The 72089-nt window shown below is 37.5% G+C and overlaps 4 protein-coding genes and 1 long non-coding RNA gene across 5 annotated transcripts in view; all 5 read right to left on the reverse strand.

Annotated features, from left to right (window-relative positions):
- Window positions 1-12535: 12535 nt before the first annotated feature.
- On the reverse strand, window positions 12536-17983 carry LOC130744107 (ervatamin-B-like). The gene is made up of 4 exons (XM_057596299.1): window positions 17975-17983; window positions 16587-17034; window positions 15873-16465; window positions 12536-12640 (listed from the first exon to the last, which is right to left on the reverse strand). Exons 1-4 carry the CDS (start codon window positions 17981-17983, stop codon window positions 12536-12538), a joined length of 1155 nt encoding a protein of 384 aa, XP_057452282.1.
- An 894-nt stretch (window positions 17984-18877) lies between these two features.
- On the reverse strand, window positions 18878-24673 carry LOC130742491 (shaggy-related protein kinase eta-like). The gene is made up of 12 exons (XM_057594593.1): window positions 24403-24673; window positions 22865-22957; window positions 22390-22449; window positions 21994-22266; window positions 21822-21896; window positions 21688-21744; window positions 21035-21175; window positions 20868-20918; window positions 20688-20783; window positions 20522-20605; window positions 19390-19491; window positions 18878-19212 (listed from the first exon to the last, which is right to left on the reverse strand). The coding sequence occupies exons 1-12, from the start codon at window positions 24559-24561 to the stop codon at window positions 19117-19119; spliced, it is 1287 nt and encodes a 428-aa protein (XP_057450576.1). The 5' UTR covers window positions 24562-24673; the 3' UTR covers window positions 18878-19116.
- Window positions 24674-36440: 11767 nt separating this feature from the next.
- LOC130748868 (uncharacterized) lies at window positions 36441-39448 on the reverse strand. The gene is made up of 4 exons (XR_009022795.1): window positions 39384-39448; window positions 38883-38952; window positions 37508-38727; window positions 36441-36935 (listed from the first exon to the last, which is right to left on the reverse strand). It is a non-coding gene; the product is annotated as an uncharacterized LOC130748868 (long non-coding RNA).
- Window positions 39449-41379: 1931 nt separating this feature from the next.
- LOC130742492 (peroxidase P7-like) lies at window positions 41380-45800 on the reverse strand. The gene is made up of 3 exons (XM_057594594.1): window positions 45470-45800; window positions 43522-43716; window positions 41380-42209 (listed from the first exon to the last, which is right to left on the reverse strand). The coding sequence occupies exons 1-3, from the start codon at window positions 45680-45682 to the stop codon at window positions 41655-41657; spliced, it is 963 nt and encodes a 320-aa protein (XP_057450577.1). The 5' UTR covers window positions 45683-45800; the 3' UTR covers window positions 41380-41654.
- A 26171-nt stretch (window positions 45801-71971) lies between these two features.
- The window catches only part of LOC130742493 (probable serine/threonine-protein kinase PBL23), a 3527-nt gene continuing 3409 nt past the window's right edge, over window positions 71972-72089 (reverse strand). The window contains exon 6 of the mRNA XM_057594595.1: window positions 71972-72089. This exon is cut by the window's right edge and continues 431 nt beyond it. The gene's annotated coding sequence lies outside the window, so the exon portion shown is untranslated.

A 72089-nucleotide genomic window follows, 5' to 3' on the forward strand; every position in this document is an offset into this window, starting at 1 on the left:
GATAATTCCAGATGAAACATGTTTAGGTTTTTTATCAAGAAGCATCTGTTCTACATAATAAGGTTCGTGCCTTTACAAGAAGCAAGAAGTTTTTTTTGTACGCAAAGATGGTCAGAACAAAACTTTGGCAGCTGAACAAGAAGCAATCCGGATCATAAATGCTACAAAAAATGGCATTGTTGCTCTGCTTAGTTTTTACTTATGCCTGTTTGTTTTCCATGTCAGCATTCAATTAAGGTAACTCAAGTCACTTGATGGGTTCTTCTTCATTAGTAGAAGCAAATGTAAGCTCTCTCCCCCTTCACTTTTAGATTTTTAATTAGCTCTCAATTGAGGGTATTCAATGCGTTCCAGGTCTGACTTGGGAACATCCATTGTCTATTTCATTTAATAGATCTTACAAATTAAGTGATTCATTTAAATTGAGCCTAATGGAACTTATGAGAGAATAGCAAATCAGAGCATGTTTCCTTTTTTTCAATTTAATTCTGTTCATGTGCTAAATGGTCTACCTTTCTATTTCATTTTAGTTCGTTTGATTATTATAGGTTATACTCCTCATAGCCATTGAAGAAGGGCATGTGTTATGTTAGACTGTTAGTATGATATGGACAAAAGTTAGTTCAAGCACATGTGCTTCCTTGGAATTTTTACATGCACTTAGAAGAGGATACTGTGAATGAGAATGCTTCATTCCATGCTTCTTTTTCTTTTTAATGACACATGAATGATGAATCTTGAGTATCATAGAAAGTTGGTTTTAAAGTCTTACTGTTTTGTGGATTGAAATATCATAGAAATTTCTCTAACTGTTCCTCGTTTCCCTTTTTTCTATCCTAATAGTCTAACTGTCGAATCTCACTTTGCAATGCCAAAAGAAAAAGGAGATGATGCAAGATGTGAATTCTGATATATGATTTAGTCATCCACAATATCATTCAACATGACATTTTCATTTTGTTGGTTCCTGTTTCTGATCTGAGTGTCCAGGTAGCTGAACTCTGTTGTGATTTTTTTTTACCTCTATTCAATAAAATTATATGAAGTAAAACTTTTCTCTAAATTCCAATTCCAACTTTTTGTGCGTGTTTCAGACAACTCTACTGTAGATGAGAATGTGCTTAGATCTCGATTGGGAATATTGGTGTACACCCTTTTATGACAACTTGACAAGAACACTATGAAAATTGCATAAAATGAATTCTCTCCACATTTCTCTTCTCTTTCTCTTCTTCTGTGACTCCATCCCCGTGCCTCTGATCCTGGCCTCAAACATGTTTTCATTTTTTTTTCCTTTCATTTTGATTGCTGATTTCTATACATCATTTTTTCAGTCTTCCAGGAGAATGGTGAAGATGAAGAAAGTTAAAGGATCATCTTTTTAGTCTGAAGGATTTTTTTTTCACTTTCTCTGGTGGGGAAGTTGCTCAGGCCTCAGTGGGGTAGCTGCAGAACCATGGGCGGATCTACATTGAGGCTATACCATGGAGTGTAGTGTTGCAAAATAACAAACTCAAATTCTATGCCCCTGGAATTTGACCAAAAAGGCTATTAAAGCTCAGATCCAATCGTTCTAATGTCTCCAATTTACCAATACTTGCAGGAATTGCTCCACTTAAGTGATTATTTTTCAGCGCGAGAAAGCTAAGCTTCCTTAACTTTCCCAGTTCAATAGGTATACTCCCAGTAAACTCATTATAACTAAGCTGCAAAACTGTATCACTTAACTGATTAGAACAATTTTGAGCTATCTAATCTATGAAAGAAAGAAAGAAAGAAGTTCAAGACTGTACTTTTACAACTTGCAAAAAGATGAGACAATCGAATATTCACATGACAAGAACAAATAGTAATGTATCAAACTAGAGCTTAAAACGATGGTAAATGACAATAATTATTAATACACGCTGAAAAGGGGAAGAACATGAGAATTTGGGTTTGTTATTTTGTTATTAATTATTTTTCACTTCCCTTCTTTTGTTATATTTCATTGTAAGTCTAGTCCTTCTTGGAACCTAGTTCTTTTTGGACTGTAAACTCTTCTATTTCCATGAGAAACTTTCTCTCATGGTTTTATTTATAATATTTTTCTCTTTTTTGAAAAAAAAATATTTTCAATACATTTTAGTCTATAATTTCTTTTATGTTTAGCCACACTGATATACAAGGGCGTTGGCAGGAATTTAATATGAGGGTGACCAAGATATAAAGGAATGCAATTTATTAGAAAATTTCATATTTTTCTCATATAAGGAATGTGTAAAAAATTAGTGAAAAAGTATGAACATCCTTAATTCATTCTTTACCAAGCATGAAAAATTTAAAACCAGTTGAAAATATGATGCCAGACCACACATGAAGATCTCAACAATCCTACTCAACTAAAAATTCAGACACAACTCCACAAAGCCTTTCCATTCTTGAAAAGCCGCAGATTAAGAACCACAAACCAACAACAACAAGGGGAGAGACTGCCAGCAAAGAAAATAGAGATCAAAACAAAAACTACCTGGCATACCTTAAGCATAACAGGGGATTTGTTGTTTTCCATTCAAACTGGGAGAAATCAAACAACAATTGCCTTTTCAAACAAAGTTAAGTGAAAGAGGGGAGTAAGGGTGTTTACCAGTGCCACAAAAATAGGGTATTTAAGCTGAAATGTTCATAATAAGCTTCAAAGATTAAGTGAAAAATGGGGTTTTCCAGCTCTCAATATCAAGCTTTGTTGGTGAAATTGTGATAGATATATGTGAAGTAAAATTATGACATTTGTCTATTCTTCTTATCGAGTGGTTTCTTTCATAAAAAAAGGATAATTTATTTGAGTGTGATGTGTGTAAACTAGGTAAAAGATAAATAAATAAAGACTAAGAGTGAAATGAGGCCACGAAGAAAGAAAAGAAAGAAGGGGAAATATAAGTTTGTGGTGTGGGACTTAAGCTGACACGAAAATATAGGCTTCTACTCTCTATTATACATACTGGACTAATAGGGTGGTGCTAGAAACTATTTTTTTTAAGAGTACTGGTGAGAAAATTTGTAAATTTGGGGGTGACCACAGCATGAGTGAGTCACCCCACTACCTCCGCCCCTGCTGATATATAAGGTCTGGATCCGCCCCTGTGCAGAACCATCACAAAATCTTCCATGTGGCTACTGGGGAGGGGCCAAGAGTAATGTTTCTTTTATTCTCTTTAGGTAGTTACAATTGACTATTTTATATTTTGCTTTTATTTCTTTATTGTCAAAAGAACATTTTAAATTTGAAGCAAGCTGCAATATTGTTAGTATGTGTTACAAGGCCAAAGTTTTCTATTAATATTTTCAAATTAGTTTTGATGTTAATGCAGCAACATGCACAAAACTCTAATGGCTTTGGAAACAGTTTCTATTGCTATAATGAACTATCGTTTATACACATGCTATCTTGCTTTATATCATGCTTCATTTTATACACTTGCTACCTTGAATTCATGCAATTGGCCCGAACAATTTTAAGCAATTATTTTTCAAATTATATAGTCCACATTGTTTTATAATCACTTTCATGCTTTGCTGCTTCCAATGTTTCTAGGATGAACAAAGAATTGCCCTGTTTGCAATTTAGGAGAAACATAAGGTAAAAATATCTTGCTGTTTAGATAGCCAGTTCTTTTTCAAATCAGTTGTGAAAGAATCTCTCCCTTGAAATTTGAGCATGTCCCTGTAAACATCTCACATTTTACTTTGGTTGTATGCCTCTATACCATGAAATTTTGTGAAATCTTACACCATATTCTTTCACAGGTAATACCCATTGGGGAGAAGAAATTAGCTAACATATATGCCATGAAAAAGTTCAAAAAGTCTGAAATGCTTAATAGGGGATATGTGTGAATTTTCAGGTTTCCCTTAATAGCAGTTTATGTCCATTCTTCCATTCTTCATTTAATATTAGAAAAAAAAAGGACATTTCTATGTTATTTTGTATTTTAAGTTTCATTATTTGATTTGAATATTTTCAGTTCATTGCTTTTGTTGACACCACAGGTCGAGCATGTTAGAGTTGAAAGGAATTTGTTTGCAGAAGTTGTCAGTGATTGAATTGTGAAACCGTATTACTCCATGTGACCAAATTAAATAGTCGGTTCCATGATATTTTTCCTTGTTTCCCTGACTTCTTAATCCTTTATTTCAATGATGATCCTAAATGGTTAAATCATAGTATGTTTCTTATAAATAATGGTTAAAGCATCTCAACCTTTATTTTTTCACTTATCGGTGTTCACTATTTTCCTTCTTTGAGATACTAACATGCAAGTATTACCTCCTTATTAATTCGTACGTATTTTGTTTTTCGGTAGCAAAACACTATTGTTCTCCAAACATATGTAGTTCACTCAACGACCTTTGACTCATCTGTTTCAGTTAAAGACCCTCATTCCTCCAATGGTGTTGACTTAAGAGGAGTTCGTACCAGGGCTTCTAAAGTTTATTTCTTTTTTCCCCTATTGCACTGATAAAAAATTGACTCCAATTGTAGAGCAAAGGCCAACTGACAACCTGAAAAGGTCCTGTAAGTCTTGCTGAAAATATATGGAAAAAAGGGCATTCGCAGCACCTATTGGACCCCGGGCATCATTGTGATGAGGGATGTGTCTTCTCAAAGTTCATACTTTTGGACATCCAAATATACTTGAGAGAGCTTCTCCATCCAAGTTGTAGAAAAAGCGGTTGAGAAAGTATAACGCTCCGATCTCTCGAGTGTCACAAAGTAACCAAATGTCATAAGTTTCGTAAAGAATTTTCGTCGGTTAATTAATTAATCTTGAATTAATGTCAAACATTCATTATTACAAAAACTCTTGAAAAGTTAACCTTTACAAATCTCGCGGAAATAGAATTAATCAACATCGCAAAAATTTTGAATTAAATAAACCATCTGAAATAAGTGTGAAACATACGTCTGAAGCTAGAGTAAATTACATCAAAATTTAATTATCCAAACTAAAGCAATTAAATTGTTCAACACTCCCCAATCCCGATCCTCTCAACCCAAACAGAAAATAAATGACTCACAACCCAAACCCTATTCCTTGACCTCTTCCACTACCTCTTCTTCCTCTTCCTGTAAGACCAGGTTTTAGGGCATATTATTTTAATAATAATATTGAATAATATTATGTGAATTATTTGTGTTATATGTGATACTATGCCTTTAGAAAGGGAAATTATTTTATAAGGGACATTATTAGACCTTAATAATATCTAGATGACGATGTACTCCTCATTACGATCGTTTTGACTGTAATATAGCTAGGGTTATTTTCCGACGACTTTTAGGTTAAAATCGGCCCGACAACGACGATGAGTTGGCGAATCGAGTCGGTGAAGACAGTTTCGTGGGCCACACCTTATGGTGAGGTGTTGGGCATGGTTTTAAGAATATTCCATGAGGGAATATTGCTTTTTTTTTTTTAATTTTTGAAGGTTTTATTTAAATAAAATGGGTTTTATTTAAATAAAATGTATTTAATTATTTTTAAACCTATGGTTTATTAAATAATTAATTCTGAAAAAGATGTTTGAGTTATTATGAGAGTGGTGCACAAAAATTCGGAGCCAAAACTATTGATAAAGTTTTTGAATTTAAATTTGAAGTTTTGATGCATTTAGGAGGGAAATTGTGCATTTAATGCATTAATTATTTTGGGTTTTTATTTAAATTATTATTTTAAATATTTTTTTGAGAAAATCTGAGCATGAGGAAGAGGAAATATGAGTCTTTTGCAAGTATTTTCCTTTTCTAGCTAGGTTTTATGAGTGAGAGATTTTAGGGATTTTGATTCCTTGACTTTCAATTAATGAGGGATCAATATTTGAGTTTTTAAATCCTTCAAGGATCCTCTCATAGCTGATTGAAAACCTTTTGGATTCAGATTTATATATTCTAAAAGGTTAAGGATTTAAATGATAGTTTTAAAAGGGTTTTAAATAGGAAACGTTTTGCAAAAACCCTAGTTGTGTGTGTGTGTGGCCGCCGGCCATATATAGGAGAAAAGGGGGGAGATTTTCGTTTTCTTCCTCAAGTCTAGAGAGCTGAAATAGAAAGGCACCCAAACATACTTCTTTCACGTTAAAACTTCTTCAGAAAAAGGTTGGGTTTTGTGAGAGACAAGAGAGAAAAGGAGAGAGAGGTGTGAGGCTAGTCAAGGAAGGAGAAGAGGCGTGAAGCTAAGCAAGGCAAGGGAGCAGACCGTGATCATCTTCTTTAATCATCTATTCTTCTTCTCAATCTCTAGTCAAGGTGAGGGCTTTCCCGGTCTTGGGTAGAGTCTAGGCTATGTGCTACATGAATCTTGTCCTATGAGTGCAAAACCTTGTATGATTGGTGATAGGTTGTCTCTCTAACATGTTAAACCTTTGTATGATGATTAGAGCCTTTTCTTGAACATGTTTTAGGGCCAAAGTTTCTGTTTTTACTTTCTCTAAAGGTTTTATGCCATGATCTATGAAAATTCCTAGGCGAAATCATGCCAAACTTGATGAATATCCTTGAATCTATATTGATAGTCTATAACATGCGTTTGCAATGAATTATGTGTTGATGAACATGATGAAAAGCTTGCTGGATTTTTGTATGACTTGTATGTTGAGGCATGATAGCAAGTTTTTGATACTCTAATTATGGCATGGTCGAACCCTATTTTGCTTAGGGTTAGGCGTGTTGATTTCTCTTGTCTATGATTATGAGTTGTTGATAGTTACTGGATTTTTATACATGATATATACAAAAGTATGATGGCATGATGATGTGGTAAATTGATGATGCTTGGCCGAACCCAATGCTCCCTAGGGTTAGGCGTTTGATCTTGTTTATGTGATGGGAGATGTTTGGTAAATTTTCTGTTTTGGCAAGGATGGGGGAAACCCTATTAATATACTATGCATGATGGTTTATTGGTTTACTTATAGATTATGATTAGTAGTCAACCATAGAGATGCGAACTTCGCTTGCAAGTAGTGAATGATATGGTTATAGTGCTAGGGTATAGGCTATGGGCCATGAGAACGATAATGTCATTAGAGACAAACGATGACTTGCATGTGAGGGAGTTTTGTGGATTGACTGTGTGGTCTCCTTGAGAACTTGTGGATTGACTGTGTGGTCTCCACGTGACTTGGGTCGACTGTGTGGTCCCCTTGTGTTGTTCATCTGCGAATGATCGAGATTGGATCCAAGGTGTTGAGGTGGTTGTGTGAATGATGAGGACGTTAGTCTAACTGAACTTTAGGGTTGCTAACTCTAGATATGAATACGAGACTGATGTTTCATTGTATGATTATAATGAACTGTGTTTATCTGTTACTTATGCATGGGAACTGACCCTCTACTATCTTTTATTTGTTTGTTCTAAGGGGGGCAGATGACATTGACAAAGAATGCGGTGCATTCTTGGGAATTGACACTCTGTGACGAGCACAAGGATGAGGCTTGGGTGACCGACGCGCACTAGGTCCGCTGGATCTACGTTGGCAATGCTACTCTTCGGTGCACCAACAAAAAGGGAGAATGGATTGAATGTCAACTGCATATTGGAAGGCTGGAACTACCGTTCGCACCCTATCGCTTCCGAACACCTTCGGACTTGGAATCAGAACAATCTTCAAACTTAGTATCTGAGCCGGAGTCGGATCCGTCTAAAGACATGGCAGTATAGAAGAAGGAACCTTCAGAGGAACCTGAAAAGATGTCGGAGACTGTGCCGGAAGAAGAAGACCTTCCACCTGTGCTAGGAGAACCCTGGCACTGGGAGGATCCATCCGATGACGAGCTGAGAGCCATAACCTTTGCCATTGAGGCAAGACTTCAGTATTGCGCGAAAACGGGTGGGATCTACCGAGGGCTGAGGAACCACATGCTGGAGAAGTTCACAGATGAGCCGATACGGGATGATGACTTTACTTCTGAGGAAGAGAACGAAGAATAGGGTTTTGGTGTGAGGGATATCTATTTTCTGTTTGGGTTGAGAGTTTTCGAGTTTGGGGGTATTGGACATTTTATTTCCTTTAGATTGAAATATTCGAAAGTTCTGATGTAATTTTCTTTAGTTCATACGTATGTTTCACACTTATTTCAGATGGTTTATTTAATTCAAAAAATTTGCGATGATGTTTACTTCCGCGAGATTTCTAAAGGTTAATTTTCAAAAGTTTTCGGAAAACGAACGTTTGTCATTAACTCAAGATTACTAATTTAACCGACGAAAATTCTTTATGAAATTTATGACGTTTGGTTACTGTGTGACACTCAAGAAATCGGGGCGTTACACTTCCTCTTCCTTAGTAGTGTAGTCGTCATCTGGTAATGGCTCGTAGTGAACTTCCTCAGCAAACGGTTCCTCAGACCTCGATAAATTTTGCCCTTCTGCTTGAAGTACTGATTGACTACCAATCTAAAGAAACTCTGGGCCTTCAGCTCGACTTCACTTGGGTTCTCCAAGATCCAAGGCTCTCCTTGCAGTGGTGGAAGCTCCTCCTCTTTCATCTCAGTCTTCGGCAGGTCCTCGGGTTCCGCTGATGGTTCACCCTTCTCTACCGACATCTCCTTACACAGATCCGACTCCGACTCAGCCTCTAGGTTGGAAGATTGTTCTTATTCCAAGTCCGTAGGTGTTTGGAAACGATAGGGTGTGAATGGTAGTTCCACCCTTCCAGTCAACAGTAGAGATTCAATCCATTCTCCCTTTTTGTCGGTGCACCAAAGGGTAGCATTGTCGACGTAGATCCGGCGGACCTGGTGCGCGTCTGTCACCGAAGCCTCATCCTTGTGCTCGTCACGGAGTGTCAGTTCCCAAGAATGCACCGCATTCCTTGTCAAAGTCATCTGCCCCCCCCCCTCCCCTAGAACAAACAAATAACAGATAATGGAGGGTCAGTTCCCATGCATAAGTCACCAATAAATACAGTTCATGATAATCATACGATGAAATATCGGTCTCATATTCTCACATCTAGAGTTAGCATCCCTAAAGTTCAGTTAGACTAACGTCATCACCATCACACAACCATCTCAACACCTTGGATCCAATCTCGATCATTGATAGCAATTCTACAAGTGTACGGATTGATCAAAGTAATAAAAAGATTGTCGAACCACAGGGATAGTTGTTCATCAATTGCTTCTTAGAGTTTAGTGTTTAGAATGTAAAAAGAAAAATAATATAAGTTTGAGTTTTGTTTTATGAAAAACACTTGTAATCAAAAGCTAGAATCAATTCAGACAAAGAAGTACCTTGGGCAAAGTTTCACTTTGTCCAATTATGTTTCTTACAACCAAATCCTTATATGAACTTTAGAACTCCTTCTATGATGCTATAGCCTTTACCTTTACTTGTTAATACCTTAATCAAGTAAATCATTCAATTTCAGTTGCTAAGCCTAATGCCTTAGTACCTAGTCAATTCAATTGAAGAATGAAGCTTCTATGTTTAGGCCAACACAATAAGTTCCCACCCTTATACTTAAGTGGTAGTAAACAAATCAATCTAATCCCATGGTCCCTTAAGTCTTACCAACTACCGTTGTGCAAGAAGAAAGACAGACACTTGCATGCATTCAAGAGAATATTGAAACAGAGAAAAGATACATAGAAAGGAAACTTTATTCATATAAGAAACTCAGAAGTTCATAACATAATCAAAGCTAAGGTTCACTTCACCCAAAGTACAAAGGTAAACTAGCCAAACATGGCTAGAGAACTCATAATGCAAATCAAAAGAACAAAAACCTGAAACAAGAGTGCCAAGAAGCCTCCCACAAGCTCCAAGAACCTAAACCTCTAAGTTTTGTTCAAAAAGTTCCAAGATACCAAATGAAATGACAAAAAACCTAATTTATAGACTTCTCAGCGGTCCGCCACGTATGTGCGTGGCATCCTCCACGCACATGCGTGGACAATCTGTCCAAAACGCCAATTTCATGTCAGCCCACCACGCATGTGCGTGGCCTAGGCAGTGCACATGCGTGGCCTTCAGTCCCTTCCTCATTTCCTTGCACAGAACCTGTCACACATGTGCGTGGCATAGCCGGCGGACATGCGTGGTTCATCAGATTCTTCTCCGAATTTTGTAACTCCTTCTTCAACTATCATCATGGCTCATTACTTGGTCTTCAATCATCATCATTAGCCATCAAAAACACCTGAAACCTTCAAAGAATCTCAACAAACCATCATTCCACCAATGTCACTCATGGAAACACTCATTTAATCACAATAATTCAGAAATCATTCATTCAATTCATCAAATAAAACTCCCAATATGCAATCAACTCTCATGTATTCAAAGGACTTCAGCTCAAAACTGACCTTAGGAATTATCCTCTAACTAAAACTAATAAAAAGACCAAATAAATAGACTAAAAACAACTAAATTAATGCAGATGCAATTATGAATTATAAAGTGACTCAACTTGACTTAAAACTCAATAAAAGACTCAAAAAGGAAAATAACGAAACAAGAAGGACTCGATAAACATAGAATAAACATCAGGTCATCAATCATCCGCAGATGAACAACACAAGAGGACCACACAGTCGACCCAAGTCACATGGAGACCACACAGTCAATCCACAAGTTCTCAAGGAGACCACACAGTCAATCCTTACCCCATGACTAAATCATGGTTATCACGTGGAGAACACACAGTCAATCCACAAAACGCCCTCGCGTGCAAGTCACCGTTTGCCTCTAACGGCACCATCATTCTCATGGTCCATAGCCTATACCCTATCACTTTAACCATATCATTCACTACTTGCAAGCGAAGTTCGCATCTCTAGGTTTAGCTACTAATATCATAACCAAGAGGTAAATTAATAAGTCATCATGCATAACATAATCAACAAGAGGTTTAGGGTTTTGTCCCATTCCTCACAAAAGCAGAAAATTATCAAGCAAACTCTCATCATGTAGACAAAGTCAAACGCCTAACCCTAGAGAGCATTAGGGTTCGGCCAAAACATCATCAATTCATCAAGTAATCATGGCAACATGCTTCTTCACACATCAAGTACAAAATCCAGCAACTACCATCAACACTTATATCCATAGACAAGAAGATTGAACACACCTAAACCCTAGACAAGTTAGGGTTTCGGCAATACCCTAATTTAGGGCATCAAAAAGACTTGTTATCATGCTTCATCATACTTCTCATACAAACTCCAGCAAGCTTCACATCATGTTCATCATCACATAATACATTCAAAATGCATGATATAGACTATCAACACAAATTCAAGGATATTCATCAAGTTGGGCATGATTTCGCCTAAAGACTTTCATAGATCATGACATCAAACCTTAAAATAATGTAAAAACAGAAACTTTGGCCCTAAAACATGTTCAAGAAGGACTCCACTTGATCATACAAAGTTTTACATGTTAGAGAGACAACAAAGCATCATCACAAGCAAGCTTTTCATGCGTACAAACCAAAACATGCATCACAAAGCCTAGACTCTACCCAAGACCGGAAAAGCCCTCACCTTTGTCTAGATATTGAAGAAGAAAGATGAATAGTTGAAGAAGATGATCACGGTCTCCTCCCTTGCCTTGCTTCTCACGAATCTCCTTCTTCTCCCTTGCTTCTTCTCACACTCGCGACTTATCTCTCTCTTTCTCTCTCAAAACCCTTTTTTTCTTTTCTCTGTTGAAACTTACGTGAATGAAAAGTGTTGTGCCTTTCTATTTCAGCTCTATTGATTTGAATAGAAGAGAGAAGAAAAACTCTCCCCCTTTTGCCCTTGTATGGTCGGCGGCCAACCAAGCCCAAGACTAGGGTTTCACAATTTTTTTTACTCTATCTCACTAATATTTGAAAAATAAATTAATGCATCATCTTTTAAAAATAAAAACTGAATATAAATTAAATATAAAAGATATAAACTCCTTTTTATAAAAACAAAACCCAATCTTTACATTTAAACCAGATTTTTCCTCAAAATTAGGCAAAACAAATCTCCACCATATCTTTTTCTTTGAATTTTCAGTCACCACTCTCCCTTGGCACCAAAATTCGTCCAACATCCCCTTGAGGCCCAAGCCTCACAAAATTAAATTATCTTCCACACACAAATATTATTATTTCAGAAAATAATAATATTTTCACACATTTCATGCGAAATTCGCACGCATGTCATTCAAGAAATTCATTAATCACTAAAAATCCGCACTCTATTATAAATAAATAATAATTAACATAAAAATAGGGTCTTACAGAACGTCTGAATACAAAGGGCATTATTGATTGCTTCAAAATGAGCATTAGCGCAATAATATGTCAAAAAAAAAAAGCATTAGCGCAATAAGATACTTTGTGTAATGGCAGGGTTTAGCGATGCATCATGTTTTCAATATAGAAACACATAATGAAATTAAAAACATGGAGATAGGTCATTTACCAAAGAAATAGATTTTGATATAAAAGTTGAGCTTTTTTAATTACCAATTTTTATTGTTTCTCTGTCCAGTTAAGTCAATTCTTCACCTCTTTAAATTGATTTAGGAGAGTTAAAGAAACTCTCAGTTACAATCTCCATAAACCAATTTGTTGTGGAGGCTATAAATGGTAAACCTCCCTTATTTGGGATGTATTCCTAGAATGGTATACAATAATCGTAAATGAAACAAAAATAATAAAAAGGTTTTAAATTTAAATTATACATAAATAATAAATATTAAAATTAAAAAAAATTAAGTTTAAATAATTTTAACTTAATAGAATCTCACTCTCATAAGTAGTAGGTGAAATTCACTCTCTAATGAGAAAAAAGCGAAAACTTTAAGATAACCTTTTGAAAAAAAGTTGAATCAAATTTTAATTAACCAGTGAAGAAATTATGTTCAAATATAAAATAAAGATTTGAATTTAATCTGATAACTTTTTTCTTGGGTTACTTATTCAATCTTATAACGTTTGATTACAAATGATTCCTGTTTAAGATAAATGAATTTGATTTCAAAAAAGATAAATGAATTCATTCTAAAAAACATGTACGTTTCCAATTCAATTTAAAATTATTATAAATTTAAAACAAATTTCTAAATTGCTTGAGCTTCCATAAAAGTTTATCAGATCATTTAACAGATATAATCGTTTAAGTGAGTTCTTATTACACCTTTTAAACTCACGAGCAAAATGTTACCGTTTTAATTGGATGAAATTTATTTATGATACTTCCACCATTTAACTAATCATTTTTATGTGATTTGATTTAATCCATTATTACAATTAGTGAGGGTAATTAGGTTTAATGGATAATAAACTCAGTACACAATTAGTGCATAATTGAATTGTGGAAACTATGAGTTAAAATTTTATAAAATTCAAAACTTCATAAATAAAAATTAAGTAAAATAGATATGTAGAGTGGATAATGAACTTATACACAACAAAGTGCAGGGAAATGTAGGGACAACAAATTCCACCAACATTCGAGGCCCTGATTTGAAGAATTTTTTCCTAGTGGGAATGTGGACAGAGACGAAAATCCCCTCAAGGCTAATTTAGGGGACGGGTGGGGATATGTCTCCGTGCCCGATGGTTTTGTGGAAACTACATCAGTTAAAAAATTATAAATTCAAAATTTTATAATATAAGTTAATTAAAATAGGTATGTAATTAGGGTGCTTATTATAATGAGTAATGGACTTGATACACGACCGTAGGAAAGTGTAGGGATAGCAAATTCCACCTGCATATGAAGATCCCGCGAGGATTACTTTATTTGAAGCCCTGATCTTGAAGATTTTTTTATGTGGGGATGAGAACAGGGAATTGACATCCCTGCCAGGTGGGTCCCCGCCCCGTATATATAAAAGAAAATTGTACAAGATATTTGGATCTGTATATATAAATAAAAAACATATGAAATCATTTAATCAAATTATGCTCATAAATATTCTTTTATGATTTTCTTTTCAAGAAATGTATTACAAGAATAACAATTGGAAGGTTTTACAATGTAGATATTGTATTAAAATTTTCAATTGATATAATGAATTCTTCAATGCCTTTTATAATTCTACAAAAATATTGTAAAATAAAAAATAACTCATTAATATAACTTTATTTTTCCTTTTTATGTCAGGAAATTCATCAGGACAATCATGCACATATAAATATAATTATTACGCTTCTACATAACAAAATCAGACACACTCAACACATAAAAAAATATTTAAATTAATGTTCTCTTATATCCAAAATTAATTTAATTCATAATTTTTTTTAATAAACATAATCAAAATTATAACATAAAAAAATGAATATCTCATTGCATCGCACGGGTAAAAAGTACTAGTTTATATATAAATATTGAGTTGTTTACTAATGAAAAGTACAGAATACAATTCCTTCACTCCCAATTAATCAAGCTTAAGAACTGGAAATTACTGCGGGAATATCATGAACCCGCAAGTGAGAAGTAGAATAAAAAAGAAAACAATTCTGCATGGTTGATTGAACCTCAAAACAAAAACAAAAGTCACACACAACTCCTTGGCATCATCAAATAATTGTTCCGATCAATTTGTCTTTCATTGAACCAAAACCTAAAAATTCTTCTATGAAAGTCAAGAAAGTGAGAAACACGAGATAAGTAAATGAAAATAAATTTCAGGTAGCAATTTAATTACAAATCTTCGTAGAAATGTCAATAGTGTAATCAATTGGGGTGAAGCAGAGACCATAAAGGGGAAAAAAAAAAAGGGGGTGGGTGAAGCTCTTTTGGGTTGGATTTTTTTTTTTTGTCGCACGGGTAAAAATACATGTGAAGGATGCTAAAAATATAAAATTTTGATGAGGTGCCAAACGAGCCACGGCATGTTTTTGGTAGCGGGATTAAACATTAAGGTAAATTATTTCTTTTTAGATAGGATCAAAATCGTACTTTTTGAAATAGAGAAACTAAAACCGAAGCAAAACTATTTTGTAGAGACCGAAAACATATTTAAGCCTACACACCTCCGAGGCCTCGGCGCCGTGGGCGCCCAAAGAAGAGTCATGCGGGGAAGCATGCCTCTACGAGTTCTCTTTGTAGGCCTAGAGGTCGCCCGAAAAAATCCAGTTCCGAAGAAAATTCGAAGGTTCCCACGCCGGTTAGCTCCCCATCTCCTTCTGGCCCCTACTTCACTCGTGCTACAAATGCTTGGCTTTTGGGTAAGGCGGCAGGCTTGGTTTTCTCTGGCAGTGATGAAGAGGCCATTCGTAGACTGGCCAAGGACCTGAAGGAAAATTGGCCAGTTAACTTATAGGTTCCTTGTGCCGTTTCTTTTGGTGTTTCTGGATTTGGGGTTTTAGTTGGCTCTTGGGGCTTTAAGTTGTTGGTGTCTCTTTATTTTCGTTTTTATTCTTCAGCTGGGTTTTGTGTATTTTCTTGCGGGTGTTTTTTTGTTTTTCTGTGTGGTTTCTTCCTTTCGGGGGGTTGTACTTTATTTCTATCTTATTAATAAAGCTCTTTTGTTCTCGAAAAAAAATGATTAAAACTTGCATATGTGTGCAGTGCTGATGGTTTTCTGCTTCATTCAAGAATGGATGTAGCTACTGCAATTGAAGTGGAGGAAATTAATGATGCGGGAGTACAGTGCAACACATTAATAATGTTCCTAGATCTTCATTGAGAATATAAAGATGTTTAAAACATGTAGATAATTAATTTTAAAAACATATTAACATTTTTTTCGTCTAAAATACGTACGTCTACATAACACCCCCACAAGTTCTAGAGGAAAAAAAAATAGTATAGCAAACGTGAAACATAAGTTACACATAAGATGGATTAAAGAAATGGAAATTATGGTCTGTCCACTAATTTTGAATTCTTGCACCTGGTAGATATTTGGGAAAGAAGCATCTGTTGCAATACCACACAAGCCTTCCTCTGCATCTATGTCTCTCTGCATCCTTATATATCCTTTTTCTCCCCATCTCTTGCCCCATGAGTTTTTTGCAAGCCAATACTTAGTACCATCTTTATTTATACCAAAACCAACTATTGTAACTTCATGGTTGTTCCTAGTTCCACATTCTCCTGAAAAAATACCACTTGAGTAAAATTGGAAGTTCCTTCCAACAGCAATAGAAACTGACACGGGTTGATTAGCCACGGCTTTGAGGAGTGCTTTCTCACTATTACTAGGGACCCTTCCATAGCTATGAACCGGAATCTCAACTATGTGAGAGGCCTTCTTATCACAAGTTCCATCAACTCCCTTGTATGGATAATTTTCTTGTGAGGCGATTCCACCCTTTGCTATAATGAATTCAAATCCATCTTCCATATTGCCACCACTACATCCGTTGCTCACACCATTTGTGTTACAATCCACGAGTTGTTGCTCCGAGAGGGACACTAATTTTCCACCAGCTATTTTGAACATACTTTCTATTGCTGCCACGGTTGAAAATGCCCAGCAACTACCTAATATATCATAAAACAAAATTAAGAAAGCATTGGTTTTAATTTAATGGAATTAATGAAATTAGTAATGAAATTAAGAAAGCACAAAAATATGCTTTGATGATGGTGTGCTTTATCTTACCACAATGCCTTTGATTTTTAACTCGAGTTACAGCCCCTCGTTTCCTCCAATCCATGGTAGCAGGAATATCAGTGACATTTTCATACTTAAATGTTATTCCTGTATTTTTCATCTGTCCATATAATCTGTTTAAACCTGTACTGGAAGCCTTGAATTCTTCATTGGTTTGGTCAGCAAGATGATTAATTTTGAGTTTGTATGATTTGTTCCCAGCCATATTGAAGGATTCAATGTAGGCCAAATTGTCTTTGAATATTTGGTAACGTTTTTCCTTCTCTGCAGCATCCTTATAGACCTTGCCATGTTTTGACATCCATTGCTCGTGTCTTTCTGATAATGAAACTTCGTCTTGAAGAAGGGTTCTAGACATTGCCTGAGAACTCCAAAGTGCAATTATGATGAAAAGAGCAACAAGATATTGGTTTTGGTCCATGGAAGTTAGAAAAAGCTAAAGAAAATAAAGCGAAGGATTGAATGGAAGTTCTTTTTCGTTGAATTGTATATGTTAGAGGTAAGGTAAAATCAACTTGGTGGGTGAAAAATAAAATAACTGGATAGATAGAGTTTATATAGAAGTGATATGCTGATATTTAATTGTATTTGTATAGAAGCGAAATTCAATAGAGATCTCTTATCTTTTTTTTCTTTTGAAAGGATTTCTTATCTTAATCAGTTTTAAATTGGTATATGAAGAAATTTTGTTGACCCAGCAAATTATCTTTGAGTTTGGTTGAAAGTTTATCTTTCAATGGAAGTTTATCTTTCAATGAATATCTTTTTTAACAACTTTTGCTATGAATTTTCAGTGAAGACACTAAATTTTATATCAGAAAATAAAATAAGGCTTCCAATGTTTTGCATGTTTAATTACCGGTTTATAGGTTCCAAAAAAGAAATACCGATTTATTCAAATATAGTTATAAAAATATCACAAAATATTCATATATATCTTTATCTCCTATATTTTAATGAGAAACCACGAACTTTATGTTTGAAAAGTTTTACAAAGATATTTAGTTTTTTTCCTTTTTTTACTAGCAAAAGATATTAGTTTATTCATATTTTTAGAATTATCTTTTATGGAAAAAAAAATTAATTTGAATAATTCAATTTTTTTTTCAAAATAAATTTCATGAAAAAATAGTTATCCAAAATTTAAAGATTTAACTTACGCATTTCGGAAAAAAAAAGATTTAACTTACGAATGAATTTATTTATTTAAACACAAGTTATTAACACAATAGATAATTTCAACTGCACACAATACTTTTGCAATGAAGTTAATTTGTATTTCGTTCAAAAAAAAAAGTTAATTTGTATTTGAATTTCAAGTAAAAAAATTCATAAAAACTTGATTTTTTTTGTTACATGGGAGGAAAAAAAATTGCCCGAGTCATGGTAGAACACTAAATTTTAAAATTTGAATTTTCTACTTATAATGATTAGGCAGAAAACGATACTTTCCTAACAGGACTTTTCATAGCTCGAGATCTTAGAGCCACGACAGCAACATTATGCAGTGAACACCAATTGGTTATCTCCCAAATCTGTGGTTATTATCGAGCTAATGTCATTGATGTTACAGTACTCAAAACATAATGATTTATTGGAGTAAATGTTCAATTTCATCCCTGAAAATGTAGGCGTCGGGCAATTTAGTCCTAAAAGAATGAAATACTCTCTGCAATGAAATACTCTCTACAGTTCCTGATTGCATCAAATGTCGATCAAGTCAGTCTCTATGGTAAGATAAAACATAGGTTAAGTTAGTCCATGTAGAGACTAACTGTCCCACTAACTAGACCGACATTTGAAACAATCAGGACCCCAAATAGATGTTTCTCTCTCCTATGGACTACCTTGGCCGGCACTGCACTTTCATGACAAAATTGACTATTCACTCTATTTTTTTTGTACTATCTTGGCTATGTTCAGGTAAGAAAGCTTCCCTAGCATAATTCTACTAACTGTAGGTTTGAAACTTTTTTTACAATAAATTCTAAAATCAAAACTAATTTGTAGGATAGGCTTCTATGAAAAGCCTTTAAATATCATAATTGATTCTAAGGAAGAATAGAAATTGACGCAAACATGCTATGAGATTGTTACAAACTGACTTGCACAAGTTTTCATCTATGTAAGCGTGATTAGAAGCAAAAACATTAATATGATCTATGTAAAATGCAAGCTGAACTACTACCTAGGCCCTTCCATGTATAACGTGTAAGCTAAAATACTACCAACAATGCTATCATTTGGGTACAGCTTACAGAAATCTAGCGAAAACAATATACAAAAGCAGGGAATAAGCATTGCATTTAACTAGAACTAGAACGGAATATTAGACAGAACCAACAATTTCCAGGTTACATTGACAAGTCGGTACATGTATACATACATCTTTGAGGGTTGGGGATTGGAGGAAAACTGCATATAAGACCTGAATTCTAATCTATCAGCCACAAAAGGCCCTGTGTTTTAACATTAATCACTAGAACAGTTGACTCCTTGTTTCATTATCTCTTTACATTTATGTGCTAGCCGGATATGGGAAGCTAAGACCAGTTTGCCGCCTCACATGCTCAGGTATGAGTTTAATGATCAGTTCAGGGGATGCTCCACCTAACTGCAGACATAATTTTAATTAGAACCATTGATTCCTTTACCAACATTTCAACCCAGACTCTATCGGAATTGCGCTTCAACAAAAATTGCCATGTAAGCCTGGTGCGCACATAGGTTACAGTAAAAAGAAGCTATGACTAGTTAATAGAAGAAACCAATTTGGCAACTAGATACATACTTCCTGTCTGAAGTTGAAAAGTGGCGGCAATGGACGGCCATTAGGTAACCGGGCATTGGGCTCACGAAGCTCATCAAAGAAAGGATGTGCACATGCTTCCAGCTGAAATATAAAATCCACTAGTGAAAACTATGCTATGTATACTAATATTTTCAAATAAAATATAAACAGTGATTATAATGGAATCTCATTGGTAAAAATACTTTATCGCAGAAATCAACCACCATACTAAAACATGACATACCAAGGCATGTGGATCAAATCTCAGAGCAACAATATAAGAAACAAGGGAACTTCTTATGTTTATGTAATTATGTAAACATAGTTATCGATCGCGGCAAATAGCGGCGCGATAGCGCCGTCGCGTCGCGGCCCTTCCCCGCGATTTTGAATCGATCGCGTCGCGGAACGCCGTCGCGGCTGTCGCGCCGCGAATTGCGGCCAAATCGCGTCCAAATCGCGTCCAAATCGCGTTCGATCGCGTTCAATCGCGGTGCTCCAGGTTGAAGATGGGTTGGGTTCAAGGAAAATCCCCAAATTGCCCTCAAAATTGTAAATTAGGTTAAAATTTGAGGGTACTTTTGGAATTTCGCTCTTAATAAGTGAAACGCACCGTTTCACTCGTCTTCTTCACGCGTTTCTTCTTTCTTTACGCGTTTCCTCTGCAACTTGCAACCTTCTTCAACGCGTTTCTCCGGCGCGACTTGCTTCCCCTCAGCCACCTTCGACCAGAAGTCCAGAACCCATGGCCGCGGCGCAATCTGACAAGCACCGTCCAGGCTCCGGCGACCACCACCCCTGTTTACCCTTGGGCCTTTATTCTGTTCTGAGTTGCTCTGTTTTTTTCTTCTTTTCCTCTATTTTTTTTTCCTTTCTTTTAGTAATTATATGTATATATTAGTTATATAATATTATATGTGAAAAATCAAAATAGCGGTCATCCCGCTATCCGCTATCCCGCTATCCCACTTTTGGGGTCGGCCGCTACGCGCCGCGATCCGGGATTGACTACTATGTATGTAAATATATTTTATATCAAGGTTTGTTTAACATATTACTGCTATGCTATTTCTCTATTTGTGCCTTCACCAAGGAGGGAGGTGGAGAAGGTATAAGGGTTTGCCCAACTTACTGCACTGCAACGAAGACTTGGTGAATATTGGAGCAGCCTTGATGCGAGGTCAATTGCTTCAGGAGGCATTCGCTTGTGAAAAACCTGAACCAGGAATCATGGCATCAATCAACCAGAAAAACCATTGTTACAAAGCAAAAGGAGGAATGGCAGGGAATGCAATTACCTTATGCCAAGGATGAGCTTTAATCTGGGGGAATCTAAAATCTGTATAATTAGGGTTCATGCAACGAATTTCTTCTCGAGTTGGAGTACCAAGAACCTATAAAAAGACACCCAAATTATTATCTCTTTGTACTTATATTCAAGCAATCTAGGGTGACATCTGAGAATAAATGAGGATCACCTTAATAATTTCCACAAGTTGGTCCACCTGATTTTCACCGGGGAACAATGGCTAAAGAAACATTTCAAACTATGAGAAATCAAGATAACATATCTCAAAAACAAAGGGAAAACATTTATTTTGTACGTGCAACATTAGTGCATAAGTTACCCAAAAAAAAAATTAACCTGGCCTAGAAGTAGTTCTGCTAGGACACAACCAGCAGACCAAATATCAATAGAAGTTGTGTATTCTGTCGCACCAAATATTAGTTCCGGCGCTCGATAGTACCGTGAACATATGTACGAAATGTTTGATTCACCTTTGACCTGAGATAAAATCATAACAATTACACTTTAATACTTTATCTTTTTAAACCAAATAATTGTAACCAAAATTAGCATTGATTCCAACCAATATCTTTTTTCTCCCTAAAAATGCGACATGTTTTGAAATTAGTCCTCTATATTTTAAGTTTCCATTTTAAGTCCTTTAAAATACAAAAACCATGTGCTTTTAGCACTAAAACTTTAAAGCATAGATGTGAAGGACTAAAAACACACTATTTTGATAAATGTGAGGCCTACCAAAAATATTTTTAAGCCGAAAAAGAAATCAGGGGGGGTACATATTAATCGCAACATATATATTTTAACGACTATTAACTGAAATGTCATTCATCACATACACAATTAAAATTGCAATTTTGGACAAATCAAACATGCTTAAGTCATATGCTACCTACCTATAGGTAGCACAAGACTTCACTATTCCACTAACAGCATCGTATCATGCATTTACGAAGTAATGATAAGCACAAGAAGAATGCAGACCAACATACCAGAACTTTTGCACTCCCAAAATCACAAAGCTTAACTTGGTGAGTGAGAGGATCAACCTACAGAACAAACATGTGATAGGTTTAGAATAAAAGAGTGCAAATCATAGAGGAAAAGTAACAAATGAATAACATACCAAAAGATTTTGAGGCTTCACATCCCTATGGCAAACTCCTGGTACAGTATGGATATATGCTAGTCCTCTAAAGATCTAAACATCACATCCCAACACAATCATTAGAAGATTACAAACAAAAAAGAGAGGAACAACATAAGAAACCAAATTGCAAATAGAGAAGACTCCATACTTGATATGTATACAATTTCACATAGATTAGGGGCATTCTCTGATTGATATTATTGTAGTGCTTTAGAACTCGGTACAATGTCTCAGGGACATATTCCATTACCAAGTTCAGAAAAAGTTCATCTCTGCTTGTCGTAGAGAAGAAACAGTGCTTCAGGGAAATCACATTTGGATGATCCATCACCCGCATTAACTGCAATTCACGATTTTTGTACCTCTTGTCCTGCAAAACCTTCTTTATGGCCACTGCTTCCCCAGTCTCCAAGCACTTTGCCTTTGTTCCAGGTCAAAAAGGTACAAAACCCGTGGGCATGAAGCAATATGAGATACTTGACAGCAGAGAATGCTTAGTAGGAATAGATATCACCTTCGAGTTTATTACTTCATTTATCCTTACCTGGAAAACAATTCCAAATGATCCAGTGCCAACAACACGTTCAGCCATGTAACTGATGGTCTGCAATTGATATTAGAGCATAAATTTATGAAACAATTAAAGAAATTGAAACCTGAGGATGCTATCATCAATAGTCTATTAATACATCACTCAAAACATTGAAATTTTTTAAGACTACCTTTTAGGGTCCAAAAGGGGAAACAAAAAATTATCAATTGGCACAAGGGGGGAAGAATTAAAATAAAATAAAAAAAGGAACTATTAGATTAGATAGGCTCCAAGAAAGTAACCCAACTTCTAGGTGATTAATAGTAATAAACTTTTGGATGAATCATTAATAAAAGGGTAGATTTTAACTTAATTACCCAGCCCAAAATGTAGTTCCACTCTATCCCACAAAGGAAGTAAAATTTTAAGTACAAAATTAATTTTTAAAAACTGGAATTTGAGAATGAAGGTTAGAACACATCCAGACCCGTTTAGGTTCACCATTTTTGCCTCCGATTGTGGTTGAGATTATGTGACCGGTAACTGCGTCATTACCCTCACCGACAGAAGCTGACATTTCCTGCAATTCATAGCAATAAATATATATTTAATATGGTAAACCAATTCTCCTAATGCAGAAATAGAATATAAAACTCTTTATAATACAATACCAGTGATAGCTTATCGAGTTGACTCAATTAACTAACAGCCAAAATTAGCTTAATAGCAATTATCATCAATAATTTTGTTTAAAAGCATTTACTTAACATGGCAATGTCATGTGCCTATCATGTATCACATGCATGAGTCAGCAAATTCACTAATGGACATGCATATATACAAAGCCAATTTAGTAGTCATAGTCAATACTTTGAATTCCTACTTCTATGCTGCATATTAGGATGAGACTTTGCAAGTTTATGAAAAATAACAGTCGCCACTCATCTCAAAATTATGCATTGATTATTATATGTCAAGAGGAACGCACAGCTACGAAACGTATCCAGAAGAAATCGGATGCTAGCCACTAATCAGAATGCGAAATTGAAGATAGGTTAAGAGTAACGAACTCAAAAGTATAAGCAATTATGCACATAAAGTTAAATCAGGTTACCATCATTCACAAGGAAGCATCGCGTGCCAAGCAAAAGCTTTAGCATCAATTAAGAGACAATGCAGAGAGAGAATCTAAGGACACGAACTACCAAAAGCAAATTAAAACCGTTTGAACAACAATCCACCAACAAGTCAAGCAAATTAAAACCCCTTTTTAAGCAAGGAACCGTCCTATTTAAGCAAGGAACCGAAGATATAAATAGAAACTTTAAGCAAGCAACCTGGCTGATAAGAAAAATTAAACTTAAAAAACAATCCGGGGCATAAAATTGAGCTATATACCAACTCCCATAGAGTGGCAGTGGAAAAACTTTCGCAAGTGAAACACTCTAAGGGATGAAAAATTCAGCTGCACACAAACTAATGGCTAAGACAACTTGATGATGTTCATTCAGCTATGTACCTAGTCAGATTCTGTCACTCTCCCAAAGGGTTTCAAAAAATAAGGCCTAAATTAAAGAACAGGATTCCAGTTTTCACTTCAATTGATTCTCTTTCTCTTTTCTGAACCACCAAACAGAAAGCTCCACAAGCTTCAATTTTTCAACTCTGAGATCTCAACCATAAAAGCAAAAACAACCCCCACAAAAAAAGCTAAAACAGAAAACAACTTGCCCAATGCCTAAGCTTCCAAATTAACACTACCCTAAGAAAAAAAAAACTACCACTTCTTCACTCCCACCAAAGAACCAGCTCGATCTTCACCGGAGAAAAGCTCCGGCGAGCTAAGACGAGCCACCGAAATGGAAGAAAAAATGACGGGAAATTAGCAGATCGCTGAAAGCTAGGCTCAAACCGAGGGTCACTCGGTGGATCAACGATGATCCAAGCACCACAACAGGAAAACGGTGGATGAAAACGGTGCGTTGCGAACAATGAGAGAGTTGTTTGTGGAGAGTGAGAAATTACCTTATCGGTGTCCATGGCGGAGGCGGCGGCACCAGCAGCTGAAGCTTTGAGAGGGTCAGTTTCGGCTTGCGGCTGCAGCAACTGCGGCGGAAGTGGCAGCGGTAGAGGTGCCGGTTGCGGTGGTTGAAGGTGGTGCGGCCCCAATGGAATGGAGGCCATGTCAGAAGTTACACACACTCTCTATGTTTCTCTCTCTAAAACACAAACACTTTCTCTCTCTAAAACACAAACACTTTCTCTCTCTAATTCTATTTCGAGGGAATAGTGCGGGGTCCAGTGTAGAGGCTTTGGAAAGATAAAGGAGTGAGCGAGGTAGAGAAAGTGAGTGTATTTGAGATTTCTCACGCGCGTGTGTAGGAGCGTGGTGTGTACGTTTTGATCAGGACGGTTGATTCTGTGATCTGGTGTGGTGGGTGTATGGAAAGAACTTACTACATGGGCTTACGTGGAGAAAAGGATGGGGACAAGGATCACATGGAAACTCCAAGGTCTGCAATTACGGGAAATACGTATTCCGAATTAGTAAGACTGACGTTATGAGACATCTTAAATTACTCAAGTTTAATGCTCTACTCATTTAATAAGGCTAGGTTTAGAAAAACAGCTTGATTAAGTGCTTATGGTTAAGCGTTTATGATCATAAGCACTTATAATATAAACACTTATTTATAAATTATTTCTAAAAATTTATTGAAATAAATTAAAAATAAGTTGTATATAAGCAGAAGCTGTTTTTCATAAGCTAACCTGAGTAGCTTATGAACGTATGAGATCGAGACACAGCCCCGGGGCTATGAGGAAAGATGTAGATCGATCGTCTCAGATAGACAACCGCCAAGTCTCTTGCTCCTATTAAGCTCAGCCTTAGTAGAAGTGGGTTTTCCAGTTCCAGCAAATCAGATATTTATCTCGTATGCAGTCTGTGCTTTATAGTATATTAATTTTCCCCCTTCGCTCGTGACCAGGGAAGTGAAGGAAGGACCTTTTTTTGGCTGAAAATAGCTTATGGTAGGTCATAAGCTGTTATTCCTTTGTTATGATTGTCTGCATTTTAGCCAATGTTTTGGTCTGTGACAAGATGTCGGACACGATGTCTTAACATCTTGACTGTGACATGTGTCCCTGCGAACTGCTGTGTGCTTGGATGATTAATTGTGAAGCTTTGGATTGATTTCGTGGTAATCAAGTTAGGGTTGTTGAAAAAGCGTATGTGTGCTGCTCAAGGAATATATCAAGTGTGACAAAATCTGTTTCTGTTTCAGAAGATTTGATCTGGTTTTAAGTTGTGAAAGTTCCAATCTATTTTCAAATCTTATTTGATAAGATTTGGTTCTGTTTTAAAAAGATTGACTTTCTGTTTTGTTGTGGACTCCTTTGTTCGTTCAAGCTCATCAAAGACAAGGCCTGAAGAACTGCTATTTATGAAGACCTAAACCTAGTTGCTAAGGGTTCCTTTGTGTGGAGAAATTAGGGTTTCATATTCGTGAGTTCACACTGTGTTTATGTTGTTCTCTCAGCAGCTTTATGTTCTTGTATTAGCTGAGAGTTGTTGTGTTTGTTGTTTGATCATGAGATCTATCTTTCAATCTCTTGTGTAAAGGATCGGTCACTGTGGCAGTGATCATTAGGAGTTAGGGGAAGTTTCCTCGTAGCTTAGAGGGAAGGGCTAAGCTAGATTCACTGTTTGTAATAGTGGTAGACATTGAAGAGGCTCTATACTAAGGGGGAGTAACTTAGGTATAGGAGGGACTTTCATGTATGACCTGAGAGCTATTACGTGAATTGACTCCTGGATTGGTATCCTCCAGACGTAGGTGTTTTGACACTGAACTGGGTTAACAAACCTTCGTGTTGTTTAGTTTTGTTAACTGTCTTCTGCGTAATTGTTCTTTCTGTCATGCAAGATGTTGTAAACATTTGGTAAAACAATTTTCCTCGTGTTAATAGAATTTCATAAGCTGTTTGCATAAGCTCTCCCAAACACTGACATAAGAGCTTATGTTGTCAGATAAGCTCAAATAAGCTCTTCCAAACTGGTCCAAAGTCAGTTCAAGATTATACAGTACTCCCTCTATTTCAAAATCGTTGTTGTTTATGAAGATAATTTAAAAGCTCATAATTAATATTAAACTTAGTTAAAACACCCCTTAATTTTTTGATGTACCAAAATAAAATATTCATATTTAAAGTTGAGTTTTATTAAAAATTGAGAATGATATTGGGCTGGGCGAACCCCCGAAATCACACGCGGGAGTTTTTTCTCTAAGCTTGAAGACATTAAAGCTCTTAAGGCATTCGAGCTAAAATATCTTGTGGGTTTGTGGGTTGGGCGAGGCTTTGTAAGTCTAAGACCCGCCATAAGCTATGGAAAGATAAGGCCCGACATTAACTGGGCGACCAAGGGTAGAGATGAAGACAGGCGTCTCAACAGGGACGGCTTAGTCAGTGCAAAAGAGTTCCCCGTCCGATGAACTGGACATGGACCTATTTTATTTGTTGGTATAGGAAATTGGGCCTTGGATCCAGAATCTTCTAGATAAGGGATCCACTCATCCACCCACTATAAAAGGGGGTCCTCCATTGTACTAAGGGGCTTTTTGACTAATTAATGAATGGTGCACTTTATTAATATCACATTTGTTGTTACTTTTGGTTGTCTGCATTTTGTAAAAAACAACCTGATGTCGAAGCAGATGTTGTAGCATTGTGCCTGTGACATTTTTCCCTACGGGGTTGCTGTGTGTTGCATGTTTGTTTTGGAAGTTTTGAATTGTTTTACATGTTCAACAAGTTAGGGTTGTTGAAGAAGCTTATGTGTGCTATCTGGAATATATTATAGCAGAATCAAATCTACTGAAGAGGATTTGATTTGGTTTAAATTAAGAAAGTTGTTATCTTTTGTTCAAATCTTATTTGATAAGATTTGTTACTGGTTTAAAAAGATTTGTTCCATATCTGTTTTGTGGACTCTATTTTCGTGCAAGCAAACTAGCAGTTCACCCCGTCAATCCTCCAGGACCCCTATTGAAGATCAAGACCTGAAGAATGACTATTTAAGGAGGCTTAACCCTAGTTGTAAAGTGTGCGTTGGGCACCCAAGGAATGGGTTTTTAGGGTTATGTTTTGTGAGTCATTGTTCTGTTATTTTGTACACCACTCTACTGCCTCCATTGATCATGTGGCATAGAGCTGGTTTGTTTTAGTTGAGTTGTAATCTCTTCAAACATGTGTTGATAGTTGTTACCAATCACTGTGGCAGTGATTGAGAGAAAGTGAGAGGGGCTCTCATACTTAGGTCGATACACTAATTTGAAAACACTAAGTAGATTAGAAAAGGAACTATGAGCTGAGGTGTTCATTAGTGTTTGTAGTTCCTAAATCTTGAGAAAGTGGATTTCCTTTCTTTGGGCGAAGTTCTCCAGATGTAGGTGAAGTTTCACCGAACTGGGTTACCAATCATCTGTGTTCTTCTTTATTATTTTGTTGGTTTTGTTAATGTTAGTCAGTTGTCGAACCCGGTTGTCCCAGCATCGCGTAGAACATCTGTCCTGTGCGAGAACCAGAATTTCAATTGGTATCAGAGCAAGCACCCTATTCTGATTGGGTGAGCTCCAGGGAATATATTCTGGTTTCATGGACAACGCAAAGGAAGGAGGATCAATCAATAGATCTAATCTTGTGATCTCATGTATCCGCTGTTGTTTATGTTGTGTCTCTGATGTGAAACCCAATGATGTGCAACTAATAGTTGTTGATGAAGACTTTCTCCACCGCTGTGCTCACAAGTTATTTTTAGTGAAAATTCTTCTAATAAGGGGGAGTAATGTGATTGTGGTTTCTGATTTTCAGCTGCATTGTGTTTATTGCTGTGACATGTGCATCTGGAAGCTGTCAGGTTGTTGTTGTAAGTGGGCTACACAGTTTGAGGGGGAGTTCCACTGTCGAGGGGAAGTTATGTTTATCTTCTCTGAATCTCTAGTTTTTTAAACAAAATTTGACAAAATGGGAGATTGTTGTTACTTTTGGTTGTCTGCATTTTGTCAAAAAACAACCTGATGTTGAAGCAGATGTTGTAACATCGTGCCTGTGACATTTGTCCCTGTGGGGTTGCTGTGTGTTGCATATTTGTTCTGGAAGTTTTAAATTGTTTTACGTGTTCAACAAGTTAGGGTTGTTGAAGAAGCTTTTGTGTGTTATCTGGAATATATTATAACAGAACCAAATCTACTGAAGAGGATTTGATTTGGTTTAAATTGTGAAAGTTGTTATCTTTTGTTCAAATCTTATTTGATAAGATTTGTTACTGGTTTAAAAAGATTTGTTCCATATCTGTTTTGTGGACTCTATTTTCGTGCAAGCCCATTGAAGATCAAGACCTGAAAAATGACTATTTAAGGAGGTTTAACCCTAGTTGCAAAGTGTGCGTTGGGCACCCAAGGAATGGGTTTTTAGGGTTATGTTTTGTGAGTCCTTGTTCTGTTATTTTGTACACCACTCTACTACCTCCATCGATCATGTGGCATAGATCTGGTTTGTTTAAGTTGGGTTGTAATCTCTTCAAACATGTGTTGATTGTTATTACCAATCACTGTGGCAGTGATTGAGAGAAAGTGAGAGGGGCTCTCATACTTAGGTCGATATACTAAGTAGAAAAACACTGGGTAGATTAGAAAAAGAACTATGAGCTGAGGTGTTCATGAGTGTCTGTAGTTCCTAAATCTTGAGATAGTGGATTTTCTTTCTTTGGGCGAAGCCCTCCAAATGTAGGTGAAGTTTCACCGAACTGGGTTACCAATCCTCTGTGTTCTTCTTTATTATTTTGCTGGTTTTGTTATTGTTAGTCAGTTGTCGAACCCGGTTGTCCCCAGCATCGCGTAGAACATATGTCCTGTGCGAGAACCAGAATTCCAACATTTCCTTATTTGTGCTCTGCTAGGGTTTGCTAGAATATTCTTGTATTCCTTAGTAAGCCTCTAGTACGAAACAGATACTTATTGATTAAGTGATTGGTAAGAATTGTGATTGGTGAGAAGTGAAAGTGGTAGGTGAGAGATACAATATGAAATGAGGGTATATATTGAAGAAGATGTGATAAATAGTTGTGAATTCCTAAAATAACAATGAATTTGAAAAATATATGAAAAGTTAAAATAACAACTATTTTTTAAAAGAGGGACTATTTGATATTAAACATATGTGTCTCGAGTGTTAAGTTCAAACGCTAGATATATCATTTATCATATTTTGAATGATAACAATTTTCAAAAAAGTATAAGTGAAAGGCTTAAAGTCTCACATGAATAATATTTTAGGAAAACAACACTCATGACTCACATCCCTACACAGTCTTATATCCAAAGCATAAGACTATGCAAGAAGACGCTCAACTTAAGAGAAGAAATGTCAAAGCAACACGGGTAAACGATACAAGCAAAGAAAGTCAAAATCTGCTAAGTCGTTTGAGCAAGAGAAGAAAAGAATGATCAAGATACAAGGCAGTCTCTACAAGTAGAGTCAAAGCATCAAGATCGTCTTTGGCAGAAGAGTCAAACTTCAAGTCAACTCATGCAAGACCAACCAAAGCAATCAGATCGTCTGAGAAGACTACACTCAACGGCTACACTCATCGTTTATGTCAAAGACTGGACAAGTGGAAGCATTGTCTAGAGAATGAGCGCCAACTAAATTTGAAATATATCCCTGACAAGCTAGAGGAGAAAGTCGAGAGCAAGAAATCAAGTGATACACTATGAAGCACATTGATCAAGGAAAAAAGCACCACGACGACTATCAAAGTTTCATCTTTCTCTCTCACACAAGAAATGTAGAAACGAAATAAAGCTTATTGTCTTTGCCTACTAGCAATTATCTCATTCAGGCAACACACTGTTAAGAAAATTCATCTCCCGAAAAGAAGCTACAAGTGTTTGGTCAAAGCTTATATCTCTAAAACTCCTAGTCACCAACAGGAAGAATGAATGAAGCAGAATGATCGTCTGAAGAAAGGAAAGACGACATAAGCAGAAAAGCAATGAAAGAAGATCGTCTCATTGAAACAAAGTCTATCATATGATGAAAGTAGCAAAGTCTGAAGAATGGCCGTTGAAATGAAATTAGAAAAAGCTCAGAATAACTTCTTGAGGAAGATTAGCAAAGTCAAGATCACATGTTCTGACAAAGGACAACGCAAAATGAAAAGTACAATGGTGTCACTATCAAATTTTCATATCTATACACCAACGGATAGAGAAGCTCAGACTTATGCTACCTACAAGCTGACAGAATACATCTTTTCAGCAAACGGTCTCAACCAAACAGTACTATGCAATCCATGCATTTGAATCAAGTACATAATGTACCGTTTGATCCAACGGCTGAAAGCTCTGTGAAGAACACGCTCTGACAGCTATCTTTCTCTCACATGAGATTCTTGAGAATAAAGTGAAGATCTGAAGACTTGCAGAATTAGCTTTCAAGGCTCAAAAAAGAAGAAGCCTTTGCGCTAAAAAAGAATAGAAGCCTTAATGCTCACAATTCAGAAACGATCGTCAACATCGTTTGCTTCAACATGAAGAGAAGTTATTCTTCAGAGTCAAATCTCTTACTTACCATCTCATGTAATAGAACATAAAGTATAAGTATTAAAGTCAAACCTACTCCCAAAAATACTTTATGATTTATAAACTGAATTGTATCTACCATCACTATTTCTATAAGAGATATACGTAGAGGAAATGATGTTGAGAAAGATTGTTCAAGGAGAAGTCCTACATACTTTGTAAATGAGGAGTCATGATAATACTTAGTAAGGAGAAATCATAAGAATACTTGTAACTCCCTGAAGAGGCAGGGGACAAAGAATACTTGATAATGCCTGAAGAGGCAGTGGCAAAAGAATACTTGGTTTTCCTAGAGAGGCAGTGGTCAAAGAATACTCGGTAATGTCTGAAGAGGCATGAACACAAATACTTTTATGGAGAAATCATTTATACCTGTGCTTAGTGAAATCTTGGTATAGTCAAGAACTTGATGTAGCTCTATCGTTCAGGGGTTGAACCAATATAAAAATGATGGTGTTAATTGACTCCTTCCATGCTCTTACATTTCTGCTGCACCAAACGATCCCAACGAAGATGATAAATCTTTCAATCGTTTGGAAATCCATGTATTTGGATGGCACAATTCAAACTCCCTCCCCTTTCTTGTGCTACTCTTGATCAACTTCAATTCTCGAGATTATAAGCATAAATACTGCTCTCGCTCAACTAAAGGGGTTCCAAGCTCGGAGGGTAAAGTCAAAGTTTAGGTTCTAGATCAGCGTTAGCGAGAAGATGATTATCCTATGGCCCTTGATACCCTCTTATAGGCATTCTTCATGTGTCTTGGGTTACCATGAATTGGGGGTCCTTTATGTATATTTGTTTGTGTGTTGATTATGGTTAAACAACCAATTATCGTAAAAAAGATAAATTATTGGATAAGGGTCACGTGAATAGTTTATATTATTATATCTAACGACACTCTTTTACTTAAGAGCTTGTCTGTTTGAGCTTGAAACGTGGAGAACACACAAGTTTACCTAACTGTAAAGTTCAAACGTTAAACTCATAAATCTCTAATCTCATGTTTTGAGTAATAACAACGTCCTTAAGTGTTTTATCATGAAATGCACAAATTTGTCTAAGAAGATCTTATGTCTTGATTTTTCAGGAAACTCAACATCTATATTTCCTATCATCTAAGAATGAGAGAAAAGGAAAAAGAGGACTCAACGTCTATATATCCTATCGTCCTAGAAGCATAAGTCTGGATTGAAGAACACATCGTCCAGAGATTATTTGACCAGTCAATGAAAGGCCTGTTACACACACTTGAAGAAGCAAGCATGGTCCAATGAAGAAGCAGAGAAAAGGCCTAAGTGATATGTGTGATAAGTGGCTCGAAGATTGAAAATCTAGATCTTTTGACGTGAGCTACAAAAGGCCAGTTGAGCAAAGAATAAAAGTGAAAGTACAATATTGTCATATCAAGCCACATCATACATGTAACACCCCGACTTTCGGGTAGTCACAATAGTAACCGATTATAAACTAAGTGCGGAAAATGCAAGTATTTTTTTCTTTTTAAAGCAAGACTTGTCCAACGAGGACTTAATTCAAAACTTAAAACATACTCTGATAAACTATATATATAAACATGTCCAACCCTAACTATAAACGTCACCAGTATTGCAAGTGACAAAAGTGTGCCCGAAGGCAAAGTTTATGCAAATAGTGGTCTAGTGTAAGTTTTATAATTACAATCCTCCAAATGTGGGAGAGTCAGCCCAAAACAGCCTCCTCAAGACCTCCTATTGTCCGACTACTCCTTGTGATTCCCATACAGAGAATCACACAAAAAGAAAAATGTCTGGAACCTGCCATGTCCGAAAATGTATAACTCACAAATCAGAGCTACGACTATATACACCTAAAACCCAGTCACCCGAAGAAGCGGGTCTCTCAACCCTCCTCTTCCTCCTCGCTAGAGTAGTCATTTTCAGAGTCGGAATCCATAGTGATCACATCGATGTCCACATCCAGAACCTCCCTCCTCACAGTCTTATGCGCCACCCTAGTCAAGCCGGTCTCCAAGTCTACCACGTCGATGGCGATGTCCTCCTCAATCACGTGAACCAACGGTTGCACGCGATATCCATGAGAGGAAATGGACGAACCCAAAGGAGTAGAAGGTATGGCGATTGGCTCCTCCTTTGGCTCAACGAACCTCGAAGAAGACGCAATGTACGTAGGGTCCATAGCAGCAGGAAGGTTCGGTCTAGAGGGTGTCTCTGCAGCAGCATCAATCTCGGACGGATCTTCATCCTCAGACGACGACGGTGGTGAAGGTGGTCGTAATCCATAGCCAAGTCCAAAGTGAACCATCAGTGGCAGGTCAAAGGCCATTGTATACTTTTGTAGTACTTCCTTTGTCAGGTCTCAATGTCCGCCAATCTCATCCTCCATCAGTCTCCCCTTGTAAGTCGCGCGGTGATTGGCGGGTTGCAACTCCCATGAGGCAGGGTCGATTCGGTCAATCATCCCGGATCGGATTCCCCCCGAAGGGTGAACCAACGTGAACCACTCCCCCAGGCACATATGGCAGTTTGCCGACCACCTTAACACAAACAATACAAACAAGGCAAGGCGCGAGGGTCAACTCACAGAATAGAGTAGATAATACAGACAACAAATAAAGCATAAGGGATAGATATATAGGTTCGATTAGTCATATCATGGAATATAATATCATATCCTCAGGTTGCATAACAACATACACTAATCATTAACTCATCAAATAACAACACGATGTTCATCAACATAAAATCATCAAATCACCAAGTGAATGGTATGAAATGCAATGTCATGCTAAAAGAATGCTCCGGACAGGCTGGGCACCATCGAGTTGGACATTACACAGACCCTTGTGTTAACCATAACGCTCGGGTGTCACTTACAACCTAAATGTAGTCAGATCGACCTTAACCCATAAGTTATCTACTAAGTCTGCTACTTGAGCATCTCTCACTTCCCTGATGTACACCCTCACCGCACCCTAAACGAGTTCATCTCCAGCGACCCACCATTCTCTTCAAATGCCACACGCAACCGACCCATGACTCCTTCGAGCCCATCCCATGATTTCTGATCTCCCCGAACCGATCAAGTAATGGAGGAACTCCATAACTATCTCGTTGTGGTAGCGAGATATGGTTATGGAGGAAGAGCGATGGGACGAACTTGCGGCATTCGTGGTGGTGCGACGGTGGCGGTTCGAGCGGAGGAGAAAGCAGTGACTGTGGCTTGGGACGTGGCAACTGCAGCAACGGTTGGCATGGTAAACTTATGAACTCAGGTTTCCTTATCTTGGAGATTCTATATTGAAATTGGGGATTGAAATAGTGCGAATGTGTATAATTTAGGTGTGGTTTTATATTTGGTGAAATTTGGGAATTGAGGGTTTTGACTTTTGAATACAATGAAAGGAAATTTACACTATGGCTGCTGCCGTGATGGAGGCATAGTAGAAGACATGTGGTAGTCGGAGACATAATAGCAAGGGAAGAGGGTTGAGAGTTCCTTCAACCTTGTTCTATCTTTCACTTTGTTCCTTTTGCATACCATCTTGTATTTTTTGATTTGAACTGGACTGTAATATTAATCTTGGGTGCTAAATCTATGGATTTGATTTTCAGAACATGATGTTGATGATGAATTAAACACCCACATAGATAGCACTAGCATCACAATTACAAAATAAAATAAATTGAGGTTTGATTTTTTAAGATTTGAAGAACTTTGATTTTTCTGGTAATTAATTTTTAAGAAGATAAAGATGATGGAAAGGTGTATGAAGAAGATGAAGAAGTGGATGAATTTTTCTGAAAAATCCAGAAAATGTTAATTTTTGGACGGAAATTAGGGGAGGGACCAAAAGTGTTAACGGAGCAAAACGTTGGGGATGCGTTATGCTATTTTTGAAGTTTAGGGACCCTGATGGCACATATAGCATTCGTGGGGGACCTAAAGTGCAATTAATCCTTTTTGTATGATACATAATTAATGATGTTTGTTGTCGTCCCGGCGATAAGTCTTTAGAGTTGATAAGTTTACACTAAAATAAAAATAAAAAAACTAACTTTTATAGTTCAAATTTGAAGTTCAAATTTTTTTTTAAAGAAATAAACTTTAGCAAACTTTAATGAAATTATTAAATGTGAAGAATGAATTTTTCGGCTTATAATAATTTGGATAAAATGAGGATAAAACATTCTAACTAGGCCAACATCCACTCAAAGTAGGGTTGAGCTCCCTACAGAAACCTCACGTGGAAAGAAACTTAAGTCTCGATTGAATCATGGAACCGCTGAATAAAATGTAATTAATTATGATAGTAGAGCATACTAACATTCCATAATAATATCAATATACCCAATTAACAATACTATTGTGTGCCAAAACCCGACGTCAATAAGTGATAAAAGCTTTTTTCCTCGTTGTTTGTACGGCTTTGGAACCAAACCCTTATGATTCAATTGTAGTAAAGCAGATACGAGGCTGAATAAAATGTAATTAATTATGATAGTAGAGCATACTAACATTCCATAATAATATCAATATACCCAATTAACAATACTATTGTGTGCCAAAACCCGACGTCAATAAGTGATAAAAGTTTTTTTCATCGTTGTTTGTACGGCTTTGGAACCAAAACCTTATGATTCAATTGTAGTAAAACAGATACGAGTTTATCGTCCTCAGGGATTGTGTGAACATTAGTTCCACCAGTTAAACATTGATCTGAGCGGATATAAAGATGTTTGGTAAATTGTTTTTGTAGTTTTTGAATATAAAAGAAAACACTAAAAGAAGGTCTACTGAGGTAACAAAGAAGAAAAACGTATTTAGATATGTCGTCACCTAATCCTCTAATTGCTTTCAACTCAAACACTTTTGTAATGGTTCATTTCATTTATGATGCCGAGAGTTTATCGTCCAAAGACATTCCCAATAATCTATCTATCCTAAAACAAGGTACCCTGAGCTTGCGAATCCCCGTTGTCACCCGGAAACTCCTGTTAGAACTCAGAACACCACCTGTCACGTGGAAATCCACTATTGCTCTTACCTAAGATATCCTCACCTTAAGACAATTGGTTCAGTGAGTGGTTTCTCTCTTGAACCGGACCCTCAATTATCTCCCGATCTAATGCTAGTCCTCGGAAATCTAACGCAAATCACTAATACTTGAAGCACATAAAGCAAAACTTTAACACATAAATTGTGACCTAAGACATATGTGTTCTACCTTCATTGAACTAAGCATACACTAATTCATATCAACCTTCCGATCTATTTATAAACTAGTGAACTCTTTTGATTATCAATTTATAGGTTAGAAGCATGAAGCATAGAAAGAAACACCATACATGAAATATTTCGATTTACATTAATGAATGAGTTTACAACAAATCAAAGAATCAAGTTTCAATAATCTAAATACAAAAATAGAAACAACATGTACAAGGGATAAGGAAGAAGAGATGAAACCCAGAATAACGGCGAAGGATCCACGGCGATAGAAGCTTTCCCAAGCTTTCCATCGCCTCCTAGAGGTTGTCACAGTCCTTCGGCGGTCACCGCCACGCTCCGGAGCTTCAATCCGTCAATCCTAGACCCAGAGAACCTTCCGCCATGAAGCCCAGCCTCCTATGAATGTTTTAGGGAGGAAAAATGGAAAAGATCCTGAAAATTTCGTGGTCTGGCCATTTATAGAGTTTCTGGCCGACCTTAGTTGGCTCAAAAGCTAAGTTGGCTCATGCGAACCTTTCTTCATGCTGAAGTAGTTAAGACCGCCTTCAGTTGGCTCAAGCTAACTCAAGTTGGCTCAAGCGAACTATGCTGAAAATCTACTGTAAAGTGGTGGCTTGAGCCAACTTTTGAGAAAACTTTCCTCACTTGGTTTTCTTGCTCAAATCTTCATGAAACTCCAACCTACATCAAAAACCAAAGATTAAACAAAAAAAAACTCACAACATTTACACGATTTCTACATTAAAATTAAGTATTTACTAAATCCACTACTTTGGGGACTAAAATGATAAATAAATGAAGCACCCACGTGAGATAAGTGCCTAACAAGATAACCAAATATGCGTAAAAATGACACTTATCAATAAGGTAAAAGTCGATTCCAAGCCTAATTTAGTGTTGACCTTGGGATGCATCATAACTTGCTCGAAGCTAGTCTTAGCATCGATCTCGAGGTCGACGTTAAGCTTAGCAATGGTAAAGTCAATGCTAATCCAACGTTATTCACTTAACAAGAGGGCTTACACTAATCTTTCTAGGAAGACACTAAGTTTAGCATCGATAAAGCCGACCCTAATCCGATGTTATTCACTTAGCACGAAGATTGACACTAATCTTTCTCAATCAGCTAATTTATCAACTTTAGCGTCAGTCTGGCTAACGTTATTTACCAACGATTAATAATCACTACAAATTACTTGTATGCTGATAAAAATGGCAGCTGATGCTGGTGATTAAAAAGCACCAAAAATTACTTGTATGCTTGAGGTGCTCGAACCCGGTGGAAGATGACATTCACGGGAGATTGGATGAGGATGGGTGCGATAGCGTGAAACAAGGCAATGGCTTGGGAGCACGGCTTTTGGAATCTGATTTGTGAAAGTGATTGTGTCGGGCTGCTCGAAGACATGGATACTCTTGAGTCTTGACAGTGATCTTGTTCTCCCAATCATTGCTAATATTAGAGAGATGCTGGCCAAGGATTGGTGGGTGTCTATAAGGAGGATCCCCTGCATGTAAGATCCCAGCTGATTGTATTGCTAAGCTTGGAGCCAACTCTGATAGCCAGGGTGTGCAGGTTCTCGATGCGCCGTTTTTTGAGTTGGAGACTCTTATGTTGCGAGACTCCTTAGCTGTTCTTTAGTAGTTTTCCAATGTATCAAAAAAAAGTTGACTCCTTGGTCATCACCAGATATAGTTATGCCTCCCCTTGAGACTCAAAGCAGTAGGAATTCATAACTTGCAATTTTTCATCTAAATAAGCATGGTGCACATGGTTGCTATCGCTCACATCTAGATAGAGATCAGTAAGAGAGCAAGCGACTCTGCATCTATCTATTCTAACAAATTCAACGAAGAAATCAGCAAGAGATCCTCACTTGGTGACTGCTCAACTTAAGAGAACTTGATCCTGAAATTTTCAGAGAAAACATTTATTAGGACTAAGGAACTACATCAAGGAAATATCCAGGGTCCCAGTATCAGAAGAAGAAAAAATAAACAACCAAACTAACTGAATTGGGTGTCTAAGTATCATACACAACTGTTATGAGACTCGTGCTTCTGTATCAAACCTGTCATGTTGGACAAAGTAATCCATGTTGATGAGAACTCACTCCTATGGCTATAAGCCAGGCTGATAAGATGGCATGGCAGAGTCTTCTTCAAAGATTACCCATAGAGCTTGACTATATTAGCCACAGAGTTTCCACCAACCTCTTCCTCCATCAATGTATCTCTAGCAAAAGATTACAGAAAATATTCAACAATACCTCTAATGTGGGCATGGATTACAGTAATTATATTGTGATAGACAAACATGAACACTGTTATGTAAGAATTTCAAACCAAATTCTTGGATACCAAAGTATACCCTATTCCACAGGATAACACTGTTAAAAGGCACATGCTTCAATCTCCAGAGTCAGCTGATCATCAATGGAAGCAAGGTGGCTTACAGATTCCCATATTGAAGCTACAAGAGTAACATCAGAAATAAAATGTAAGCATTCAAAAAGGGAAACAATTAATTTGGTCAAAGAAATTAAAAAAGACAAGCTTTCCCAGAAATTTCTTTGCATTCAACAAAAAGAAATTAAAATTGTAAGAAACATTGGCACACAGTAATACTTATGCTAATTTGGTAATGAGGAAGTCAAAGAACACTGGCACTGTGTCAAAAATTTAAGTTTTCCCATGCCTGCAATGGAAGGGACCAAGAGAACCTCAGGGTTAGATCATCAGAAGGTTCCAATTTTTACTCATGCATGCAGTTTCAAAATGCATATTGGAAAAAATAGGGAAGATAGACCAGCAATATTCTAAACATTCACAAAAGGTCTCTACTCAATTAGAAACAAATCACCATGGGAAAAAGCTTTGTAAAAGTAGCAAAGCAAGGCATCAATCAGGAGTTGAAGTTTTGTGAGATAACACTTATGGAACTTGCTTGTGACAACCCGTCAGGTTTGTATCTTTCCTCAAGTTCAATTTTCCGTGAGATGACCAAACATATAGAGGCTTATTTTCATTTCATATATAAGACAGAATATCCTCTTATGCATCATTAAGACTACTTATGTGCATTCTAAGGATGAGCTTGCAAATGTGTGCACGGGAATATGAGTGTACTGGTATATGATCATGTTGTGTGTCCTTTGATGCTGCATTGCTGCTGTGATGGAGTTGGGTTTCCGAAGTTGCTGCTTCCTCTCACTCTGCATTCTGGATGCTAACATTTAACTTAATTGTGCTGGAGTTCAATTACTATTATTATTATTAGGCTTAATACATCAGAAGACCCCTGTAATTGTAAAGGGAATCAAATCCAGGGCCTAGAAAATTTTTGCATCAAATTGGGTTCCTAGAAATTTTTTTTTAATTCAATTAAAGCCAAAGTGTGCCAGCCTTCAATTTTATCCCAGTCATCAATTCCACGTGGCTTTTATTATTATTTTTTAATTAGAAAAAGAATAAAAAATTATTTTTAATTCCAACTCAATTAAATAATCAGAAAAAAAAATTAAAAACTTAATAAATAACCTAATATAATAATCCTTAACTAAACAAACTAATAATCTAACTAATAAACTAATCTAATAATCTAACCTAATCTAATCTAATAATCCCTATAACCAATCTCAATCTTCCCCCAAATTGAAACCTAACTGAGGAGAGATCAAGAACACAGAGAAGTCTCCCCCTCTCTCCTAGCCGGCGGCCACCATCATCACCATAACCACCATCTCTATTTTCCCCTCTGAATCACACCATCACTGGTCCTTTTCTTCCCAATCACCTTTGTCGTTCCTCTGTTTCTCATCTCCTCAAAGCAACCCATCTATGTTGAAATCAATGAAGGAATTCTGAGCTAGACTAAACCCAGAACCCACCCACCTCCACGCCATCCAGAACCTACCACCACCATCAACTAGAAACCCAGAAACCACCACCACCATCACCAACCTCTTCACACCACCCCAAACCCAGAACCCATCACCCAGAACCCACCACTATATATCCCTCAGATCCATCGAATCACAAGAAGAGGAACGATGTTGCTGCCAAGCGGCGCTCCCTGAGGGCTTCGAGATCATCAGAACAGTACGAATCAAAGAGAGGAAATGCGTGATGGGGGCGAGAGAAAAGGACGACAAACCCAGCAAACCCATTCACCACCGCAAGCCACCACAAGTTTAGGACGACCACAAATGATTTAGAGAGAGAGATGAGGGGCGGTGGCGACAAGGAAGCAGCGCTGGAGCGCGACCCACACAGAGGGTTTACAGGGTTGGGGGTGGGGGTTGGGGTTTTGTTTGGGTTGGGTTGGGTTGGGTTGGGTTGGGGGTGGGGTGAGGTTGAGGGTGGGTATGGTGGGAGAGAAGGGAGGAAGATGAGAACTGAGAAGTTCAATTAGATCTAGGTTAGTAAGTTTAATCAGAATGATGAATAATTAATTAAATATTTTTTGAATAATTAAAAAATGAGTTGGAATTAAAAAATTAACTTTTAGAATTTTTCAATTAAAAAATAATTCCAAATGCCACGTGGAAAAGCTGAGTAGGCTAAAATTGAAGCCACTTCAGCATCAGACACACTTTGGCTTTAATTGAATTAAAAAAAAATTTCTAGGGACCCAATTTGATGCAAAAATTTTCTAGGCCCTGGATTTGATTCCCTTTACAATTACAGGGGCCTTCTGATGTATTAAGCCTTATTATTATTGTGCATTTGGAGTTTTGGCTACTCTCATTCAAGCAAGTTATTGCACTTGGATTTCACTCTTGTCTTGATCATGGAATGTAGTATGTTGTCCATATCTTGATTTTGGTGGTATTTTCTGATACAATGGTACTGCATGCCTTTTGTTTTCTTAACGAAACCAAGATATCCCCACAGACAATAGCGGTGAGACTCATTCCTCATTTCACAGTCAGTGCACTTAACAACAGGGGCTGACAAAGTTGTGAATCAAACCTCCAGCCATTTGCTAAAGGACAAAGCAGTTGGTTGATTGGATTCACCTTAATATAATGCAATATATTGATATGAATGAGACGTTTTGAATTTGATATATTAACAACCAGTACTCATGATTTATTTAACTTGAAGGAATATGAGACAGAAATTTTGAATTGCTTTGATTCATTCATTGGAAGACAGGCTCCACAACACATGTAGGTTGTAGCAGCTTGCTCAGATACATTTTTCAAATTGTCAAAGGAAAATGTGCCAAAAGTGTAACCAAAGGAAATAAATTAAAGGCATAAAACAAAACTACACTACTGCCAATGTGTCCAAGATCTAGTCAAGGTTCATGAATTAGACCCTATACTCAAATCTCTCATCAATCATCATCCACAATTTATTCAATTGCTGATTTTCCCCTGCAATTCTTTTTAATTAATTGACAACCCTGCAATTCTTTCTGATTTCTCCATTAGTCCCAGTGAGAGGACTAATTTTACTCATCTTCACCATAGCAGCAGCAAAATCTCTAAAAAAAGCAGCATTATTGGCAGCATAACTCTTAACCAGAGCATCCTGAGATCCACCATTGAAAAGCACCTGATCAGAGTGGAGAAGTCCTTTGCGAGCCACGAGGTCTCGGTAGTAGTTGTTCTCGAATTTGGTCGGCGTGAGGGTCTCAAGAGGGGCTAAATTGGTGTCTCCGCCGCCGGAGGCAGGGCAGTTGGTTTTTCTGGAGGCTGCGAAGGCGGCATCAATGTTGGTCTCGTTGTTGACACGTGATCGGAAAAACTGGCATTCTGCTTGGCCTATGGTGTGGCCACCGGAGAGCACGGTGAGGTCACGGGCTGATAGACCCTTGGCGCTGAACATGGAGATGAGGGTGGAGAGGTCGGAGGATGGTGAAGGGATTTCAGTGTTGGCTTTTCTCTGGCTTGCTGTTCTTGCATCTCTTCGGCCAAGTGGTACTTGCCATGTTGGTCCTCCAAGCTACAAATTGAACCATGCATGATGAGTTATTGAGTCAAGTGATAAAAATGGAAATATTTGCTTCGAACAAATATGGGATAAAATCATTTTAACTTTTGACACAATAATGTTTTGACACGTGTCATGAAATTTCTTAATACATATCAAAATATTATTATGTCATCTAAATTTCAGTCATTTGGTTAAGATTGAATGACTCAAATTTTAAATGTATTTCTACCTCAATATTAATCAAACGCTTCAAATTTGTAACGACATGAATGTAGGATTGCTTCTAGCTTGACATGAAACCAAGTCCAAAAGTTTATGTATCGATCTTTGAATTTTTTTCTTTAAGTGGTTTTCATTTTCTTGATAAAGATACAAGATTGATAGAATACTTTGAATCTTTGATTGGATGAACTATGAACATTTTTCTGTTGATTAATTTGTATGATATAATTTTGTACAAGACATATAGGGAGGACCCCACTAAATTACAAGAGTTGACATGATGGTCAATTGCATGTGAGAAAAACGAAAGTGGGGAACATGGTTTGAAAACAAGGCCCATGCCTAGGCCTTGTTTGAAACGGTGGATTGATAGAGGAAAGAAAGGGAAAGGGAAGGAAAATGTCATTGAAAATTGTGCACCTCAGTTTGGTTTCATTATTACTGTGAAGATTATTTTCGTGGGACCCACAGTAAAAATCCTTTCCTTCCAATTTGAAGAGAAAGCTGGAGTTTTTTTGGTGTTTCAGTTGAAAAGACTGAATACCTCATTTTCCTTATTTATTATTACAATTGTTTTTTATTCATTTAGTAGTCGTCACGTAATGTAAATTAAGAATTTTTTTTCTTCTTATATTCATATAATAATAAAATAATATATGTGTGTAACAATTATTAAAACAATATTTTGAAAAGGTAAGTTTTACGTTAATTTTAAATAATGATTATAATATAAAAGAGTTGAGGATGTTTATGTCATTTTATATATACACACTTTTCTTTCCACTCACTTTTTCTTTTCCTTTCTTTTAAACCAAACAACCTAAAAAATCATCTCACTTTCCTTTCTCTTTCTTTTCTTTTCATTTCCTTTCCTTTCTTTTCTTTTCTTTCCTTCTACTTTTCTTTCCGAACCAAACAAAGCCTTAAAGGAAATGTTAAAAATCAAACATCAAAATTAGCTACTTGTGAGTGTGACTGGAGGTTGGAAAGTCAATTGTTAGATTTTAATGCACTCTCAACAAGAGTAGGAAAAACACCATTTCTCATAAAAGGAAATAAAAATTAAATTTCTTTTCAAATAAAAATGAAAATGGCTCACCAGATTTATTCCATCTCTTGTGGCAAGTGCTAGAATATCTGCACATGAGACAGTATTGTTGCAAGAAGCTTCTACGTTGGTTTTAATGGTGTCAATCACTTCAAAGCCCCTAGCTGAATTTTTATTTGGTGCTGCATTCTTTTCTCCCACAAAGGTAGTACCAATGTCATCCAATAAGATTGATCCATCACAACCCTGCAAATTAACAAGTAAATAATCAAACTCTAATATATGTTACTTAATGCTATCAAATAATATTTAATTTTTCCTTTGAAAATATATAAAAAGATACATATACTTTAATTTCCACGACATATATTCAAGTAATTTCAGTACCACATGAGTATATTTTGGCAGCTTCGAAAATGATCAAACTTAAACCTAATCCTCTGCCTACGAACTTAACTTTATGTGTTTTTAAAATATCTCAAATTCTCGGGTGCGTTTAACCTGCTCCATTTAATTAGGTGGTGTACTGATATACCATTAAATTCTTGTGTGAAAATACTAGGTTATCCTTGTCTTCTACCTTCCAACTCTGGTTTTGCAGCTCTCACTCCTTCATTTTTATTTCGATCCAATGCTCCAATTACTGTAACTGTTTATCAATTGATTTGCTCTTTCACCATTTGAGATCTGAATTTTCATATTCACCACTGATTTACCAAATAAAAACTGAGAAATTTGAGTTTTCTTATTATTATTTTCACATCATCCCAAATCTCATCTTCTTCTCTTTCACCCAATCTCATTCAATTGACTTCTTGGAAGTTCTCTGAATGGGTCAACGAACCTGGGAATTGTTTTGGGGTTCTGTAGGCGTTGTCCTTTGGTAGGCTGATTGGGTTTCTATCTATTTTGTTCTCTTCTTTTACTGGTTCTGCCCAGTTTTCTTGTATCGGTTTTTTGCTCTTGGGTATGGTTTATAGTTTATACCCCCTTATAATAAAGTATTGCTTATCCAAAGAAGAAAAAAAAACCAATCAGCTGCCGCCGCCGTGGAAAAGGGCGGTGGAAGGAAAGACGGCGATGGAGTTGTGGAAAGCGAAATCGATGGGGAGGAATTATCACCCACCACTGCTTCAGCTGCTGTCACTTTCGCTACCGCCGCCGCCCTCCCTCCGCAACACCGCTGATGAAGTTCTTCAGGCTATTTTTTCATTTTATTATTATAGGGTATGAATGTAATTTAAACCAATGATCTATCTTCAATCTCTACCGTTTAATTCTTTAATATTATATCATGTGGTTACCTTTTGTGGTGTACAGATACACTACCAAATTGAATGGTGCAGGTTATACGCACCCCAAATTCTCAATTGATTAGATTTTGATAAAACCTATCATTTTTAAGAAAGTTACTGTGTAACTTGATATAAAGACGTTAAGAGTCATGTGTCATTTGGCAGCTTCGAAAGTGATAAAACTTGAACCCATCGAATCCTGTGCCTATACACTTAACTTACCTACTTTATGAGAAATTTGAGTCCAATATTAGATTGATAAATAACAAATCTTTTATAAGTTAGTCATTATGTGATTGTGATGTAAATTAAAGAGAGTTTTTCTAATTTGGATCTAGAAAAATCACTAGTTATAATAATGTTTTTGCAAATCAATTTTAATATATATAAAAAGTATATTGTAAATAAAATCTATTAAATATTAATTGTAAAAATATTGTTTACGGGTTGATCAATTTTTAACACAATTCATAATAAAATTGTTCATATAAATATGTCAAGAGACTTAATCATGTTTGTAAATTCTTTTACAATTAATTCTAGAGATAGAAATAGTTATAGGAATAAGTATAAAAACTCCTGACTTACAAAATTGATTTTAGAGAAAAACTCATTCAAACAGGTTATTCAAGTAAATAAGCTAACAATAAACTACCATATATATATATATATATATATATATATATATATAAATTTGGTCTTACATTTACAAAGCAGTCATGGAAGAACAGGCGAAGGATAGAGGCTCCCATCCTAGCTTCTTTTTTGATAGTTTGGACCATTGCATTGCGCACAATGGTTTGAAGCTTGGGACAAGATCTGTCATAGAAGGTGGGAGTAAGTTGTGCATTAGCAGAACAGGCTAGGAGAGAAAGAAGAATGGAGAGTGCAGCAAAGAAATGGGAATGGGGAGCCATATGGATTGTGAAGCTAGCACTTTGTGTTGTGTGGTGAGTTGTGAAGAAGAACTATGCAATATATAGAAGATATTGTAGGGCAGGGTAAGTGGATGACGGTGCATGCAGACAGAAACAACGCATGGAGAGAGAGTGAGAGAGAGAGATGGGAAAAGATCATTTAGTCACATTTTTCAAACTTGTCTGCTGAATACGCGCTTTACTTTTCAAAGTTTTTCACTTTTTTGGGACCAACTGGGGTAGGAAATCTTTGAGACAGTAAATTAAAGACGGATATTTGTTTTATTGAGACTAGAGGTGAACATGGTCAGATAAATCCAATGAACCCACCCAATCCAATCCGATTCAATAGAAAAAATGCTGGTTGGATCGGGTTATCGGGTTAGCCGGATGAATTTTACTACAACCCAACTAAGTTCGGATCGGATTTCGGATTCAGTTCAAATCCATCCAACCCAACTTAGAATCCATACATATAATAATAATTTTTATAATTTTACTTATACTTGGAGTGCTATTGTCGGAGTGATGACTTTTTGAAACTTTGAGACTTAAGTATTTGTAGTTATTTTGTCATATTTGAACTTAGAATATATATTTGTTCGTAGTTATTTGTTGCATGTTTATATATAGTTATTTGGCATGTTGGAGAAATCTAAGTTCTAATTTAGTGTTGTTTTTCACTTTTTAGATACTATTTATGTTATATTGTTTCATGTCATTTGGTAATGAAGTTTTATGTTTTCATGATATTTGGCTATATGTCATTTATGTGGTACTATTTCTATAACTTTTTGTGTCTTTTTCATGCTATTTAGTATTATAACATATTTAGTATTTTTTATAACTTTTTTCTGAATTTATAATAATTTTTGTAAGATTTTTTAATATTTCAGATATATTATTATTTTAATATAGTAACCCAATAAATTCATCCAACCCAATCCAAACTTCGTCGGGTTGGTTCGGATCGGGTCCGAAGAAGAAATTCGTGAAATCCAACCCAACCCAACCCAGATAATTTTGATCGGTTCGAATTTTATTTTGACCAAAATCCATCCAACCCAACCCATATGCACTCCTAATTGAGACTAGTGTATGCACTTCTAAGTTCTAACTAACAATAGTGACTAATTCCTTTTTTAATACGAGTGCTTATATTAATTAAGTGGTAAACAGTAAATTACAAATTGTTTTTATTCTCATGAACAAATATCAAATTACCAAGCCTCCAATATTTAAGAGATGAGGTGAGTACCTCCAATGCACACAAGACAAATTAACATGAATATGCATCACATTAAGTGTTTTAAAGATTATTACATGTTTGAAGGTCTAAATTCGAATCACTTTCCTTGTGATGCATATTAGCTGGAACCTTAAAAAGTATTTACCAAATAAAATTTTAATATGTATTCTCTCTCGATCGATAAACAAAATAATTTATGGATGCCACATAAATTCACTTATATGGACTATTTTTTTATTATTGGTCCATATATATAATAAGCAGGGAGATCCTTCTTTCTCAATATTCAAACTTATTAAAATAACTTATAATCTTTTTGAAAAAATTAATTACTATAGTTTTTGTTTTTTTTAACTATTAATTACTATAGCTAATTTTTATAAATTTTGTAAATTAAAGTTCATTTTTATATTAGCTTAGTAATAAACATTTATTCTTATATAAACACTTAAAATTAAACTTTTTATCCAAATACATAATAATATATATAGGTTGTTTTAGGTTGTTCACATCAAAATATATATATATATAGAGGTTCTTATATATACACATATTTCACCTTACAAGCTTTTTTATCAATCGAGAGAGAATACGTATTAAAATTTTATTTGGTAAATACTTTTTAAGGTTCCAGCTAATGTGCATCACAAGGATTAAGGAAAGTGATTCGAATTTAGACCTTCACACATATAATAATCTTTAGAACATTTAATGTGAGTATCACACCCAAAATAATTTATGGATGCCACAAAAATTCACTTATATGGACTATTTTTTTATTATTGGTCCATATATATAATAAGCAGGGGAGATCCTACTTTCTGAATATTCAAACTTATTAAAATAACTTATAATCTTTTTGAAAAAATTAATTACTATAGTTTTTTTTTAACTATTAATTACTATAGCTAATTTTTATACATTTTGTAAATTAAATTTCATTTTTATGTTAGCTTAGTAATAAACATTTATTCTTATATAAACACTTATAATTAAACTTTTTATCCAAATACATCATAAAATATATATATATATATATATATATATATAGAGGTTCTTATATATACACATAGGCAACCACACTTGTGGTTGTAACGACCAAAGAGTAATGATGTAGTCCCTCGGTTCCAAAATATAGGTTGTTTTAGGTTGTGCACATTATTTAAATGCTTATAATTTTTTTTATTAAAATACCCCTATTTAAAGTTTATATTAAGGAGGGAGAAATGTTATTATTGGTTAAGTAGATAGTGAGAGTTGTGATAGGTGAAAATTGAAGGTGGTAATTAAGAGATATAATATTAAATGAGGGAAAAGGGCATTGATTTTGCAAAACAACTTATATTTTGAAATATAGTACAAATTCCAAAACAACTTACATTTTGAAACAGAGAGAGTACTGTTTAAGATTGTGAAATATACCTGTTAGAACTTAGAATACACACAAAAATCTATCGTACCATATCTTCTTTCATGAAATTCAAAAAAAAATATTCTTCTTTCATGACTTGTATATATATTACATCCAAAAGATAAATGACATCCTCCAAGAATTTATCCACAGACACTTAATTTATATATGTGTGTTTGTTTTTTTAAATGTGAATAATAGAAATTAAATAGTATAAATGCATAATATTTTAATTAAGAGTTTAATTTTGATGCACCGACGGTGTAAAGAAACTTTACACCGTCAACCAATCATATTTTAAGGATGTGACATGTCAATTAAATAAATTAAATGAAAAGAGAGATTTTCTCACATCCTTAAAATCTGATTGGTTGACGGTGTAAAAAAACTTTACACCGTCGGTGCATCAAACTTTTTCTGTTAATTAAATGTGATTTGTACCTTTATTGTTTGTCAAAAAAACTTTTTTTATTTCATTAATTATATGTTTTAATGAAAAAGCATGAATTACTGTTACTTTACACGCCAGTACTATTCATAATATTTTTGGTTGGGTACTATTCATGATTTGATATATATATATATATATATATATATATATATATATTCTACTGAACGCATATATATTAAAGAACATTTTAGGCCCAATCATTTACTCTGCAAAAGTGATTCTAATCAATAATCATAGCCTTTTAATTAGGACCTAAGCAGTTTGACCAGTTACTCGCTGCATGCATGTGTAAATTAAGTAGCTCTCAGTCCAACTTGATTAGAGTTGGTCTAGACTTTAGGCATAGGCAGACCCAAACCACATACGTCTTAATCAGTCATTTTGTCAAAACACAATTTCAAAAAAAAAAAAAATATACTGCCAGTGCCAAACACGTAGATTAAATAGCATAAAATTATTCTAGTTTAAGTAAAAATTCCGGTTTGTGTCACTTTAAATTAATACAGCTGTATTAATTAAATTTTGGTAAGTTATATACCGCTTATAATAATCTTATCCGCTAAAAAAATGATGAATATATGTGGTTTAATAGAATATCAAAAATAATTTTTGAAACTTTTAATTGACCTTAGCCAAACGGTTGACAAAGTTAGGTTGAAAACTGAAGAATTTGTATATCATAATCATAGATATGATTTGACAAACAAGTCGCGCGACATTTCAGTGCTTCGATTATATAATTGGATGAGAAGTTCAAAAAAAAAAATTACTACTCCCTCCGTTCCCTATTATAAGTCACATTTTTTGAAAAAAATTTGTTACAAAATATAAGTCACTTTCTGTATCTAGGAAGCATTAAATAATTATTTCCAAGTTCACCCTCATATTTAATATGAAAGAGATGATAAACTTTAGAAGTATTAACTTGGAGAGAGAAAATCATAGGAAAGTAAATAAGAGTAATCTAGGAAAGTAAATCATTTTTTTTACAAATTTATTACTAGTAACTACTTTTCTTAATCTAAGAGAATTAGTTATTTGTGACTTATATATAGGAACGGAGGAGTATATAATTGGATGAGGGTAGAGGTTATGAATATGATCGTATTTCTCAAATCACATCACATCACATGCATATGGATATGATGGGTGGCGCCAGCCAATTATGATAAGATGCAAATTAAGATCTTGGACAATTTTGCTCCACACGAACATAAATATAACCATAAGAATCAGAGAAGAATGGGTAATAATATAAGTCAACATGTGTGGGAAAATGTTATTATAAATGCGTGTGAAAATAACATACGCAAACAAATGGGTTTAAAGGCCAATTTGTTGTTTGGATCAGGTCTCCTTCGGTGTGGATTCTTATTGTTAAGCTAAAAATTACGAGTATTACGACTCTCGACACCATGGTGCAAAGGTGGGTTCTCGACAGAAAGGGTTATGGTGAAACCGGCAACTCAGCACACGGTGTCCCTCAAAGTTAAGTTAGTGAGAGCTATATCTCGACAAACTCAGCAGATAAAGAAATCTCGATCATCTTAATGGAAGAGGCAGTTACCGAGTAACAAGCAACTACAAGCACGTGCATATACCCACGATGCCACGAATAGCAATGGTTGCCCACGACTCAGAACCATCCACGTGGCAATAGAGCCACGTGCGCGAAGACCACCGGCTAAACGTGGGGTATGGCGCCAAAACTCAAAACCCACGAAGCCATCATACATTCAAGAAAAACCGCCAAGAACGTGGGCATAAACAGCACTATAAATAGAAGAAGCAGCAGCAGAAAGAGGGGTTCCCAACTCAAAACTCTGAAAATTCACCAAAAAGCTCTAAACGTCCGCATCAATGAGACTCAGAGAGCAAAATGTGATGATAGAGGAGTATGTTGCAGAACCAACACTTTAGTTTTCTTGCATTTAAGCTTGTTAATTCCCCAGTTCTTCTATGCATTTCCCTGTCGAGATCCTCATCTCTTGTAGCTTTTATGTTATTTTGATGTATGTGATTTCTTTGTAATTGACCCGTGTTTAATGAAATTCAGTTTTGTTTGAACCAACTTGGTGTTGTCGAAAAAGCACTTACACACACAACACTTTGGCAAAGCGTTTTCTCAAAAGGACCCCGAATCTAAACTTCCTTTAGTCGAACTAAGAGGATATTTGTTTACCAAAAAACCACGTAAACAAATTGGCACGCCCAGTGGGACCGTTTTTGTGAAAACTAAGTTTTACAGAAGCGTTTTGTGTGTTTTGTTTGCTGCATGCTACTTGGTATTTGTTACTTGCCCTGGTTGTGATTTACATTTTATATGCACCTGAGAAGTGGTAAGACTGTGAGTATGGCAAGTAATCGAGGAAGAACCTCCCCTCAAGGGTCTAACGTGGGTAATCAGAGTAGCCCCAGGGGAAGTAGCGGTAACAATAATGAAGAAGTGTCTACTGGAATGGGGCATGACACCACTATGCCAACCCAGAATGTAGCAATTTCTGCAGTTGCAGAAATGCCTGTATCTACATCAGTACAGGCACAAATTGTTCTAACGGTTACGAGGGAAAACATGCCTTATGGTATGCTTACGTCTATGATACAAGGCATACAAGGCACGTATTCGACGTTCCCTGAAAATGTTCCCCCATTCAGCATACCCCCTTTTGGGGCAAATGGAAAAATGCTAAATTTGGGGAGTCGAGTTAGCCCTCCTATCCCTGGATCTAGTTCACAAATTTATTTATCTACAGGTATGAATACTGGTTCACTTCAAGCCATTAGGCAGCAAGTAGATGATAGTAACCATGAAATGGTTAACATGTTATCTCGACAAATAGGTGAACTAATTAACCCTGTGCTCCAAAATAATAATGCCAATAATCAGCATTTGACACGTCAGATGGATCGATTGGCGACAGCCCTGGGGGCACCAGTAGAAATCCAACCGGCACCAGGAGTTAACCAAATTCCAGTGCCTAACCATGTCCCCGCTCCTGTGCGCTATCAAGCGCCACAACACCAAAACATGGGGGCAAACCCTTTGTTCGGGGGAAACGAGGTAGTGCAACCACCAGTACAGAATGTGTACATGGTGAACAGGGATGAGCACGCTGATGGTGTACTAGAACGAATTCGACACCAGAATGCTGGGGGGCAACAAAATGTTGCTGCTGTGGTGGAACAATTGTTGAACCAACATGGTTTCAACGTGGGTTTCGCGAATAGACCCCATTTTGTGTCGGCCTTTACAGAGGAGGTCCTCGAATCATAACTTCCTCGAGGCTGGAAGGTCCCCAAATTCACTAAGTTCTCGGGGGATTCAGGGGAGTCCACTGTGGAACACATAGCCAGGTACCAAATCGAAGCAGGGGACTTGGCCATCAATGAAAATTTAAAAATGAAGTACTTCCCGAGTTCTTTAACTAAGAATGCATTTACCTGGTTCACCACCCTCGCCCCTAGGTCAGTCCACACATGGGCCCAGTTGGAAAGGATTTTCCATGAACAGTTCTTTAGGGGAGAGTGTAAAGTGAGCTTGAAGGATTTGGCTAGTGTCAAAAGAAAGCCAGCAGAATCTATTGATGATTATCTAAACAGGTTTAGGATGCTTAAATCTCGATGTTTCACTCACGTTCCTGAACACGAGTTAGTGGTCTTAGCCGCTGGCGGTTTAGAGTATTCTATTAGAAAGAAAATCGATACTCAGTACATTCGAGATATGTCTCTGCTCGCAGATAGAGTGAGGCACATCGAATTGCTGAAGGCCGAAAAATCTGAGGAAAGGGCCAAGACTACTAAGTGGCCAAAGAAGGAAAAAGTGGCGTATATAGATGCTGATCCAGTATGTCAAAGTCCATGTGTCTATCGAGAAGTTCCTGAAGACGTCGAATTAAATGATGTCAATCTGGCTGAACTCCAGCCAGGCGATCCCTATGTTTGTAAAGCATTGAAGCCACGTGAAAACAAACTTGGGGAGGAAAACCCCAAGAACACGATTCCTGCTGTGAAAACTTATACTTTTGATGTGACCAAATGTGATGCAATTTATGATATACTTGTGTCTGATGGTTTGCTTGTGGTCCCTAAAGACCAAAAACTTCCTTCTCCTAAACAAAGGAAAGGAAAGAAATATTGCAAATATCACAACTTTTTTGGCCATTGGACCTCACAGTGTGTTCGTTTCAGGGACCTTGTGCAAGGGGCATTGGACTCAGGAAGACTCAAGTATGATGAAAAAGCCAAAAGTCAAATGAAGATCGACTCTGATCCACTGCAGATAGCTGAGGCCAACTATGTAGAGCCTTTCTACATTGGCATGGTCGACATTTCCGAAAAGCTGGGCCTGGGCTTGACGCTTGGAGAGGCAAGAGAAGAAGACATAGCTGTCGAAGAACCAGAGGTCGAGAAAGAGGTGAGCTTGGAAGAGGTTTACCCCAAGGCTGGAGAAACCCTTGTCGAGTTTCTATCCCGGAGCAAAGATGGCGAGAAAGAAGTCATGCTGTGCCCTCGATGCAGCGCTGTTTTCGACAAATCCGCAGCCAAGGCCTACCAAGATTCAGAAATGAAAAGGCATTATCAGAGGAAGGCTCCTGTATCCAGGAGACTGAAGTACCCTCACGAGGAGTGGGTTGAGAGAGATCAAGAGCTCGATGGCCATAAAGGCCAAAAGTTAAAAAGTAAGGACAAGACTTATGTCCCTGATGCTGGGTTACCAAAAAATCAATGGTTTAAGCCAGCACCTCCAAGGCCAAAACCATACCCCAAGTGGCAGAAAATCGATTTGGGCCAGGGATCCTCTTACATCAACAATTCCCGTGTGTCGCGAAGCTACTCCTATGGCTCTGGGAACTACTATGCTCCTGAACAAATGACCAGGACTCAGTTCAGACGTTTTTTGAGGAAAAGGAAAGCTGAGAGGGAAAGAGGTGGCAAGTTCCGTTCACTATGGGACATAAAGCCAGAAGACAACTCTCGTCATGAACCTAGTGTGGCGTCGATTATCAATCAGCTAGACCATGTCGTCAAACAGGGAGCAGCTGCGCCACCAAACCCAGCCAAAGAAAAGGGAAAAGATGTTGCCGAAGATGAGGATGAAGACATGCTCGAAGATTTCGACGACAGTGATGGAGAAGACCTTAACATCATCTGCATAGTGTCTATCTTACCTGCAGAATTCGATTGAATCTCAGAGGTCACTGAAAGCGAGGAAGACTACTATGTCGAAGATGAACCAGATGACAATCCTTTGTGTTATTATGTGATGCAGAGAGGATCTGTCGAGGATAAAAGAGCTATCTTCCAAAGGCCAACCGAGCAAATGAAGAGCCATTTGAAACCGTTATTTGTTTGGGCCAAAGTCGAGGAGAAGGGCGTTAACAAAGTCCTTGTCGACGGGGGAGCTGCAATCAACCTGATGCCCGGGTTTATGCTCAAGAGGTTAGGTAAAACTGAAGCAGATCTAATCCCACATGACATGGTGCTTTCTGATTATGAAGGAAAGACAGGTTCTTCCCTTGGGGCAATCATGTTGAACATAACCGTAGGAACAGTAGCCCGTTCCACATTGTTCATTGTGGTTCCTTCAAAGGCCAATTACAATTTGCTGCTAGGAAGAGAATGGATTCATGGCGTGGGGGCAGTGCCTTCGACTTTACACCAACGTATATCCATTTGGAAGGCTGATGGAGTTGTCGAAAATGTACAAGCAGATCAAAGCTACTATTTAGCAGAGACAGGCTACGTTGGTAAGAAGAATTTCGAGAAGAGTTTAGCCACAATTGCTCCTTTAGACACAGTGGCTAACCAATACTTCAACCCCTACTCAGAGTACTCAGTAACGTTGGATCCCATCCGGGGCCTAAACCTCAATGAAGCATGCAAACCTGATGCCATGAGTGGATGGCACAGTGATGAAGAAAAAGATGCCACTACTGGGTGGCAAACCAATGATAAAGATGATGAATTCGAGCATGGCTCGAATTTCGGCTTACGCAGCCGAAAACAAAATAAGAACGGCCTTGGAGGCCGAAAGGATGGCCAAAGAAATGGCTATTGATGAAGCTAGTGTCTCAATCCTGCCTGTCGAATTGACACCTCAGGAGGAGGCAACAACAAATAAGGATAACCCGTGTTTGAAAGAAGACAAGCAGAGTGTCGAGGAATTCGAAGATCTGTGTAACTTAAGGCTGGACTGCATCTATGATGACAGTCCATTGGGTTTCGAGAAGCCAACGATCGACATTTCCAAAAAGATGGAAGCTCAGGACCCTTTGGAAGAAGTGAACTTGGGTGATGGCTCAGAAAGAAAGCCAACATATATCAGTGCTCTTATTGACCCAGAGTTAAAGGATAGGATGGTGAAATTACTCAAAGAATTCAAAGATTGTTTCGCTTGGGATTACGATGAAATGCCTGGCCTTAGTCGAGAGTTGGTGGAGTTGAAGTTACCCATCATAGAAGACAAGAAACCAGTCAAGCAATTACCCAGGAGATTCCATCCAGATGTGTTGGTGAAAATCAAGGAAGAAATTGAAAGACTCCTCAGATGCAAATTTATCAGAACAACTCGATATGTAGATTGGTTAGCCAACGTGGTCCCAATAATCAAGAAGAATGGGAAGATGAGGGTTTGTATTGATTTCCGTGATCTTAACGCCGCCACTCCAAAAGACGAGTATCACATGCCTATTTCTGAGATGATGGTGGATTCAGCTGCTGGTCATGAATACTTGAGCTTATTGGATGGTTACTCAGGTTACAACCAAATCTTCATAGCAGAAGAGGATGTGTCGAAAACAGCTTTTCGATGTCCTGGTGCCTTGGGGACATACGAGTGGGTGGTCATGCCATTTGGGTTGAAAAACGCTGGCGCGACCTACCAAAGGGTAATGAATACCATTTTTCATGATTTCATTGAAACCTTCATGCAGGTTTACATTGATGATATTGTGGTAAAATCCCCATCAAGGGATGACCATTTATCCCATTTAAGGAAATCCTTTGAAAGGATGAGGAAATATGGCTTAAAGATGAACCCCCTTAAATGTGCCTTCGGTGTTATTGCAGGTGATTTTTTGGGTTTTGTGGTGCATAAAAAGGGTATCGAGATCAACAAGAACAAGGCTAAGGCCATTCTCGACACAAGTCCACCAACCAGCAAGAAACAACTGCAATCATTACTGGGAAAGATCAACTTCCTAAGGAGATTCATTGCTAACCTCAGCGAGAAGACCAAATCATTCTCCTCACTTCTTCGACTTAAAAAAGAAGATGTGTTCCACTGGGAAGCAGAACATCAAAAAGCATTTGAGGAGCTCAAAGAATACTTGTCCAACCCACCTGTGATGGCACCACCCGTGGGAGGAAGGCCAATGAAGTTGTATATCTCTGCCACGGACGAAACCATTGGAAGTATGTTAGCCCAAGAAGATGAGGATGGCAAAGAAAGAGCCATATTTTACTTAAGTAGGGTGTTAAATGACGCAGAAACGCGATACACTATGATCGAGAAACTGTGTTTATGCTTGTACTTCTCTTGTATAAAGCTGAAATATTATATAAAGTCAATCGATGTAATGGTTTTTTCTCATTATGATATAATAAAGCACATGTTATCCAAACCCATCTTGCACAGTCGAATTGGTAAATGGGCTTTAGCCCTAACCGAGTATTCACTAACTTATGCCCCACTAAAGGCAGTTAAGGGACAAGCAATTGCTGACTTCCTGTCAGATCATACTTTGCCTCGAGAAATCGTAACTTACGTAGGCATCCAACCTTGGAAGCTATTTTTCGACGGTTCCAGCCATAAGAATGGCACCGGAATCGGGATGTTCATAGTATCCCCAAGGGGCATCCCCACGAAATTCAAGTTTAGGATTAAGAGTAACTGCTCAAACAATGAGGCTGAGTATGAGGCATTAACATCAGGCCTCGAGATCCTGATAGCCCTTGGGGCAAAGAATGTTGTCGTAAAAGGGGACTCTGAGTTGGTAATAAAGCAACTTACCAAGGAATATAAATGCGTCAGTGAAAATCTAGCTAGGTACTACACGAAAGCTAACAATTTGTTGGCCAAATTCGACGAAGCTAGGCTAAGCCATGTTTCCAGGGTAGACAATCAAGAGGCCAATGAATTGGCACAAATCGCGTCAGGATATATGGTCGATAAATGTAGGCTAAAAGAGCTTATCGAGGTCAAAGAAAAACTAAACCCCGCTGACCTCAACATCCTGTTCATTGACAATATGGCACCCAATGATTGGAGAAAGCCAATTGTCGATTACTTGCAAAATCCTGTGGGTATTACAGACAGAAAGACAAAGTATAGGGCAATGAGCTATGTCATCATGGGAAACGAGTTATTCAAGAAAAACATCGACGAAACACTACTGAAGTGTTTAAGCGAAGACGACGCGTTCATAGCAATCTCGGCCGTTCACGATGGGCTATGTGGTGCCCACCAGGCAGGAACCAAGATGAAATGGATCCTATTTCGACAAGGGATGTATTGGCCTACTATCATGAAAGATTGCATGGAGTATGCCAAGGGGTGCCAAGATTGCCAGAGACACGCAGGGATACAACATGTGCCAGCAAGTGAATTACACTCAATCATTAAACCATGGCCATTCAGGGGATGGGCTTTAGACCTAATTGGCGAAATTAACCCATGTTCTTCTAGGCAACACAAGTACATAATAGTGGTTATAGATTACTTTACCAAGTGGGTAGAGGCAATTCCTCTACAAAATGTTACCCAGGACACGGTGATCGATTTCATTCAAAATCACATAGTGTATCGTTTCGGGTTACCTGAGTCACTTACTACAGACCAAGGCACAGTATTTGTAGGCCAAAAAGTGGCATCATTCACGGAATCTTGGGGCATAAAACTCCTAACCTCGACTCCCTATTACGCTCAAGCGAATGGTCAAGTAGAAGCGGCCAACAAAACATTGATCTCCTTGATTAAAAAACATGTTGGTCGAAAACCTAAAAGATGGCATCAAACATTGGGCCAAGTGCTTTGGGCTTACAGGAATTCACCTAAAGAAGTTACCGGAGCAACACCATTTCGACTAGCGTATGGCCAAGAAGCAGTATTACCAGCAGAAGTATATCTACAGTCATGCAGAATTCAAAGGCAAGAGGAAATTCCAAGTGAAGATTATTGGAATATGATGCTTGATGAATTAGTCAATCTCGACGAAGAAAGACTATTGGCGTTGGATACCTTAACCAGGCAAAAGGATCGCGTTGCTAAAGCTTATAATAAAAAGGTTAGAGCTAAATCTTTTATGCCCAGTGATTACGTATGGAAGGTTGTCCTACCAGTCGATAAAAGGGATAAACGCTATGGAAAGTGGGCCCCAAACTGGGCCCCAAACTGGGAAGGCCCTTTCACAGTCAAGAAAGTACTTTTAAACAACGCTTATTCGATTAAAGAATTAGGAGGTCGAAATCGACAAATAGCGGTAAATGGCAAATACTTAAAAACGTATAAGCCAACGTTGCATGAAATAAACATCGAATAAAGAAGCAAGAATAAGAAAATAAATAAAGTAAATTGCCAAACTCGAATGTTTTATTAATTAGAATAGAGCATTACAAATATGGCAAAGAAACTTTAAAAAGGGGGATTGGCCCTATAACTATCGTATTTGGCCCTAAGAGGCTCCATGCGCCTCAAGACATCCTCTTGCTGGGATTCCAGTCTCGATTTCTCCTGTCGAAGATCCAGCTCCTCACGGGCAGTGGAAGAAAGCTTGTCCACCAAGGCTTTCAGAGCTCCCACACTCCCCTCAGGGTCCGCTTGGTTCAGAGCAGCCTTCAACGCTTCAAATTCCTCCATCTTCTCCTCAATTTGGTGTTCAGCAAAGAACACTCGAGCAGTAAGCTCCCGGTGTTCTTCATATAGGGGTACAGCTTCATGCAGGAGGCCCAGAAACTCCAGGAGAGGGGTTTTTACAGAGGCAATAATATTCCTCTGCAAAAGCTGGTTAATGAGCCTGGTAAGCTCTTCAGCCAGAGAAAGAGAGGAATGCAATTCCCAAAACAGGTCTTCGTCAAAGGCCAAGCTCCGGATCTGGTTAAGAACACGACGGCTAGCCATGGCTGAAAGGGTTTGTAAGAGCAGGAAAAGAATTCTGGAAAAGAGGCAAGGGAGAGTTTGAAGAAGTTACTGAAGAGAAGTAACCAAAAACGCTCCATTTATAGTATAACAACAAAGGAGTGCATTTAATTAATGGCAATCAGTTGCCAACTCTTCATCTTATGGTTACAGGCCATGTAGATTACCACTACCATCGTGAATAGCTTTGGCATTTAATGAACAAAGACTTACATTGAATCAAGAAAACGTGGTATAAGATTGCAATAAATTGGTTTATTCCCCAGAAACCAAGCAACGACTACGTAAGGGGGTGCAAGGGAGTTTGAACGGTGCAACAATAAGTGAATAACCGTCAGAATAAATGCACAATGGAAACTGAAAAGACATGGCAAATTAAACGTCAAATTATATGGCCTACGTGCCAAAACCATTGTCGAAATATTACATGCAAATTGGCATCGAAAGCCATGGTTAAAATAGTGCCATCATTACATACTGATAAGAAAGAGTCCTAAAGCAGGAATTTAAAAGAGTTCAAACGATCAGCAAAGGTGGCAATCTTGGCATCGAGATCCTTCTTCACGGCCTGGTCAACCTCCAACTCCTTGATAACATCTTTTGTCGAGATGATCAAAGCCTTGGAGTCCTTAGTAAGCACATCCAACTGAGCCTTCACAGCAGGGCCTTCCTCGACCAAATCAGCTCGCTTTTTCTCCAGTTTGGTGATCTCTCGATGCAGCTCCTCAAGTTTAGTGTCGACTTCAGAGATTTCATCTGCAATTAAAACCTTCCTAGCAGTGAATTTCTTGAAGTCCTCTTTCATTGCTGCGACTTGAGCTTTACCAGAAGAGACTTTTGCTTCCTTAAGGCTGACAGCTTGACCAACGTCCTTGACTTGATGAAAAGTGGCTGAAGCATCCACTAAGAACGATTGAAGGTTGACCAAAGCAGCAGCCTGATGAGAATCAAGTTTTTGGCCAAGAAGGAAGACGAGCAATTCCTTAGCAGCATGGCTCGCTTGAGGATCAGCTTGGATCTGGTCGAGAAACCCACTGGCGAAAACAATAGCCTTCAGCCGACCCACACTCTCCTCGATTTGCTGAAAGTTGGCCACCCCACTAGATTGAGCAGTCTCAGCAGTGGCATCAGCTTGATGGGGTGGAGAATCCCATTCCAAGGTGCCGTCGAGAAAGCCATCCAAAGCTGCCAGCGGGTCCTCCTCAAATAAAGTGTCAAGCTTTTCACTAGACACATGAGACGAGGAGCCACCCTTGGCTTGAGGTGAAGGTTGCACAGTGGCAGACGATTTTGGAGGAGGCATAGGGGTATCATCCTTGCCCGGAAGAGCTTCTGCTTCGCGAATGGGAGAGGTTGCACCTTGAGTTTCCTACAAGAGAAACCTCTTTAATGCCCTTTTCGATAAAGTAAAATGCACAATAGAGAGACCAACATAATATGAAGAAATGTAAAGATACCTGGCAAGCAGATTCCTTAGAGGGGCTTGAGTTGGTGGAGCTTTTGGAACGACGAGGAGATTTGTGACTAGACTTGCTCCTGACCTTCCTCCTCCCCTCAGATGTCGAGGTCTTTCTGGCCGAAGACGCGGCTTTGGGAGGCTTCTCGACACCCTCAGCTTTGGATTTTGCAAGATTGGGAGCTGGAGAATTCTCACGAGATGGAGGATTGGAAGTGGAATGCTCATGGACATCAGCCTAAAAGAAACAAAACAAACAAGAAACGATTCAGATTAGGAATTCACAGGTTAGAATATCACAAGGTACCCTCGAAAATGGAAAACATACCTGAATGGCGGCGTCGCCACCACCTTCTTTGCCATCGAATCCTGGTTGAGCATCAGATGCCAACTTAGAAGCCCCACTGGTGGTGGAAACACCAGCCCCCTTGGCCCTCTTCTGACTGGCCGAAGCAACAGGCTTAGGTTTCCTTTTTCGACTCTGTCAAAGAATACGTTAGTCCATATTCCAAAGAAATTGGAAAAAAGGGAAAAGTCATGAAGAAAGTACCTTGAGCTTGTCAGCAAGACTGACATTATCATCCACATCATCATCATCATCGTCCTCAATCACGACTGGCTTGTCCTTAGAAGATTGAGCCACTGGAGAAATAACTTGAGGAGCTGGTTGGGTAATGGCTTTAGCTGTAAACAGAAGGAGAAATTAAAAGGTAAAACAGGAAAACCTAGGCCAAGTCGAAATATTACCTTGACCAATACGCATGTTCAGCGATATGTGGTTGAAGAATTCGACGGGCACATGATACGGAAAGTTCCACAAGTGGTATTTAGTCCAAGTCACTCGCTTTCGAGGAGGTAGAGCTTGATTGGCCAATACATTTATATTTACATGGTCAACCCATTTAGGCAAGACCGGTGGAAAGGCCAATGCAAACCTACTCGTAGGCAAAGATGGGAACCTAAAGCCAGTTTTTCGAATAACAAAAGATAGACCCTCCTCACCAGGAGGAACAACTAACTTGGATTTCTTGGCTTTAAATTCCCATTTTTGCCTTAATACCTGAGCTGCTTTCGCAACCGTATCTCGAAGGCGAAGAGTTGGGTAATATACCACCCCAAAGAACTCTTGAAAGGATCGAATTTCTGCCAGGTGCATACCTTTGGTCTTCTTGGGATCCTGCTTCTGCAAAAGAAAAGCATCTGTCATGCATTGCAGACAATCTACGAGGGGCTTCGAAATTTGAGCCCAATACTCAGACCACCAGGCTTTGAAAGCATTAGTAGCATAATATGAAGGAGCGTAAATGAAGGGGCTCAGGTTGAGAAGCTTCTTGTTATAGAAATGAACAGTCGTGTCGAAAGCAGAAGCCCTCTTAATAGCACCGGGGTACAGGACTAGACTCTTGTCAAACAAAGTGTTGGGTAGAACTTGGCTAAGCCCAAACTGTCGAGAAACCAATTGAGGGTTGTAGCCACATAGAGTGTAGTCGCTGCTAGCAAAGCCTACAGTTAAAACCCTAGGAGATAAGAGGGTCCTCCAGAGTGTGATGTGGTGCTCCTTGGGCAATGCAGAATCAGAAGCATTAGGATAAGAATTCCTCAGCCAGAAAGGGCCACGAACAGCCTTGCTATAAGGAGAGAAACTAGAACGATAATGCTTCAGCTCGAGAAACATAGTAAAGTACTTTCTGAAATCAGCTTCAAAACTCGACGCATCATAAGCAGGGCTGTTGAAACAGCCAAAGAGGTCCAGCTGCATTCAGAGAGACGGTCTTGGTATTCCGGATATCCTCGACAGCTTCATTCAGCATTTGATAGAGGTTTCCAAGGACAAGCCTAGCCATATCGAGTTGTCAACCCTCGTGAAGTAGATTGGCTAAGGGCAAAAGCTTGGCAGGTATACGCAAAGACTTGGTACAAAAAACATAAGCAGACAGCCAATACAGCAAGAAAGCGACATGTTCAGCGTCAGACACCTCACCACTCTCGACATAATGGTCCTTAATGAATCGACTAAAAGAAATGTTGTCAGTAGGAATCGAGATGGGTTTAACAGTGGCAGGTGCAGAGTGATAATCATCACCAATGGGCCATAATCCGGTGATAGCAGCAACATCCAAGAGGGTGGGGGTAATCATGCCAAAGGGAACATGAAGGCAATTAGTGGACCTCTCCCAGAAATAAAGTGCACTCAACAGCATAGCAGGGTTATACGAGATTGGAGATCTCGACAGCTGAATCAAGTCGAGAATCCCGACATCCTTCCAGTGTTGCCTCTTATCTTCCTCAACCCTATCTAACCATTTCAGGTAGGCTTTGTCGTTAGCAGAGGGGTTAGGAGGAGCTGAACGAAAGGCTCGTTTTGGGTCGGAAAGAAATGGCATACGGTAAGAAGGTTGAAATGCCAAAATAAGCTCTTCTCCCCTAACGCTAGGGTGAAATGACTCATGTTCTTCAGGGAGACTATTGGGCCTATCATGCTTCACTACTTTCAAAGGACCCAAAATGGCGCGTAAAGTACCATTAACAGAGAAAGGAATGAGTACCTGGGATTTCCAGATAGCTCTCTTCTCTGCTTCGTTGGGAGGTTCCGGGATTGCCACGCGCTTGGATTCATCCAGCTTAAGCTCAGTGGCCAACGGAATGGTCTGCTCAGGATTGGAAGCCATTGAAGGAAACGGTAGATATTCCAGAGAAAACGGAAGAAGATGAAGTGAGAAGTCTGGGAGAAGAAGCTGAAGGTTGGAGAAAAGAGTAAAGCTTGAACGAAAACTACCAAGAGGGTATTTATAAACAGAAGGGCAAACGGAACCCAAGCCGCATTGAGCAGTAATTTATAAAAATTTGGAGTCCAAGCGATTATTTTATTAGTTAACTCATGTCACCTCTCAGCTTTTTGGCATAGGTGAAATCATGGCCCTAAAAAGGCTATAACTGTCAGCTAGTGGAGAAGTCATCAGACGTTATGGCTGCTGATTGGACTTGAAGATCGAATGGTCGAGAGCACAAAGTATTTGAATCGTTGGAATCGAACGGCTGCGATAAAAAATGCTTGGTGTCTTCAAGCTAAAGCAGTCGACAACCAACATTCTTGGGGGGCAACTGTTAAGCTAAAAATTACGAGTACTACGACTCTCGACACCATGGTGCAAAGGTGGGTTCTCGACAGAAAGGGTTATGGTGAAACCGGCAACTCAGCACACGGTGTCCCTCAAAGTCAAGTTAGTGAGAGCTATATCTCGACAAACTCAGCAGATGAAGAAATCTCGATCATCTTAATGGAAGAGGCAGTTACCGAGTAACAAGCAACTACAAGCACGTGCATATACCCACGATGCCACGAATAGCAACGGTTGCCCACGACTCAGAACCATCCACGTGGCAATAGAGCCACGTGCGCGAAGACCACCGGCTAAACGTGGGGTATGGCGCCAAAACTCAAAACCCACGAAGCCATCATACATTCAAGAAAAACCGCCAAAAACGTGGGCATAAACAGCACTATAAATAGAAGAAGCAGCAGCAGAAAGAGGGGTTCCCAACTCAAAACTCTGAAAATTCACCAAAAAGCTCTAAACGTCTGCATCAATGAGACTCAAAGAGCAAAACGTGATGATGGAGGAGTATGTTGCAGAACCAACACTTTAGTTTTCTTGCATTTAAGCTTGTTAATTCCCCAGTTCTTCTATGCATTTCCCTGTCGAGATCCTCATCTCTTGTAGCTTTTATGTTATTTTGATGTATGTGATTTCTTTGTAATTGACCCGTGTTTAATGAAATTCAGTTCTGTTTGAACCAACTTGGTGTTGTCGAAAAAGCACTTACACACACAACACTTTGGCAAAGCGTTTTCTCAAAAGGACCCCGAATCTAAATTTCCTTTAGTCGAACTAAGAGGATATTTGTTTACCAAAAAACCACGTAAACACTTATATTTGGTGTTTTATAAGCACTGAAAATGCATTGGGAGAATGTGAGTATATGACATGATTTCGAAATGTTGATTAACATCTAAAAGCAAGTTGGAAAGACCAAGCTATTCGATGACGAGAATCTAAATTTTGGTGAACCAAGATTCAAAGTTCGAAAGGTTTCAGCACCGTGCTAGTATTGAGATTGAAGGAAACTAAAATTTACAAGAATTAAATAAAAAAATAAGTAAAATAGAGGGAAATTTGATTAAAATGAAAGCAGAAAAAGGTGGAAGGAGATTCGTATGTCGCTTATGGTAGACGTAAACTTTTAGAGTGTGAGTATTAGATGTCCAATCCCGTTTCCATATTACATGGTCTTATTTATAGCATTTACATGGAAACTGTAATTCTAATTTTAAAGATAGGAATAAACATAAAAAAACTGTTTAATCTAATTAAGTCGTTCCTTCGATATGACCATGAAGCTCTGAACGCATTTTTTTCAAACCTCTCAAATCACTTCATGGTAGACTTTGTGTCTTCACGTCTCATAACCATTGAGATTGTGGGTATGTGGCCCTTTGGTGTGTTTAACCCCTTGATAGTGGGAGCATGTGGTGCAAATTGTGACATCCCATACTTCATCTTTGAGTTTTCTATTCACTACTCTTTCTCGAAATCAGTCCTTTAGTGTTGAATAATTCTTTGTTACCTAAGCAAAATATTGCCTAAGTGTAGCTGATGATTTAACTTTTTGACAGAGCCTTCCTTGAACTGCCACCCATCTCGAGTATGTCTTTAGGCCTTTTTGAAATTTCATCATGATTTATCATCATAACTTAGTCAATTTGGATCTTCACCTTGGTCAAAGCCTCATGCAATGTTATGTCTTTGAAATCGCCCTTCACTCCTTCAAAAGTCAACTTCGAAATGGTCATTTTCTTCGTCTTTTGTCTCGATGATAAGTCTTCTCTTTTATCTTCTCAAATTCGAAAATTTGATGTTAAAACCACCAAATGCCTATTGAAAGGAAGCATAAAAAGAAAAAAAGAAACTTTATGGGTGAACTAGCCTTGGCCCTAAATAGTTAACTTTGTTTGAGGATTTAGATAGCCAAATAAGGTGGGTACATTGTTGATTAAGATGCTAGCGTGCGTTTAAATTGTGTTGTTAATTTATGATTAAAATTTCCAGAAAGAATTTTGAAAAAATAAAATAAAATCTGAAAGAGAGAACTAAACATCATTAAATGATGTTGGTGTTGCATGTTGGTATTTCACACTCACTTGATAAAGACTGCCTATCTAAAAAAAACTTGATAAAGACTTATTTTCATATGTATGTATGGTATTGCAATTATATTACTCTAATATTAACATCAGTTACAACTCAAAAAGTCTTAGTTGTTGATGTCGTAAAGGTTGGATTGGTGGACGATCTATAAGTATCATTATAAGGGACATATAACTTCAGCGGCATGTTCTAATTCGTATGTTTGAACGAAATAGACCCACCCAAACTTTCTATTACCAAAAATAAAAAGTAACAAGTCCCGACATAATTAGGAGATAATTATGCTCCTTAAGTATTTAGTCAAGAGTTTGATTGTTGGACGATTTGTAAAAAGTGTGATTTGTTGGGAGAGGTTTACACTTAATGTGATCTCCGAGACTCGAGAAGATTAATCTTATATCTGTTGACTGTGAGAATACCTTAGTAATGCCAAGCAACCAATCATCCAAAAAACTTAAGATATTGGGTAAGGGTTACATGAATGGTTTTATATCATATTTAATTCGTCCTTTCACGGATGAGTCATTTGGACTTGAAGCGTAAACAATGCACAGACTCACCTACTATGTGCTTAAATTCAACTTTTTGTTAGAAGAATTGAAGGTGGCATAGATCGAACTCTAGACCGCTTGGTCATGACTCATGAGACTCTGATACCATATCAAACAGTTAAAATATCTTTTTGGTACATCGGAAAGATAAATTACACCATCTAGGAATTGATCATTTGATATTCTTCTTTCTTCTCTCAACTCATATGTCTCTAATCTCTTACCACTTGAGTTATGGTTCGAGTAATATTAAACCACTTATAATAATTTAATATGTAATATTATTGATTATAAAAATATAAGCTTAAATTAATTAAAGTAAATATTTTCAGAAAATTGTATCACATTTTTTTAGGCAGTGATGATTCATGGATATTGAAATTGTGAAATACACTCGACATCTCCAACACCTAGTGATTTTTAACCGTCACAAATTTTATAGTTAATTTTTTTTTCATAAACTCCGTAACTTGTGGCACCGCATGAGGTGTACCTTAAGGGCTCGTTTGGCACGCTGTATTAGGCATGATAGTATAAGCTTATACAATACATTATGAGTTTATCCATTGTTTGGTGATGACATTGTATTGTATAAGCTTATCCATCAAAGTCCCCTTATACGTTAAAATGACGTATTATTTAATCCATCATGTGAGTGATGGATAAGGCATGATAAGGTTGTGACGTATAAGTCACCATCACCACCACCCTCTATTGCTGCCAACTTACACCACCATTGGCACCACCACCACCACCACCACCATCCGATCACCGCCGCCACCACCGCCCTACCGTCACCACTGGTGTTGCCACCACCACCACCGCCGCCGCCCTACCGCCACCACCACCATAATCGCCGCCACCACAACCCTATCGCCACCACCACCATAATCGCCGCCACCACCGACACCACAACCACCCTATCGCCACCACCACCACCACCATTGCCTCCACCCTCCACCGTCACCACCTTACTACCACCACCACACTCTATCGTCGCCAACACCACAACCACCATCGCTGCCACCACCGCCACCACCGATGTTGCCGCCACCACCACCGCCACCGCCCTACCGCCACCACAACCACCACCCTATCGCCACCACCACCATAATTGTCGCCACCACTCTATTGCCACCACCGACACCACAACCACCACCCTATCGCCGCCACCACCACCACCATTGCCTCCACCCTCCACTGTAGCCGCCACCGCCTTACCACCACCACCACCACCCTATCATCACCACCACCACAACCACCATCGCTGCCACCACCACCACCAACCTATCTCCACTGTCACCACCACCGCCACCAACACCAACCTACCACCATTGCCACCACCACCACCAACCTACCACTACTTCCATCACCACCGCCACCACCGTTATAATCACCTCCATATTTGATTTTTATTTTATATCATTATTCAATACTTCATTAAACATAAAATTGCATTAATTTAAACGATATGGTAAATTATACAGTGTATGTCCAAACGCTGGATAGTATAAGAAAATTATCAGGGCTTATACTATCAGGCCTAATACTATCAGGCCTTATACTATCAGGCCTTATACTATACGTCGCACCAAACGGGCCCTAAGTTCCACCAAAATTGAAGAGGTATCACTTTAATCATAGTCGGAATATCATCAGCCAATCAAAATTGAAGAGGTGTACTAAAAAACGAGAGAGGATAGTGTATTATTATTACTCTTACCAGTGTTTTTTACCTGCGTGGTGCACGGAGAACAGTGGCGGATCCAGGACCCCAGGGTCAGGGGGTTCAAAAAATTTAAATAAACACATCGGTAAAAATCACAATATTGAATTCCACTTAGTCTTCAAAATCACAATCTTGAGCTACAAACTACAAAGTATGTCATAACAAATGGATTTCACAATATCAAATGATCAAACTGCAGTCTCAAAGGGAGGGTGAGGTGGGGGTGTTCAAACTGCAGTCTCACTGCGATTACCACCATTTCATGAGAGTTGAGAGATATGTAGGTACATGGTAGCTAAGCCACTTTTGCCTCAATTATTGTATAATAACACCACATAAAAAAACATTAAGCAAACTAAAGCATGCTGGTTCAACAGGTTTAACTTTGGAAGCATTTTAAATCACAGACATCACGGCAAACTAGACTAAGAGAGTTCATTTTAATCTTCACCAACTCAGGAACTCTTCACCTGTAGTAATTATGAGTGCAACCAAAGAATTCATGTATGAGGAAATCATTGAAAGCCAAAAATTATGTTAAAAATGAATACAGGTGCAGATTTAAGCCACCACAATAGATGATATTATCAATTCAATTCAATCTAGATCCTATAATATGACACAGACACATTTGCTCTGCTTTGCTACACTTGCTACTTCAATGCTGGTTGCAGATTTTAAATGGCACTCTAGAAGAAACCCATAAAAATTCTAATTGATTGTGCCTCAGCGAAAAATCCCAATCCAATCCACTATCCCCACAGCAGCAACACAAACTAATAAAAACCCTCCTTCAATACACCCACCACATAGTACCAGGTGTGTACTACGAACAACAAAAGCATAGGAAAAGTAGTAGTCACAAAAAGCAGGATGTTGGCAGCAGCATTCCCCTACTGATAGAGCCACAATGCACACATTAATTTAGAAACTTCACAGAACAGACATGATTCAAATAGGCATAGTGCAGTAGCTTCAAAGAAATCACAGAAGAGCTTAAGCAGAGTTAATTGTTCCTTGTTAAAGAGCTAGCAATGGAGAAGAACCTATAATTTCCTTCTTTTTGTGATATAAAGACTTCAATATTTCCAATAAAAATGTCAATTAAGCATTTGTAGTTGTAGACTCCCACTGTGCATCACACTCAATGTCGAGGGTTACTACAAAATTATTACCAGCCTAATGATAAACTTTGTAGAAACATGGAAGAGAATAATTGAATAAGTTTAGGGATAGGAGAAGAGAAAGGAAATCAATTTAGGGAAATCAAGCTTGAGAAAGGAGAAGAGAAAGAAAGGAAATCAATTAGGGAAATCAAGCTTGAGAAAAGAGAAGAGAAAGGAAATCAATTTTGCCATTTAGGGTTAGGGAAATCAGTCATACCTTTAGTATGTAGAACCGCAGAGCCAGAGGGAGTGGGACGGCTGGACTGGTCTGGTGGTGCGGCGGCCGGCGTGGTGGTGGCCGGTGGTGGTGCGCGTTGATGACGGCCAGACCTAGGTGAGAGTGCTTGTGGTGTATCGTGTGAGAGAAATCAGAGAATGAGAGTGAAGGGCGTGAGAGAGAGAGAGGAGTTGGGGTCAGGGTGCAAATCCAAATTCTCAGGGGGTTCAAAAAAAATTATTATAGGGGGGTAAGTGAGAATTGTTTTCTTTTCAGGGGGTTCAATTGAACCCCCTGGGCTGGCTGTGGGTCCGCCCCTGACGGAGAATTTGTTTATTATATTTGATACATCGATTAATATTTTAAATTATAAAATATTTAAGATGCAAAGAATGTAAGAACAATCATAATAAAAATGTAGATATTTAAAGAGCACAAATTCAGACACTCAACTTTAGTGTTTTGTAAGCATACATTTCATTAACTAATATAAAGATTTTGAAAAACACAGAAGTCAATAAGCCAAAAGCTTTAAGTTTTGCATATGTGAGGTATAACTGAATTTTGTTTGTGAAGATATATACTCGTGTTACATAAAGGGTAATGCTTTTGTATTTTAGATATGTAAGGATACATAAATATATAATTATTGTTTAAATTATTAAAAATACACTTAAGTTATAGAAAAAATGAATTATTTTTTTTAACTCCTACAAATTTTCATTTTACATATAAAATGTTCCTCCCCGTGAGATCTCGTAACTCTAATTCGTTAGCACTAATAAATTTAGGTGATAATTTTATAATACATATGTATTAATATTTTTTATTCCTCGTACTTTTCTTACTATCCAATTATTATAGTTATAAACATATATAAATATACACTCTTAAAATTTTGAAAACAATACTAAAATTAATTATATTAAATTTTTCTATTAAAATAATATCAATCAATTAGTTTAGAATATAATGATTGTATAAAAAAGTATAATGATATTTTTTATAAGTATAATGATACTTTTTATATATAAAAAAATCTCACGTAGGTAGCATTATAGTAGTTTAAAATTAAAACATATCAATTGAGAATTATACGCAAATACAAACAACAGCCGCTTTTAGGTTTCAGAAAGATAAGCAGTAGAAAATTGTGTGCATCTCTAGAACAAATATTTCTAGTGTTTTTACGGTGAAATTTGCTCTTGTGTTTGAGGCATGGATCAATACCTTGGTTTATTTCTAGCTTTTTGCCCCGTGGGAGCTTTTTATGTTAATTTTACATAAATTTTCATGTAAAATGTTCATCCACGTGGAACTCTTAACCCTATAGTTTAACTTAAACAAAAATACAATATATATGTATTAATGTTTTCTAATATCCGCACGACACATTTTAATCATCAAATTATCATGCCTTTATATTTATTTCTTTTTAATATTTTTAATATCAAATGAGAATTAATCTGTGAGTGACACCTTATTAAATTGGTCTGAAAATTAATCTGGGAGCGGCACCTCATCGAATTGACCTGATGAGAGTTTTTCTTTTTTAATATATATTGATTGATATTGATGTGGGAAAGAAACAAACTTTACATTGCTTTAAATCTAGACATATCTTATAAACTGCCTTTATCTTATAAAAAGCGACATGTCATGATTTGAACTTTATAATGTGCCATGATAATAACTGGGGACGGACAATTGACTAAGCAATAGCTTCAGCATGGATGATATACATTAGAATTATCATATTTAGTGCCTGTTTCTTTTCCCATTTTTGGTTGAAAGCAAATATATTTAGATATTCCTCTGAAAACTGATTTATTTGAAGTGTATTCCATCATTAATTATCTACCTAAATAATGGACCATAAAAATATCTCACCTCATTTCACTTCCTACCATAAATCCAAATATAACTTAAACAGTAGGAGATAACCAACGAGTTTATTCCACTCACAAGAGTTAGAAATTGAATGACCAACTAGTACTGAACTATTGTGTTGTGCCAACACACTTCACTATTAAACTCTTTTTTAACACATTCAAACTCATAAATTAATTTTACGGAACTTATATTTACCTGACAGACTGTTTTAAACAAATCAAACCTTTCATTTTGAGCTTTACTCTTGTAAACAAACAAAAAAAAAACAAATAAACCTTTCATTTTGAGCCAACCACGTTTTAAATACTGTCCACACCATATGATGTGTTTAAACAAATGCGCAATAGTTTCAATCAGCTTTTAAACTTCTTGGCTTTTGCCATAATATATTAATATTGATGATGATGCTATATCAACCTCCCAGGGAAACCTTGTCCCAGGCAGAAGATACAGGGAGGAATGAGTATAGGTTATGCAAAGGGCCACTAGGATAGCGAATCCCCTAGGCGTGTAGAAATATTTTTTTAATTCTATCTTTTTATTTGCCTTCAAGGATACAATAATTGAATATTAAGAGAACCATAATGCCAGAGACTGAGAAAAGCACCATGAGACTTGAACCCTTAACATTTGAACCAACAATTTTTTTTCTCCAAAGGGCATAAAATGGTTTGATTGGAGTCTTATGTCCCTAAATGGTGTCTCTTTCCTATCCAACCAATAAAATTTTAACCATGTCAGCTAAAAACTATCATTTAAGTTTATAACTTCCCCACTCATAATTTTTTAATTGACATGGTAAGATTCCATCAGTAGAACAAAAATTGATACACCATTTAAGGACAGAAAATCTTGATTCCATATGGTTCAAAATTACAAAGAAACCGCAGACTAACAACTAACAAGCATCCAAATTTAAGTTTGGTAAGCAAGCATTTCTAT

Source organism: Lotus japonicus, chromosome 3, assembly GCF_012489685.1.
Source record: "Lotus japonicus ecotype B-129 chromosome 3, LjGifu_v1.2".
NCBI classification, from domain to species: domain Eukaryota; kingdom Viridiplantae; phylum Streptophyta; class Magnoliopsida; order Fabales; family Fabaceae; genus Lotus; species Lotus japonicus.

Excerpts from the sequence above, each read along its gene's own strand:
- LOC130742491 (XM_057594593.1), bottom strand. The coding sequence starts at position 24,561 with ATGGCCTCCATTCCATTGGGGCCGCACCACCTTCAACCACCGCAACCG. Across the intron at positions 22,267-22,389 it reads CATTTGGAATTGTTTTCCAG|GCAAAGTGCTTGGAGACTGG; the intron begins GTAAGGATAAAT and ends CCTGGAACAAAG. Across the intron at positions 20,606-20,687 it reads AAGCTCATCCTTGGCATAAG|GTTTTTCACAAGCGAATGCC; the intron begins GTAATTGCATTC and ends TTCCTGGTTCAG.
- LOC130742492 (XM_057594594.1), bottom strand. The coding sequence starts at position 45,682 with ATGGCTCCCCATTCCCATTTCTTTGCTGCACTCTCCATTCTTCTTTCT. Across the intron at positions 43,717-45,469 it reads TCCATGACTGCTTTGTAAAT|GGTTGTGATGGATCAATCTT; the intron begins GTAAGACCAAAT and ends GTTAATTTGCAG. Across the intron at positions 42,210-43,521 it reads CAAGAGATGGAATAAATCTG|CTTGGAGGACCAACATGGCA; the intron begins GTGAGCCATTTT and ends TTCAATTTGTAG.
- LOC130744107 (XM_057596299.1), bottom strand. Across the intron at positions 16,466-16,586 it reads TAAAAATCAAAGGCATTGTG|GTAGTTGCTGGGCATTTTCA; the intron begins GTAAGATAAAGC and ends ATGATATATTAG. Across the intron at positions 12,641-15,872 it reads CTTTCCCAAATATCTACCAG|GAATACATCCCAAATAAGGG; the intron begins GTGCAAGAATTC and ends ATACCATTCTAG.